At 39.3% G+C, this 72089-nt stretch overlaps 1 protein-coding gene across 1 annotated transcript; it reads left to right on the top strand.

Moving 5' to 3' along the window:
• The first annotated feature begins 31091 nt into the window (after window positions 1-31091).
• NDNF (neuron derived neurotrophic factor) lies at window positions 31092-65769 on the top strand. Its single transcript, XM_040967159.1, has 4 exons — window positions 31092-31264; window positions 55873-56061; window positions 62287-62411; window positions 63743-65769. The coding sequence occupies exons 2-4, from the start codon at window positions 55874-55876 to the stop codon at window positions 65131-65133; spliced, it is 1704 nt and encodes a 567-aa protein (XP_040823093.1). The 5' UTR covers window positions 31092-31264; window position 55873; the 3' UTR covers window positions 65134-65769.
• The last annotated feature ends 6320 nt before the right edge of the window (window positions 65770-72089 follow it).

The raw sequence follows: 72089 nt of genomic DNA, 5'->3' as shown, positions 1-72089 counted from the left end.
GTATCAGCATCATCTGGGAACATAGATTGGGATTAGGGTTAGAAGCTCAATGACATAGGTATCCAGTAGTAAATTAGAACAGCCACTCCTAGAACATAAACGCTCAATGAGAAACACTTGGATAAAAACCAGATTTCACCTACACCTTAGCTGGATAAAACAGGGAAGAGCCCTTACATTGATTAAAATCTTAACAAAGCACCATAGGGTACACTAAAGAGTCTCCCACTCACAGGGTATTTTATGAATCACAGCTAAAGACCCCTGTGTTTAGTATGAATTAAAAGACTTTCATCACCTTCTAAAAATTATCTACTTATTTTGTTTGAGAGGCAGAAAGATAGAGAAATAAAGACAGACATAGGTCTCATCTACAAGTCACCCTGCAACTGTCTGCAGTGGCTAGGGCTGAGCCAGGGCCAAAGCCAGGAGCAAGGAATTCAGTCCAGATCTTCCATGTGAGACTCAATTGCTTGAGCCATCACCACTGCCTTGAGGGTGAACAGGAAGCTGGTATTCTGAGTGGAGTGAGGACTAAATCCAATTCTGATGTGAAATATAGTATCTGAACTGAGGCCAGAACACCAACCCCAGCAATCTGCTTTGAATCAATCCTCCAGACAACTCTATAGTCTTCTTTATGTACGCTGGCAATATTTGTTGGTTTAATGTTTGTTGCTTTTATGAATAAGTTCATTTCCTTCTCAATTGAACTGGCATCTTAACTGTTTGGATAAACAGCCCCCTCTAAATAGTACTTTTTAAAATTTCCATTAAAGAATGGCACCAGGATGGGCCATACTGAAAATACAAATTTATTTTTGTTCTCATGCAAGTTTATTTTAATACCTCAATAATATTCTCTGAATTGGGAGAATTGTTTTCTGTTAAAACAAGAAATTGAACAAGTATGGAGCAAGAAGGCCACATGAGAGCACTACAGATGTATTTTGCAAACATATTTCTAATGAAATAACCTGAAGACTTTACTTGTTTCAAATATTTTAATTATGACAATATTCATCAGTAAGATTTTCTCATCTGTTGCTAAAGCTCTTGTTGTAAATGTTATTTTGTCAAAAGAATGTGTAGCTTTCTCCTGATTTCTCTTGGCCTGCGGTATGTTATTTTGTCACAGATATATCACATGGGCATGGAAGTATGTTAAATACATAGAATGAAAGGAGTTGTTGGAGAATCGGAGGTGGCTCAGTGTTTCCAGAACAAACAAGTGTGGGTAACTTCTGACTTCTCACTGTAGTTTCTTACACAAAGTCCCCCTTCCATATGTGGGATGTGTGTGAGCGTGTTTCCCCTCACAAAGAAGAGGGGGCAAAGAGGGGCTGTGCTTATCTTGCCCTGCCACTGTGGCAGTTTCTTAGCATAGGTATGAAGATTCTTCACAAATTTCATGGTAGATATATGCTATGAAAAACTGTACTTGGATTTCAGACTGTTTTATTCCAAAATATTTATCTCGAGGAACCGTATATTAGGGACTATCACACCAACAAGTGAAGATGCATTGCGATATGCATCTCTACTTCTGAATGAAGATGAACTTCCAATGAAACTGTTAACCGTCTTGACTATAGGATGATGGACTTCCTACCATTGTCTCTACCTACAAAATTAGGATATTTTAAAATAACAGAATGGTACACTTGTCACTATTTTTGAAGGACTATACTATTGTAATACAGGGGAAATCAGTGGGAAAGGGAGGAGAAATGGGATGAGTGGAGGGTAAATCCATGAGCCTGTGGGACTGTGTCATAAAAAAATAAGAGTTAAAAAATAAACATTACTTTTTTTCTATTACCCAAGCAGCTTTTAAGTATCCTCAAATGTGTAGCTAGTTGATGGCACAACATTTTAAAGGATGTCAGGAAAAGGCAAAGAAGAGGCTCAAGGGACAAGGTTGAAGAAAACAATAAAATAATGTTTAATCTGAAAAATAGTGAATTAGTAGAGAAGATCCAGAGGAATGAAAAGCCTGGTGAAGATGATTGCAGGTCCTGATTGCTCACGATATAAGCCCGAGGATTAATGTGAAAAGACATATGGAAGTTACCAGCAGGTCAATCAACAATGAATAACACCGAAGATTTATTTGAGTGGTTACATTTAGGGTTTTCTGGGTAAACAAAGGACGGGTACCTGGATCTCCCCTTGGCAGATTCAGGCCACAGGGCTCAGCATACACAATCTAGATAGTTCTGAAACCCCGCTACCATTTCATGGGAAACCTGCATTGTCTGATTCACAGTACTATTCATCTTTCCCCAATAATTAACACAGTTACTCTAAAAGCTCAATTCCTGGACAAACAGCACCAAAAGGAATATATCAGAAACAAATATTCTGGAAACTCATCGAAAATCTCTTGACTTGGCAAGTAGTTGTGTTTGTTTGTTTATTTGTTTTAAAATTTATGTATTCAAAAAGAAATTACAGCTACAGAAACATAGAGGAAAATAGATATTCTGACTGCTGGTTACTTCCCAAGTGGCCACAGTTGCCAGGGCTGCGCCATGCCATAGCCAGGAGCCTGGAACTGCATCTGAGTCTTTCATGTTGGTGACTGAGGTCCAGGTATTTGGCCCATCTTCCACTGTCTTCCTATGCACATTAACAGGGAATTAGATCAGAAGCAGAGCACCTGGGACTCCAACTGGCATTTCAATAGGAGATGCCAACATTATAAGCAGTGGCTTGACTTGTTGGACTGCAACATGGTTCCGAGCAATCTGTTTTAATCAAATCCATCAAGCATTTTTGTTGTCTTTTTGATGGACACTGGCAATGAATAGGTCTTCAGAAAATGTCTGTTAGATTTAATAAGTTAATTTCTTTTTTGTTTTTTACATTTTATTATTATTGCTATCATTTTATGACACAGTTCCATATTACCTTATCCCCTCCCCAATTCCCTCCCCCCCACCTAGTTCCTCTATATCATTGCTAACATATAGTTCTTCATACTCAGTGTATGTCCATCATTGCGGGCATGGACAATGGCAGAGAGTCCAAAATCCTATTGTCAAGATATAGTAAACAGTTTCATTGTAAGTCCATCTTTGTCTGGAAGCAAAAATGCATACCACACTGCATCCTCACATCTGGATGTTAGTCTCCAATTACACAACTACTGTACATTCCCTTAAATGAGAAGTCATGATACAAAATCAACAATAGAAAGAAAAATAGAAATGTATAATGCCATGAAGTTAAATGACATGTTACTAGATATGACAGTCTCCATTACACAACTACTGTACATTCCCTTAAATGAAAAGTCATGATACAAAATCAACAATAGAAAGAAAAATAGAAATTTACAATGCCATAAAGTTAAATGATATGTTACTAGATATGAGTAAGTTAATTTCTTTTGAAACACTAAAACCTCTCCTTTAGAATGCCCTCTTCCCCTTACTAGGATAAAAATTCCCTCTTTATGATGGTGGCATGGGTACCTTTTTTTTTTCCTTTTTATATCAAAAATTGTGTATTTATTGTAAAAGCAGAGTTACAGGGATAGCGAGAGAAAGAAAGAAAGAAAGAAGGAAAGAAAGAAAGAAAGAAAGAAAGAAAGAAAGAAAGAAAGAAAGAAAGAAAGAAAGAAAGAAAGAAAGAAAGGAGTGAAATCTTCCATCCACTAGTTCCCTCCCTAAATGACTACAACGACTGCAGCTTAGTTAGTCTGGAAACCAGGAACCAGGGATTTCTTCCAGATCTTCCTTATGGATGCAGGGGACCAAGCACTTAAACTATAGTCTCTGCTTTCCTAGTCCATCACCAGGAAGCTGGATTCAAAACGGAGTAGCCAGATCTTCAACTGGCACACATATGGGATGCAATGTGACTAGACAATAGGACAGCTATAAAAATATATATATTTATGTACCTGGGGTCATTGCTGTAATGTAGCAAGCTGAGCTTCTGCCTACAGTGCCAGTATCCCATACAGGCACCAATTTCATTCCGAATGCGCACTTTCAAGCTATCTCCCTGCTAATGTCTTGTAAAAGCAGTGGAGGCTGGCCCCTGCATCCATGTGGGATAGCTAGAAGCTCTTGGCTTTGGAATGGCCCAGCTCTAGCTGCTGCAGCCATCTGGGGAGTGAACCAGCCAATGAAAGATATCTCTCTGTCCTTCCCTCTCTCTCTGCAACTCTGCCTTGCAAACAAAAATAAATAAAGCTTGAATAAATACAACATATATACTCAATATCAAAGTAATTAAGTATATAACATAAATACTGATAGATTTGAAGGAAAAAACAGACAGCAGTAGCATAAAAGCAAAAGACTTTAATACTCTAACCCCTATAATGGATAGCCCACCCAGATATAAAATCAATCAATATATTGAATTGAATAACACTACAGGCCAAATAGACTTAATAGAGAAATATGGAACTTTATATCATTAGCACTAGACATTCTTTTAAAGGACACATAGAACATTTTATGTCATATAACACTTGTCACAAAACAAATGTTAGCAATTTCAAGAAGATCAAAATAATTCCAAGTAGCTTTAAAAAGTAATGAAACTAAGCTAGGGGCCAGCATTATAGCAGAGTTAAGCTACCATTTTTAATGCCAGAATCACATGCAAGTCTGTTCAAGTATCAGTATTCCACTTTGGACCTAAGTCCCTGACAATGCACCTAGGAAAGCTATAGCAGATGGCCCTCCTATGAGAGACTCAGAATTCCTGGTTCTTAGCTTTGATCTGATCCAATTCCAGCCATTGCAGCCTTCTGGAGAGGGAACCAGGAGATAAAAGATGTCTCTTGCTCTCTCTCTCTTGTCTTCATTCCAGCACTAGCCTTTCTGTAACAATGCCTTTCAAATAAATATTATTTCTTTTAAAAAAGAAATGAAACTAAATACAAATAATCATAGTAAAATGGGAAAACATGGATAATGTGGAAGTGAAATAAGCCAAGCAGAGAAAAGGAAATGCTATATAACCAAGTTTGCATGTGGGAACCAAGACAGAGGAGCTTGTGAGTCGGGAAGGGTAAAGGGAAATAGACGTTGGTCATAGGGTAGTGGGATGGAAATATCTAACTCATACACAGTGTGGTGTATGATGATCCAAGGGAACTTCAAAAGTCTATGGAAATAAAATTCAAAGATGTTCATCTTTTGGCCAAAATTTCAAAATCAATGCATATTAGGGCTTTTCAAAAAAGTAATAGAAAGTACCTCTAATTTAAGAAACTATGTGTAGATTTCAACCTTTGTATGAAAACCAACTTACTTTTTAATTTCATTTATCCACAAACCATACACATACCCTCTTGAACTGTATATGTAAACTTGCTGAACCGATTATCACTAGTTCTTGCTCCACCACAATTTTGACAAGGTGCAACATTGTTAGGTGAAATGACAGACTTGTTAATTATCTTGATTGTGATAAACATTTATAATACATACATATCAGAATAGCACACTGTGTCCTAGCTGTGTACCATTTTATTCATCACATATACTGCAATGAAGTTGATGAACATCCAGTGGATTCCAACACCAAATTCCTATAGTCATCATTTTGTGCAAACATTACTAGCATGATTTTTTTCTACCAGCAGACACATGGTTTCTACATCACCTCAAAGTATTTTAGAAAATTTCCCTTGAAGTGACTAAAAATACACTTTCCTAAGTCATATAACACTATGCATCTTCATTAGACAGGAGGGTCCTTGGTTCAATGGTTTGTCTTGTGATTTGTAAATTACACATGCTTTTTAATACTAACATGAAAAAGTAATATGTGTTATTTGTAAATGTGTGTTATTCATAACTTAATTTACTCAATATTTTTAGTATATTCATGCATACAATGTTGAGTCTTTGTTAACCTTAGTCTGGTGTGGAGACTTACAAGGAACAATTTCACAAATACAGTAAGAAAAAAAACATTACTTATTTCTTAAAGATTTAATTTTTTTTATTTTATTGAAAAGTCAGATCTACAGAGAGAGAGACAGAAAGAAAGATTCTGTCCACTGGTACACTCCCCAAACTGGCCACAGTGGCCAGAGCTGAGCCAACCTAAAGACAGGAGCCAGGACTTCATTCCAGGTCTCCCATGTGGGTACAGGGTCCTAGAGCTTTGGGCCATCATTTTCTACTTTCCCAGGCCACAAGCAAGGAGCTGGAAGGGACATGGAGCATCCGGGACATGAACTGGCGCCCATATGGGATCCTGGCAGTTGCAAGGCAAGGATTGAGCCACAAGGCTGTTGTGCCAGGCCCAGAATATTTTTTTTAGGCTAAATAACATCCCACTGTATGCATGCACACCATTTTGTTAGTCTACCTGTTGATGGACACTCAAGTGGTTTCTACCTTTTAAAAAATGTGAATACTATACAATTATAAAATTAATACTATGCAGTCTCCCTTGGTACAAGTGTGGACTGGGACTTGGTGCACCGGGCCAGGTCAGACTGTAACACCTTCTGGTGTTCTGGAGGACCAGGGTAGATGTGGGACAGACTAGGCTGGGTTTCAACCCCAACTGAGCCATGCATGTGCTATATGTGGGTATGGACGAGCCGTGGCTGGGCTGAAACATCCAGCAGCAAGAACCAGAATGAGTTGAAGGCCAGCAAAAAAAAAAAAAAAAAAAAAAAAAGCCGTTGCTCCTGCTAGGACAGGAAATGAACTGAGTGGTGCTGGTCCACGGACCCACTGGTATGTGTGAAACCTGGACCAGGAGGGGCTCTGCGGGAGGTGTCTGGGCTACCCTTCTGACAGGACAAGGATGCTCCAAAGAAGCGCAAGAAGCACGGAAGGAAATTGCCCAGAAAAAAGTGCACCACTGGCATACATTTGGCATGGGTTGGGGGCGGACCAGGCTGAGTCAGTTCGTGTCCTCCACTGGCAAATCCGAACGCCAGAGCAGAGTGTGGGTCGAGCCAGATTCGGTCGCGGCAAAAGCAGGACACAATACATAATACCAGGATGAGGCTGCCTGTGCCAGATGAGACCGCAGCACCCAACCAACACATGTGAGAATCGGGAAGGGGGAGCAGAGCCGACAGGGGAATAAGGGGTGGTTCCCTTGCTGGATAGCTATTCCCACTGGAGAGCATGAGCTAGGACCAGACTTGGCAGGGCTGCAGCTCCTGTGCTCCCCATATGGACCAGATCAAGAAAGAGCCAGGACAGGTGGACTATTCCTACTAGAGTTAACAAAACTGGAGGGGGTGAGAGCTGTAGGAGTTTAGCCGTAGCAGAAGCTGGCACTAGGGAGCCATTACTGTCAAGTCCAAACACAGGGCCACCTGGAGAGAGCACAAACCGAGAGTGAGAGTGACCTGGGAGGGAAATAGTGGCTCCCCCTTCTTGGGTTAACACTCCCATGGGAGAGCACAATAACAACTAGGACAGGGGCTGGGATGGCTAGACAGAGAGGCACTCAACAACCGTAAGGGCTGGACTCTTGAGTTGGTTGGATAGAACTAAGCTCCAATACCCTTCGACATTTACGAGAGCCCAATGGGATATGGAGCAGATTGAACTAGGCTGCTACACATGCTGGCAAATCAGGGCAGGGGCGGGCCAGGTGGGGGTTTTTGGGGATTGCTCCCACTAGGCTGCAGCTCCCAGAGGGTGGTGTGATGGCCGAGTACGTGACGAGCAGAACCAGGACGGACTACAACACCCATTGATTCCAGTGAAAGTCGAGGCTCAAGACAGAACCAACCCAGCAATTGCAACCACCAGCTGAACGGGGACCACTTCTGTGTGGGCACTAGCAACCAAGTTAACTTCTTTGCCTTTTGGCTTCCATCAGTTAAAAGGATCAATAATCAATTTAGAATTCAAACATCACTGTGAAAAATAGGTGAGACAGCATGGTAGTTGATGTATAACAGTAGAGTAATTTCAAGCCATTAGTTTCATTTCTCAGTGACCACACATCCCAGCAACCAGATTTTAATCTATCCAACTGCTCCATTCCATTGTCACATGTTTGGACTCTTTTCCTATGCTTTCCTCCAATAGGAATTTAGCGTTTCATGTCAAATGCTTTCACAAATAACACGATTAATTCAATGTCTACTCTGTTTAATATTTCACTCTCAAAAGCTCTATTCTACTCTGGTTGACCTTCAGATCTATATTATAGTATCTATTAAGGAGGAAAATTATTAGAGAATATTTCTGGATGAAGATGATTAACAGTTGAAGCCGTATCACTAAACTCCTGGCTTAGAAGAAACATATTGTGGAACTACTGCTCTGTCATCATGAAGTAGTGATTTTGTCAGCCCAAGGAGATATTGGAAGTACTGGAGGGATACCAGTTTGTCTATGTAAATCTAGGAACAACGTTGAGGAGCCTTTGAATTGGTCCCAGTGGGCTCAAAAAGCACAGAGAGTTTACTTGGTCTGCAACCGCCCAGGTAGTCAAGTTTCATGCTTTAGCCTGTCACTGTTTCCACCTTGAGCCAGTCATGGTTCAGCAGTGTAATGGAAAAAAGTGACCCAGAAATGCCCTGCCTCTCTCCAAATGCCCATGAGGCCACAAACTCTCCTGTGCATTTCAGAGAATCCACTTAGAACCTGACTGATTATAATTTTGCACCAAGTGTTCAGAAGTTCAGGTGCCAACATTCAGCCCAGCGGTTGAGATACTTATAAACTCACATCAGAGAACTTGAGTTCAGTTTCCTGACTCAGACTCCCCCCCACCCCTCCCCCCCAGTGCAAACTCTGAGGTCAACAGTGATGACTCAGGTATCTGGTTCCCATCAGGATCCTGGCTTAGATACTCCACTCCAGGTTTGTCTCTGGCAGACTTTTGCCGAGTGAACTAATGAATGAAGGTTCTCTTTCTCTTTCTCTCACTCTCTCTCTCTCTCTCTCTCTAAAAGAAATAAAACATAACTTTCAAAGGGAGAAGAAGTTTATACTGCAGGCCAGCCATCAGCTTTTAGAAATAAAGTAGCTAGAACTAATGTTCAGCAAAATGACTTTTCAAAAAAGACAACCACTTGAATATTGGAGATCAGCCAAATGATTACTGTTCGAATGAAATATATAAAATGAGTGGCTAAATTTGCTGACATGGATAAATGAGAGCCACCATCAGAGATCGTTTTGTATAATCTCTCCAGTTCTTAGATTTAGACTACTATTAATATTAATAGGCAACACTTCCCTTGTGAACTATGTGATTAGAGAAACTGTCAGTACTACAAAGTGTTAGCAAGTGACTACTATAAGGGAGCCCCGGAAATACTGTCAGTTTGAATAAGTGAATGAACTCTTTCACTATGTATTATTGCATGCTTTTAAAAATCAGATGAAAAAAAAAGAAAAAAAGTAAATCAGGCATAGTTTTTCCTATTCACAATCATCCCAAGGTCTACACTATCAAACGTAGCACCTACATTGTAATTTTCACCCAATTTCAAATGTTATTGAACATAAGAAAGCATATTATTTATAAGCAGATATTGATTGCATTTACAATGGAACCATTTGATTTCTAACTTCTTCATTGTAAATTAAACAGTTCAAATAAATTATCTCTGCTGTTCTTGTTATTGTCCCTTCAATAAAACACATTAAAATCAGCCCAGCGCAGTAGCCTAGCGACTGAAGTCCTCACCTTGCACACGCCGGTATCCCATATGGGTGCAGGTTCTGATCCTGGTGGCCCCAGTTCCTATCCAGCTCCCTGCTTGTAGCCCGGGAAAGCAGTTGAGGACGGCCCAATGCCTTGGTACCCTGCACCCATGTGGGCGACCCAGAAGAGCTCCTGGCTCCTGACTTTGGATCGGTTCAGCTCTGGCCATTGTGGCCACTTGAGGATTGAACCAACAGACAGAAGATCTTCCTCTCTTTCTCTTCCTCCTCTCTGTGTAGCTGACTTTTCACAAAACAAAACAAAACAAAACAAAAACCTTTTAAAAAACACATTAAAAATACAGTTTCTTCTGTGGGAAAATTATTTCATTTAAAAAAAATCTTGCTTAAACACTAAGTAAAATGTCCACTAGATGGAACTATTGTTTCAAAAGAACAAGGTGGATGCCTTGAAAAGGATCTATTCATAAAAGTTTTTCTAGTGAAAATTACTTCATAAAATCTGAGGGAAGTTCTTCCTCTTTTCTTTTATATATATTTTTCTTTTTTATAAATGACATTGTTTCTTAAAATGCATGCTATCTGACACGTTCTGAAAAGTTTGCCTCTCTGTTAAAATGTTAAGATACTTGAATGCAGTTATCTAAAACATTTTTGCCTGTGTGTTTCACAGGTTTAACAACAACAAATGAAAATATTCTATTTTAAAAGTAGACTTTATGATCAGACTCTTGATAACCTGCTTAATGAGTCAGAAATGAAAAATTCACAGGGCATTAAATGAAACCCTCAAGATTTTAACAAAAAGATAATAAAACCCTCAAGTATGGAAAAGTACACACACAGATTAAATGTGAGTGTCTCTTAGGTATATTTGTCAAGTTTTCAAAGAAAAAAAATCACTGTGTGTCTTACACATTCCTGCTCAGTATACACAACTACACTAAAAGTGCATATTTTACTATTAGCTAAGACGAATGGAATAGTAAAACTACAAGTCATATCCCAACCCTATTTGCACTTATGCAATTTGCAATCCTATTTGCAATTTTGTCGCAATTACAAAAATTGCTCTATTAGCTGAAATTTTTCATAGTTTGCCATTATTTTAGCATACTTTTTGTTTTCTTACTGTAATGTTTATAACTAGTACTTTATGGTATTTCCTCAACTTCTTATAATATATCATGCTTTAAAATTAGACTCTAGAAATAATTATTAGCATCATGGTTAATAAATATGATTCTGAGTAATTCATGCTCTAATGTAATAATATAAAAGCCTGGTAGTTGAAAGTTGCACATTTCCAACTTGATGGCAAGTCTCCTTCACACATTGCTTTATAAGTATTTACTTTGAACAGTGACAAGGGGGAATCAATCGACTCCTTGGCAAATATCAAGGCAGTAATTGGGATTATCAAAGAGTTTGCAATTCATAAAGCAAGTCTGAGTCACCATGATGTCACTAAAAACACTGTGGTTCTTTTTTTTTTTTTTTTGTCTACAAAAGCTCGGGAAGGATTTAAAATTTGGATGGAAATTGTTAGAATATTTTCCTAAAGTTTGTTTTCAAAGTCCTTGTAATTCAACAAACATCTTCAAAGCTTTGAGATCAAATGTTCTTCTTTCCAGACTCACGAAAAAAAGTTCTCAAGAACTAACATAGCAATTTTACATTATTACCTTAAGTCACTTGTCAAAACGAAGCGCCAAATGTTAGGTTTTGATTTAATATCACTTTATAGATACAAATTCAAAAATAGTTCACACTCTGTAAATTTTACTTGTAAAAACTTTGTACTTTGAAAATTTTCCATTCTTAAAACACAACAGCCAAATGAATCTACTAAAGAATTGTAGACCAGTTTGTTATTAGCAAAAATTCATAATGATATTTGACATAAACAGTAGAGGTGAAATTAAAGCCAGTAATTGCAAGATAATGGATGTGCTTGATTCATAATCCAGAATGATTGTACGTTCTGCATTTGTCCAACTATCCACCAAATCACTCATTAATTAATATCTATGGAATGCCAAATATGCTTTTTTTCTATGCCTTTATTTTAGTGTACTACCATATAATTCTAATGTTATTCCCAAATGTTCCATGTTTTAAATACACACACACACAAAAAGACATTCATAATGGGTGTTTGGCACCGTCATCAAGCTGCTCCTCCAGACAACTGCATCCCGTTTGCCTAGATTTGGGTAGAGGCTCCAATCTCCATTTCAGTTTCCGGCTACTGCGCACTGAGAGGCAAAGGATAATAGCTCTGTTCCTAGGGTTCTGCCACTCACAGGGAGACTCAGATTGAGTTTTGGCTACTGGCGTTGAGCTACTGGCTCAACCCTGATTGTTGTGGACCTTTGGTGAGTGAATGAGCAAATGGGTGATATCTCTGTCTCTTTTTCTCTACTTTTCTAGTTAATAAATTAACTTTAAAGTTCTTCAGCATACAAATATCTCACATTTCATTCAAATCTTATCACCATTCCTTAAATACCACCTTCACCTTACTAGTATTTTCTCTTAGCTGAAATTCTTTGTTTTACAATGACCTGCATCTCCAAGTTCCTCACATTCTTCAGGCCTCTTCTTAGATTTCACTTCTTTGATGAGATTCTGATCCATCTCCAATCAGAAACAACGTTGCCAACCACTAAACCGTGATTCATTGCCTTTGACTTATAAGTCTCTTGGTTCTTTTATCACTTTCTCCTGAATAACATAATTCTTGGAGTATATTTCCTCTCTCCCAAATTGAAAGGGAACTGGAATCCTAACATTTTCACTTTTTCATCTTGAAAGCTTTGATCACACTACCTTCCTTAGCCAGCTCAGGCTGGGCCATCATCACTCCTCCTTCCATCTGTCACATGGGAGAAACACCTCTTGCTGTCAAAAAGGCTAACACTTCCCCCAGTGCCTACTAACTCACACCCTCCTTTCCCTCCTCGTTCTCTCCCCTCATGACGTCTATCCTATCTGTTGACTTCTTCCTACTAGCATACAGTGTTCAACCATCTCCCACAACCTTTTTGACCTAATACACTGTTTCGACTAGCACCCCATCTTTCTTCTGTTAACCTCCTGAAGAACTTTTCTACACATGTTGTTACCATGGTCACAGCTTACACTCACTTGTCAAACCTATGTCAGCTAGCTCTATTCCCATCACTCAAGTACAAGTCTTCCCAGTAGTCTGCTGCTTGCTAATCTGATGGATGCTTCTCGGCCTTTCATTATTTGGCCTTTATACATCAATAATTACAATGACCATTCTTTTCTTTTATATCATCCTTTTTCCCTGAACTTCTGACACTTATAGTTCCCAGACATCCTCTTAGGCATAATCCTGAATCTTAAAATGTGAACTTTATCAGAGTTCTGTTCTTTTCCATCTTCTTTACTGACTCTAGATGCTTTTTCTGAATGATCATAGCTTCAGGTGTCGCTAAACTACTGATTTTTGTTTCTCTGTTTTATCTCCTACCCTAACTCTTTTTCTACCTGGTGAACTCTACCAAACTTTTATTTTCAGAAGGTCCACATGCACCCAAAGTGCAGATGCCCCAAATCAAACTCACCACATTTCATTCTCAATCTAAATCCATTACATATAGTTATCCCTTATTGCATGGAAATGTGATATGATTCATCACATTTTCCAAGGCAGAAACTAAAAAGCCTCCTCAACCTTATTTTTTGTATTTCAGGGAGATACTGAGCCTTGGAAGTTCTATCATCTACATAGCTTTTGTGTGTCATCCTCTCCTGTCTCTCACTCGTGTTTTTGATCTTCGTCACTTCTCACCTGAATTTCAGCCATGGCTTTCTAACTTGCCCCTTTGCTTCCAAGTGCTGTTTACCAGCAATCTGTTTTCTACATTGAAGTAGACTAAACTTGACAAATGCAAACTTGATTATGCTTGATTAAACACATCAATCACTCTAATGAGTTGTTGGACCAAGTCCAGCCATAACATAGTTTATAATGCCATGTATAACCTGATGGTTACTCATTACTACTCATTACTCCAGCCCCCTGTGATCAGACCACCTTCAAACTTGATGTTCTAACTCTTGTTTGTGGGACTCTTTGAACCCCCTCCACTTTTCATGATTTCTCTCACTTCTGGCCATGTACAAGTGATATTTCCTGTGTCTAGACCACACTTCCAATTTCCCAACTCCTTTGCAAGGCTAAGTCCTTCACACATGCCAAATCATTCAGCTTACATGTATATCCCTCCAGGAAATCTCAACCAATATAATGCATCTGTGTCTTTTGTGGCATCCTATGCTTCACAGATTGTATTTGATTGTGACTATACATAGATGTATGAATATACATGCATTTGAACAGATGTAGAAACTGTGCTCACTCCATGCAAAACCACACTGTTAGATACACACGCCTGGCACAAAGCCATTACTAGTGTGTGTTGAAGAGATTATAGATGCTCAATAATGTATATATGATAAATGTTTTGAAAGTATTAAAAATCACCACTTTGGAGGAAAAAACCTATAGTTAAGCAGTTTTGGTTTTGCTATGTTCTAATGTAAGATAATAATTCCCTCCAAGCAAGTCAATAGCATGGTCATAGCGTAGAAGAGTATAGCGAGTTTATCAAATTCTGTTTTTATGTATACCTAAATTAGGCAAGTATATACAGATTGTCATGTTACAATGTTCAGGTCATCCTGTAATACCAATACTGATATTTAGGAGGGTTGGAATAAAAGGATTGGCCAAGAGGAAAAAAGCCTATCTATTCTGTTTATATATATATATTTCCATGTTGTTCACATATTGTGATATTTACACTGAATAATTTATCATAGATGATACTGAATGATTTGAAAAATCTTCTAACTTTGCAGTAGACAACTCTTATCATTCCCAAATTCAGTGATTCTGTCACTTCCAATTATAGCTTTACATCAAATAGAACATTTTTTACCCTTCCAAAATAGCATTGGCCAAAGTAAATAAACAAGTGTGCATTATTCTGAAACTTCTCGATATCAGTATCTCATTGACAAGGGCTGAACAAGTGATGGCCATGCATTTCATCCTGTTTCCATAGAATACAAGGAAAGGAATCCCCAAAAAATATAAGACCATTTTTAGATTCTCCCAACAGAGTGGCAAGTGGAAGATCTTCCTCTCTGTCTCTCCTCTTTTCTGGATATCTGAATTTGCAATAAAAATAAACAAATCTTAAAAAAAAAGAAAGTCTAATGTTATAGTGTTAAGGTATATGTAGCAGTTTCATTTGGGGATCCTCCTTTTATTTGGAAGTAGATATAAGTACTGTAACATATCTTCCCTACCTGGCATGATAGTCCCCTTTCTGCAGTTCATCTATGAGAATCCATACACACACACACACACACACACACACACACACACACATGCACTTATGCATCTATTCGTTTCTCATTATTCTTGAATATTGCCTTACATCAGGAAGAACAAATGTTATTTGTCCGTTTAGGATTGGTTATTTCACTGAGCATAATGGTCTCCAGTTAGGACCATTTTGTTGCAAATGATGAAATTTCATTCTTTTTAATGGCTAATTAGTAGTTATAGAGTAGATGTAGCATTGTCTCTTTATCCATTCCTCTGTTGAAGGGCATTGCAGAGGCTTCCATGTCTTCACTGTTGTAGACTGTGCTGCTTTAAATACAGATTACTTTGTCATATGCAGATTTCATTTCTTTGGTTATATTCCTAGAAGTGGAATCATATAGTAGATCAATTTTCAGTTATATTAGCACTCTTCATACAGACTTCCATAGTGATTGTACTAGCCTACACTCCCAGCAAGAGAGAAGCAGGGGACCTTTCTCCCCACTATCATGCCAGCAGGTATCGTTAGTAGAGTTCCAAGTGTAGGCCAGTCTCACTAGATTTAGGTAGAATTTCAATGTGGTTTTTATTTATATTTCCTCTAATAGCTACAGAATTAAAAAACTAAATGGTCTTCATTCTCTCACGTTCCAACTGAAGGTATAATCCCTCAAAAATTAATTACTTCCTTGTCAAATACATGGTATGTAAACATTTTCTCTTGTGCATGGTGGCTTTAGCCTAGTGGCTAAAGTTCTCATCTTGCATGCACCGGGATCCCATATGGGGGCTGGTTTGTATCCCAGCTGCTCCACTTCCTTTCTAGCTCCCTGCCTGTGGCCTGGGAAAGCAGTAGAGGATGGTCCAAAGCCTTGTGACCCTGCACCTGCAAGATAGACCTGGAGGAAGAAACTCATGGGTTCAGATCAGCTCAGCTCTGGCTGTTGTGGTCACTTGAGGAGCGAACCAGTAGATGGAAGATCTTTCTCTCTGTCTCTCTTGCTCTCTGTAAAACTGCCTTTCCAATAAAAATAAGTAAATCTTATAAAAATATTTTTTCTCTCATCCCTATGATTGTTTGTTTACTCTTGAACCCTTTCTCTGATGTGCAAAAGCTTTTTTATTTTTATATAATCCCTGGGGTTTTTTAATGTGTTGTTTTCTGTCCATTCTTTTGGGATCATATCAAGAAAATCATTGTTGAGATCAATACCAAAAGTTTTTTTTCTCTGTATTTTCCTCCAGTTATCTAATGATTTCAATTCTTCTGTTTAAATTGTAAATTCATCTTAGTTGGCTTTTGTCAGATGGGATAAAATTGAAACTTTGTACTTCTTCATGTGCCTATCCAGTTTCTGCAACACTTTTATTGAATTCTGTATTTTCTTGATAGTGTATTCTTAGTAACTTTATCCAAAACTAACTGATTGGAAATGTATGAATTTGTTTGTGGAATCTTTATTCTTCTCCATTGATCTAACTATATGTTTTTATGCCAAATAATGCTATTTAAGTAAGTATAATTTTATAATTTATTTTCAAACCAGGTAGTGTGATTCCTACTTATTTTTTCTTTCTCAAGGTTTCTGTAACTACTCAAGTCTTGTGGAGTTCTATATAGATTTTAAGATCATTTCTTATTTTGAAAAAGTGAACTCGTTATTTTGGTAAGGACTGCATGAATCTGTAGATAGCTTTGGCTAGCATGGACATTTGAATAGTTTTAATTCTTTTGTTCTATTGAAAACAGAATATATTTTAATTAACTTTTGCATTTTTTCAATTTATTTCATGTTACCAAAACTTATAGTTTTACTGCAGAGATCTTTCACTTCCTTGATCAAATTCATGCTAGAGTGGTATGTTTTTTTGTAGCTGTTATAAATGGGATTGTTTTCTGAGTTATTTTTCAGATAATTTCTCATTAGATAGAGAGATTCCGCTTCACTGAATTCATTTCCTAGATCTAACACTTTCCAGGTGATATATCAGAGCTTTCTACGTGTTTTCTGTCAAGTCTTCTGCAGAGAAGAGATGGCTTCCTTTCTGATTTAGATGCCATTGACTTGCTTGCCTAATTTCTTTGACTAGGACTTCCATCGCTAGAAACAGAAAGGATGAGACTGAGCATCTTCATCCTGTTCCTCATCTTAGAAAAAACAAACAAAAAACTCACTTTTTACATTACCTATGGATTTGTCATAGAAAATATTTATCATGTTGACCTACATTCCTTCCATACCTTATGTGTTAAGAGCTTTAATCACAAAAGTATGTTGAATTTTATCAGATAAATTTTTCTACATGTGTGGAGGCAATCATATGATTTTTGATTTTTCATTCTGTTAATGTGATGTATTACATTTGTTGACTTATATATGTTGAACTATTATTATATCCCAAGGACAAATCCCTTTGTATAATTCTGTACAAATCCCTTCATATAATTCTATACAATCGTTTTAACGTACTACTGAATTTCTTTCTTCAGTATTTTGCTATGAATTTTTACACTTACGTCTATCATGGACATGTAACTTTCTTACAATGTTGAACTCCGAATAAATAATTTTTAATTTTTCTGTCCTCTGATTTTCTGGGAGATTTAAAAGAATTAGAATTAAATTTTAAAATGTTTTATAGAATGCTTAGTCACTTTATTAATGAAATTGCTTCAATAAGAATGAAACTAATTAGAAACTTGAATTAATTTCATATAAGAAAAACTGTCCATCGGTCTGAGTCTAGTTGAAAAGACAGAAATCATGTTTTATTTAAACAATTTAATGGAAATATATATCAAATAATTAGAAAGGAGGGAGTAGAAGCTGTGAAGGAATAGCAACTGAGAAAGTTATAAACCCTGAGCTCATACGGAAGAGGAGGAACTGCTGTCCTAGAAGTTTGCAGTTAGAAGCTTGGATGATGTCACAGAGTTCACACTCTGATTCTTGAGACTGAGACATTATTATGCTAATATTTCTGTCTTGGAGCTGAAATAGGGATTCAGATCTCTTAGTTGTTGGGAGGGGTGATTTCCTGGGAATTTGGTGCTGATATCTCTGAGAGTTGTGAGGAGATTGGTTCTAAAGTTTGGAAAAACTACAAACCAGGGGCATGAGATCCTTCTGCAAACTATTGTCATGCCAAGTGAAAGACCATGATTATAATGGGACAGACACAAGAAGCAGAGACAGGAGTAGGAATAAAAGGAGGAACATGTGTTCATTTTCTTTCTCCACCCTCACATTCTCCCTGTACCACCCTCTGCTTGCCCAGCTCAACAGGGAGCAGCTGGCTCAGCAAAAGTGTGTTTCACCAAGCTCCTCATCAACATTCACAGAGCAAGATATGGAGAAGTGGGCTAATATGGGATGAACTTAGCTGAATATTGGACATAAAATATACGGAACATTCAAAGGGGAGACTTCATAATTGGTTAGACTTCAGAAAACTCAACAGAAAAATAAACTTCCATATTCTATATGTGATAAAAATGAAATCTCCATTGCTTTTGGACAACTTAGGAATTTCTCATGATGTTATGCCAATGCTTCTTTGTTGGGCTTTTGGGCATGTGATTCTACCAATCATTTTGTGTGAAAAATGAGCCAAAATTTCTTTGCAGTTCCCACCAGAGATGGAGTCTGATTGGTCACTGTCTGAACTTGGACCAGCTTGATAAATTACTTTGGTCAGTAAAATAAGACAGAAGGACAGAGCACATTTTGCATTCTGGGCGTTGAGGGCCCATTACCTTAGTTTTCCCACCTTTCAGCAGCCCTACCTCATTCTAGGTTCAGTGTTTACTGCCCACTACTCAGCTGTATTTCTTGAGATCCTTCAGCGATTTCCCACCACTGTGGAGGTTCAGGCAAGTTCTTTCGTGCTTTCCATGCAGCCTAAAGCAACTTCACCAAGTCCTAATGGCATGATATTATTTTAATACTTTCCTACAAAACATTATTTAATATGCATATGGGGAAAAACAATATAACCAGCACATAAAACATATATTGCTGTTTGGGTTGTTCATTTCCTTTATAAATAAGCTATTTAGTAAACTGAAGGCCTATAACTTAAACAAATCAATCAAATAAGTAAAGTAGGGCACTGTTTAAATATGAAAGACTTTTGGGAAATTCTGCCTTAAAGCAAAATTGGCTCATATCTCACTTGATACAAATACAATTTTATTTTCTTTCTTTATACCAGAATGATGCTTTTAACTTCAAGATCCTTCGCTCTTCAGCTTCCTGTCCTCTTTCCTTTCGCTCAAATTACCCATGAAAATCAAGGATTTTTTTGAAGCTTTCCTGCTAGCAAAATGACCCTTCCCTCATCAATGTCATTTCTCTACTCCATTTCACTTTATTATTACATAAATACTGGCCTTATGATGTTACATAGATATCCTAACAGAAGTCTGCAAATCACTTTCATATCATGGTACTACACCTCTCTGCCTCCCCTCTCCCCACCCACCTTTCCTGTCTCCCCCTATCCTTACCTACAATAAATAACGCTCCTTGCTGTTTAGTCGTGTTGCTTTTCACGGACTTCTCAGCTCCTCTGGTGTGCTTGATACTCACTGCTTTTTTGCCTTCCTTAGCCCTTATATTCCCTGTGTTCATAGCTCTCTGCTAATGAGCCTTAACCTTTATGATTTTACTATTTGCTTTGCTTTCCAGTCATTATTTCAAATCACTGCCATCTCTTTTCTTCACCCTCTGCTTTTATCTCCTGTCACTTATCACCCTTATTATTCACTTTACTGCTTCTCACACTGCCCTATGCACTATTGCACTTGATCTATAATGAAGAGGAGAAGCTGATAGGGATTGGAAATGCATCGGTGGCTGTGTAAACAAGAAGAGAATTCAGCATTTCCACTGCTTCAGATGTTCTTTCACCAATTGAGCCTATTTGATTCATATGTTCTCTTTCCTTCAGAATGTTACTCAAAATAAATTTTTAAATTCTAGTCTAGAATTGATTAAATATAAGATTGTCTTTAGTTTTTAAATGAGACTCCATGTTTGACCCAAATTATATATGCCTCATAGACTGGTGGGCAATTTACCACAAAGATAAGGCTTTAGAAAGTTCTTTGAAAATGATTTCCACATGTTTTGATAGATGTACAAATGAGTTTATTGTTTCAAATGATCTCTGAGTTTCAAACCTGTTTTAATTTTCATTGTGTTCTTTTTTCCTTCTAATTGCAGAAAAATGCCCAATCCCTAATTTTGTTGTTTCTTCAAAATAGAAACCCTGTCAGATTTTGATCCAGGAATTTGAATTTCATTGTAAATTATTGAATACTGCTGAGATTACCATGTTAGTAAGAACTTATGGCTTTAGAAATACTGAAAACTACTGACAAAAATTTGGAAAAACAAAAGAGAAAAACACAAGGTTCTATATTTATTGTTTCTTGGAGAGAAAATGGCAGGAAAGGGCTGAACTAGAGAGGATTTAGACTGGAAATATCCAAGCTTACATTGGAGAAAAGCAAATTTTTCCTTTGAAAAGGCAAGAGTTTCCAGACTGTATTGGTATGGAATTCATTTTCCCAAAGTAATTTCGGTGGTCCAATAACAATTTATTATCCCGAAAAAATGTCTCTATATCATCAATGCCTTGAAAGAATGCAATTTTTCCCCTCTGTGGAGTATAATGAGAGTTTAGAAGTTACAGTAAGAAAATAAGAACACTTCTTGATTCTCATACATTCTTTTTTTTTTTTTTTTTCATTGGAAAGGCGGATATACAGAGAGGAGAGACAGAGAGGAAGATCTTCCGTCCGAGGATTCACTCCCCAAGTGAGCACAACGGGCCGATACTATGCCGACCCGAAGCCAGGAGCCTCTTCCGGGTCTCCCACGTGGGTGCAGGGTCCCAAAGCTTTGGGCCGTCCTCGACTGCTTTCCCGGGCCACAGGCAGGGAGCTGGAAGGGAAGCGGGGCTGCCGGGATTAGAACCGGCGCCCATATGGGATCCCGAGCGTGCAAGGCGAGGACCTTTAACCACTTGCGCCACCGCGCCGGGCCCCAGATTCTCATACATTCTTAAATCTCATACATCCTTAAATCACATCTTTCTCTTGGTACTAAGCAGTGGAAACACACTAGCCACACACATCTCCAAGTTAGTGACGTGATGATGTGGGTAAGCAAGGAATACCATTCGTTGCAATGTTTTTGGATACAAGCATTGAATAAATTATGGAAAGAATTAAGCACTTCCATATATAATGGGTTTGTGTTAGATCATGGCGAATGTAAGTATTCTGAGCATGTTTACGGTAGACTGTAATGTTCAATAGGTTTATTTTGTTGCATACAGTTTTGACTTGCAGCATTTTTAACTTATGATGGTTTTATCAGGACATAACCAACCCCAATCCTGTGCTGAACAGCAACTGTAAACACATATCTACTTTTTTATTAGCTGCACATGTTTAGATCTTTTAAAATTGTGTTAGCCTTCCTGTGCACACAGCTTTTCAGAGACAAGCCAGTGTGTTAGATGTCTTTAGGAAAGAACTCATACTGTGAGAATGACAGAGTTTAAATAGTTTTCAAATAAAAGAGAAGACTCAAGCAGCTAAATCAGTTTGGACTATTCTACCTCCCTCTGGTTTAATCTTCCAGACTTGTGACCTGACAGGTTTGTGGTTAGAATTGATGAATAGCTACACTTTTGTGAAAATACTATGTGCGGTTAGATTTGCTCTTAGAGGGTGCCAACAAGGAGCCACAAATCAAATTCTGAGCTAAAGTTTCTGCTTGGAAAATGTTAACATGCATGACAATACCAACAGGAGAAAAATCTGTAAAAATAGTAGATAGAGGAGCTCTTAGTAAGCTCAAATCAGCCTGAGTTGGTTCGTAGCTCAGTTTTTGGAGTCAGACAGAGTGAGGTCCTACTGTGACTTGACCACCTGTGTTCTTAACCTCAGTGTCTTCATCTGTATAGTGGGAATATTATGGCTTTTATACTGGATGTTCTGGGAATACTTTAAATCTGTAAACAAAAAATTATTTTAGACTTTTGTGCACCTTGTCAAGTCTGAAATATTGTGATTTTGCTTATAAGTGATTTCCTGATTAGGCCAGATCAAACATTTTCATGAATCTTAAGGGAAACTCCACCTGTGATAAAGATTGGCAGTTATTTAGTGCCCATACTGAATCAGACACTGTAGTCAAAATGAGTAAACTTTGACAATAACTATCACAGTCATTTTTTTATTATCCCAAGTTAACCTACACACAAACAGAATCTCTGAGAGATTAAACAACGTGGTGAAGTCCACACATTCCCAGTTCCAAAGTAACTATGGAGGGCAGTGCACCCAAGATCTCAGACTTAGAAAGCTAGGTCTATATGACATCTATTGCAGTTGATGTCATATAGAATCACAGCACTAAAAAAAAAGGTAATGAGGCTTTGTGTCTGTGTGACTTTAAGACAGTATGCACCATACCACGTAACTAGAGGAACTCAAGTCAAATTTCTCACTTAACGGAGTTTTCTTCTTTAGCTCTACAATACTGCAATTAAATGAACCCAAATTATGGGGTAATACTTACCTCACAATCCCAGACTCTCTGGTAAGGAAGCACCTCTATTTCTGTTTCTTTCCGTCCTTTTTACACTCTAAATTGGTGGTGTGTTTTTTCTCACCTCTGTGTTTTTCTGTGCACATAGCTTTCGTGCTGCACAGTACTGCTGGCTTAGGCTCGCCTTGCCTCTCACAGCTGCATAACTGATACAGTGTAGGGTTATTGAAAACAATGATCTGCGCTGGTTTAGTAAATTGACCCAGATCAGGGAGTGGTGGTGGAATAACACAGACTCATTGGCATCACTTTATTCCTTCTTCTAGAACATAGGATGTTCTTGGGAAATATATTCTGATTTGACTTTAAAAATATTTTAGCTTTTACATCATATAATTGATAAAGTAAAATATAACAGTTAGTTAAAATGTTCACAAGAAATGGAATCAATGAGCAGGTAAATACTTTGAAGTGAAATAAATAGGGGTCTTATGTAAGAATTTGTTAATTGCAATAGAATGAATGCTTCTTTACAAATCACCACTGTCCTTAACTGTAATAAATGGTGTTCTCTTTCATGTATGCATGTGTGTGTGTTCTCTTTCCGCACACACACACATACACACACACACACACACACACACACACACACATTTTTGTAGAGGCAGAGAGAACTCCTTTCCATCCTTTGTTTCACTCTTCAAATGCCTCCCGATGAAGAAAGCTGGGCCAAAGTGGGAGCCAGGAACTCAATCTGGGGCTTTACATGGGTGGCAGGGATCCAATTACTTGTTTTATCATCATCCGTTCCCAGAGTCTGTGCCAGCAAGTGTTTAGGGTCAGGGACAAGTGCTAGGCATGGAACCCAGCTAACAAGGAAATTAAATGCTTGGATAAACTAGTGCCTGCTTTAGTATTTCTTAAAGTTAGATTTTGCCCATTACCAGGAAGATGAAGCCCAGATGTCTCTACAACATAATCTATTCAGTCTGTCTGAGTTGTGTATTCAATTTCTTCTGTTAGGAATTTCCTTAGCATCCTACCATTTGTTACTACTTCCTCAGGTGTAGTAACATTTGGTTTCTGATGCTCTGAGCAACATTTGAAAGCACTAACTTAGCACCATCATGTCATAAATCCTGTGATGGCAAAAGTAACAATTTTCTATTTAATATATTGTATCCTCAGGGTCTGGAAGGTGCTAGCCCTTCAATAAATATTCATTAAATGGGAAAAGGAATGAAAGAAAATAATCTAAACTCATCTTGCAGATTTTTCCTGAGCAAATGTTGTATTTCAGATACTTTTGTATCCCATTCAAGAACTCAGTATGGTGAACAAATAAGAATACATTTTAAAAAATTTCTCTGGAAACTCATTCAAATTATTTGAAGTTTTGAGCAAATGTTAACCTTTTCTATTTCAATAAATCTTTTCTAAGATGTTGATACTATGATTTAAATTGAATACATTGATAAACATAGAGTATTATCATGATTTTGAAATATCCCATTTTACTTCTCATGTAAACTAACACGCAAGGAAAATACGTTGATCTTGCATACATGGATATAATTCAAATGACTTTTTACAGAAATGATTAATGTTACAACATTTCCTACATATGTCAAAATCAATGATGTCCCTTTCTTCTTTAAAATCTTCATGCATTTCATACGCCCACCCTAACCTAAGATAATTGACCCAATTTTTGCATTTCTCATTAGCTTGCACCTTGACCTCCCATGCCACACTCCTCATGGACTTGCGTAATCTTCCCCTTCTCTGTCCTAACATCGTGTAATAATTACCTCACTCCCCACTCAATGCAGGTTCTCAGGCTAAGGGACTCACTCTGTTCATTCCCAGCAGCCAGTGCGTGGCATGTAATTGGTGCTCAACAAATATTTAGTAAGTGACTAAATACCCTTGGGAAGAATAGAAGATGACTAAGACTTTGTGTTTAGGCTTTGCGTTAGTTAAGTGCGTAGAAGTAATCAGATTCGAGGTAATCATTAATTCTAAAGAGACTTTAGAAAACTATTTCATGCACTTTGTAACAATCTTGCCATGGAGACAGTGGAATGGGGAAGGGCTGGGCACATGAAATAACAGACAAAACAATGCCTAGTGCTAGATAATCAAGAGGGTGTAACACTGTTGATTTAGAATTTAGGATCTGTAAGATGGTTGCCATCAGTTATCTTGTCCCAGTCTCCACAGTAGAGATGCTGACTGTAATATTCTGTGAAATTAACTTTATATGTACAACAGGCCTATTTACCTTTGTGTATGATGAGAAACCCAATGTAAAAATACAATTAACCTGGCAGTCAATCTATAGGCACACAATTGCAAGTCTCATGCTCTTTCAATCTCCTTTCATGATTGTGCCTATTCCATGTGATGACCTTAAGGATCACATTACAGTCTTAAAAGCACTGAGGACTCCAAGGAATTCTTTTAAAAAAAATTATTTTTATTGGAAAGTCAGATATACAAAGAGGAGGAGAGACAGTGAGAAAGATCTTCCATCCGATGATTCTCTCCTCAAGTGAGCGCAATGGCCGATGCTATGCAGATCCGAAGCCAGGATCCAGGAACTTCTTCTAGGTCTCCCACACGGGTGCAGAGTCCCAAGGCTTTGGGCCATCCTCGACTGTTTTCCCAGGTCACAAGCAGGGAGCTAGATGGGAAGTAGAGCTGCTGGGATTAGAACTGGCGCCCATATGGGATCCTGGTGTGTTCAAGGCAAGGACTTTTAGCTGCTAGGCCACACCACCAGGCCCTCCAAGGAACTCTTTTTAAGGTTTTTATTTTATTTATTGTCTGAGAGAGAAAGAAAATGAGTTATTAACTGGTTCATTCCCCAAATGCCTGCGATAGCCATGGCTGGTTAGACAGAAGTCAGGAGATCAATTCAGGCACCTCCAAGAATGGTGGAGACTCACCCATTTGACGTATCATCTGCTGCTTTCAAAGATACAGGTTAGCAGGAAGTGGGAATTCAAAGCCAATCTGGGACTGAAAGGCCTTCCCTTGTGAGATGCCAGTGTCCACATAGCATCTTAGCCCCTCTGCCCAACATCCACTCCTATAGAGACTGTCAGTATTAGCATTCCATGAATTGCAAAAAATTTTGAAAATACTTGCTTATTATTTACAGAATAAATGTGGTAAACCTGCCACATGTTAACATTGTAACACTATTTTTAAAAAGCTGTTACTTAAAGATAATGAGAAAAAGAATATCAGTTTACGTTGTTGCTAATCTGTTTGATATCTGGCTTAATAGAAGAATCTCATATCATTTCTGTGGTCAGTCCACTCTCATTAGCTCTTCTGTTTGAAGTAAATAAGGAAAATGTTACCTTGCATAGGTTAGTAGTTGAAAAATGAAGAAATGCTTTGATAATCTTTTCAAATATTTCTGCACATTTTTCTTTCACGCTAAACCCAAGTTTAAGAAATTTGTAACTGCACACTAAGAAATCTTATCAGGTAATTTTTCATACCACTAAAACGTACTTGTTTTGTTTTTGTGCTTTGAGTACACATTGTAGGTCATTTATGGCTTTATAACAATGTAATGATTCATGAACCTTCCAAACGTTGACTCATTTCAGTGCACAATATTTAATACCAAAATAACTTAAAGGATCAGAATTATACCAGGAAAGGCTTGCAGTACTAGAAAACTATCAAGCACATGGTGGTAGATAGGGATTTTCTAAATTCTAGATTATTTTTACTTTAAAAACTCAATTTTTGAAAAAAAAAAACTTCTGATTATTTACCTTGAAGTAACAAGGTCATGTCATTCACTGCTTTCAATTTTTCTTTTTAAATAGTCTTGTAAATATCCTATAAATGTTCGTGTCTGAGTCAACCTAGTCTGTCATGTGAAAATAGCTCGTTTTAGCTCACAACTATACATATTTTGGCGTGTGGCAGAAAAGCTTGAGGTGCATTTCCACTTTTGAAACAAAAAGACAAAGTTAGGAATTTCAGTTTAATAAAATGAATAATTTTACTTCATCAAAAGACCGTCTTAAGTGAACCTGACATTTATCTCGGGGAGAATACAAGAATTACTAAGACAGTTTAGGGACACCACCTTGATCGTGCTATGGTGACACCTCTTGTATATTATTAGGCTAGTAAGTGTCAGAATCACTTTGAAAACCACTTTGACCTTGCAGCTCTCCCTTGAAACAAACTCAGGAAACCCTAGGTGTTCGTGGATCACTCTTAGAGGAGTATTGCCGTAAGACAGATGCGAACCAGGCATTCTCTTACACAAAATTAAATTATACTCATAATTCTATAATTGTTTTTGATTTTCGTCCAATTGACTGAATATTTAGGAATTGCAAATTTTAAAAGTGATATGAAAAGGAAATGTCAACTAAACCTTAAAAACCTTACACTAGCCAATCCTCCTTAATGTGTTCCATTTTTATACTCATAAAAAAGATACTGAGGCTTAGAAATATTTTCTACTTTGGAAAATAAGTGTCAGCGTTTAGAATTAAATACAAACCTGGCTAAATAGTACATCGGATACATTGCCCAAGTCCCTCAAAATGCTTTGAAGATGCTAAACTTACAAATATAAACATGAGAACACTTCAAAAATCCATGGAAAATAAAATTCATAGATAAGTTTATTTTGGTAGAAGATATACAAGAAAGAAAAGCTACGACCTTTCTGAAAACCCCTTGTATCCATGAATGTCAGAATATCTTTTTACCAAAATGTGCTTATTTTAAATTCTGTCTTTCATGAATTTTTGAAATGTATACACACACACACACACACACAATGCTGTTGGTATTACCAGCAGCCTGCTTTTTTTTGAGAAGATAGGACATATTTAGATGTGTAATTCAAAATGCTCAAATGTTTTTTAGGAATTTTCGTTAAGTGTCTTCACATACCTCCTATAGAATTTCTCCCATAGCTTCAGATTTACCATTAATTGGTTGAATTAATTGACAAGTCACTTTAATGTATATAGCACTCAGTTTCTTCCTGGTGGGAACTTAATTTCTTTTATTTTCTTTTCTTGACAGCAGAATTCATGTTTTGTGTATTTATATATCTATGTATACATGCAGGCAGACACAGAAGAGTGTCCCAGACACAGAAAGACCAGGAGACCTCCCATCACACTGACTCACTCCCCAGGTGCCTGTAAGGCCAAAACTATGAACAAGGAATCCAATCCAGGCCTCTCTTGTGGGTGGCAGGGCCTCAGCCACAGAAGCCCCCTGCCCTCTCCCAGGGTGTGCACTGGCAGGAAACTGGAATCAAGCCAAGAGAGGACTCAGCTTAGCCATTCACTCCAGTGTGAAATTCAGGCATTCAATCAGCACCCTAAGCACTAGAAGAAATGCCTGCTCCCTGGAGTGGTAACTTTAATCTCCAAGTCACAGGTCCCTTGAATTCCCTGTAAACACTGTGAGATTCATAAAGGAGGTACTACAGTCCTCCTGGTATCCAGGGAACTGATGTAACAGCTTTCTCAGCTCTGTCTTCAGCCTCTTCCCACTCCTAATTTCGCCTCTGAATCAAGCAGTCCGAACCAGGGATCTCACTTCAGAAAAAGCAACAACTATAACTCTCAACAACAATAAAACATTTCTTTTTCCGTAACTTTCCTTCTCTACATAACCAAAGCGCTATGGAAATGAGTTCTGATCTCACAGGTCCACCCAGTCACTATACAGATCCTTCATGCACACACAACACAAAAGCATCACTAGCATTGAGATCATAGTGGTGCTGGTGCGCATCCCATTCCAATCTGGCCTACCAAATCCTTTTCTCACTTTTGCTCCAGCCATGCTGCTCCATCCCTGTTCTCTCCTGTCCACTCTGCTGCCCATCTCTTTCCTTTCCGGGTTGCTCTTTCTCTGCTCTTGGTCAGAACATCAGTGCTCTTGACATGTCTCCTAAGTCCTTTCTTCCCCCTCTCACTGTCTGGGTGGAACATCGATGGCTTCTGACATCTCCTCCCCACTTGCCTCTTCTCTCCCAGGAAGTCTCTGGCAGGCTGCCTGTGCAGCTCTGCACCCAGGTCTCAGGGACATCTCTGCCTGAAGACGTTTCAAACAGAACTCTTTCCATTCTTCCCCAAGCTGCTGCTCTCAGCATGTTGTTTCTCCTGGCCTAGACGCCTCCCCTCCATTCCCCTTCATATCCAGTCAGTTACCGTAAAAGCTCTAGAGATGTCCCACCCTCACAAGTGGCATTTCTGCTGCCAATTTTTCTTCGGGAAACTACATCCTCACTGTTCTCTCCTATTTGTTTTTCATGGTGGTGCCAGAGGCAATTCTACAGCACGTATCTGGTGACCCTTAAAACCCTCCTCCTTTTCTACCCTTGCTGAAAAACGTTACTTTCCCAAGCACCCACTACCTTCAAGGAAGTTCTTGCTCTCTGGGCCCTAAGGGCTGGTGGAGGCCCAGCCTTCATTGTAACCCAGCCACACTGTTCCCAGGAAAAGAGTGTACTTCCACATCTCCCTAACCCCCTCAGGGCTCTGTTTGTAGAAGGCCCATCCCCAGGCTCTCCCATCGTTGTTTACTTATTGCTTAGCATTCTCTTCCTTGTCTTCTAGAGCCCTGCACTGCAATCTCTGCCCCAAACACCTTCTAAAGCAGCATGAGCTGTGTTTTCTTCCTTATTCCCACGGGCCAGGTACAACTATTATAGTGCTCATAGCAGTTTCATTTGGGCCTTCTGTGTGCCAGGGGGCTGTGAGCTCCTAACTTCATGTCTTCCACTAAGATCTCAGTATGTAAGACACAGCTAGTGCACAGTAAGAAAATAGGGACTGCTTGCTAATGAATATTCCAGCAACCTGCCCTGCCTCCTATCTCTTAAGTCACTCCTCCAGTTCTTCTGAGCTGACATCTTGCGTTTCCTTTTTCACACCTCATCCGTCATCTGAAAAAAAAAATCACACACAAAGGGGGGAGGGGAGAAAAGCTTCCACAGTGACCTCAGAGGTCCCCTTTTTTTTCTGTCTAAAACTCCAACAGCTTTTGCAAAACTATTTGATGGCTTATAGAGGGTTTCTTGAATTCACCTACCACTATATTCTCATGTGGGAGCCACAAAACTTCAGGTGGTGCATAGGGCTACCCTCTGTGATCAGATATATAGCAAAACATTACCAGTACTACTACTAATAATAAATAGTTATCGAATTGATCTTGATAAGGTGAGTGTCCTTCTTATTTATCGTCATTTTTCAGAACTGACATCATGCCTTAGCACACACCATACAGTATATTCTTAGAATTTCAAACTCTAAACATCAGTCTTAAAAAGCTGCCTTGCTGAAAACTAGGTTGACAGTTGTGAAAATGAGATCATTATATCAGCCGCTACTTTTTTTTTTCTTTGCCCAGGCCAGGTTGCTAATTAGGTAACTTCTTATCATAATTACCTAGTCAGCCTTAAAGGCTTCGAACACGCCTTTCCTTCTCACTGGGTCCCGTAGGGTCTCTTTTCAATTGTTCAAACAGCTGCAGAGTTTCTGACTAGGAAAGGCTGGGTCCGAGAGCCGCTGGGGAAGGCTCCGGGATCGAGAGCTATGGTGGGCTGGCGTTCCGGTGCAAGTGGATCAAGAGTGCACAATTTGCACACTCTGCCTCCTCAGCCAACCTTCCTCCTGGATTTCACACCGGCTCCCCCTCCCATTCCGCCCTCAAGGCAACCGCAGAGTTCCCCTCTATTGTATGCATGCTTCTCCCAGACGGTGCGACGGTCCAGAGCTCCGGTCTTGGACTGGGGGTCGCTTGTAGTTTGGCCAAGGTCTCAGTGGGCCTCGCGGTCCTTGTCCCCGAGTGGTGGGAGGTAAGAACTGGGGCATGCAGCCCGTGATGCTGGGTCCTTGGGCTGGACGCGCTTGTCTGTGAGAGAGATGGTGGTTTATGTGTATATGCGTGTGTGTGTGTGTGTGTGTGTGTGTGTGCCCGCGCGCGCGCGCGCGCTTGCTGGCGCGCATCAGGAGGGAGGAAAGGAGGGGACAGAGTGGGAGGCAGCGGGCAGAGCTGGGAGGGAGGGGCGGGCAGGCAGCGGAGGGGTGGGAGGCGGAGAGGCTCCCTGCTTCAGCAGTGACACTCCAGAGCGAAAACACACTACCCGCTCTGAGCCGCGACTGAGCGGAGCGGACAGAGCCGCGCGCCGCAGTCGCCGCCGCCTTGTCGCCCCGTGCGCTCAGCTCGCCCGGCGCCTTGCTTCCAGCCCCGAGCCGGTACCTCGAGCCTCAGCGCGCGGAGCCCGCGCCATCTCGGCCGGGCTCTGCAGCATCCTCACGCCACCTTCCCCTGCAGGCCCTGCGCCCTTTAAAAGGGATCTCCCGCAGCCTCGCAGCCCTGCCCGGGATACCCCCTCGGTCCCCCAGCCCCGCACTGCACCCTGCTGCAGTTCCCAGCAACTTCGGAGGCCCCGCGCGCCGGCCCAACACCAGCCTTTGAAATTTGCAGTGCAGACCGCAAAGTTGAGACACTCAGTCGACTGAATTTTTCTGTTATCTGCCACCGCCCCTCTCTAAGTCCCCTTGGTGCCTGAATACTGGTGCTCTGCATCTTGGCCGGAACGGGGAAAGTGGACTGTTTGGCACCCCATCCCACGGGGAGGAATTTTTCCGCTTCCCCTTAGGAAAAACTGAGTTTTCAAGGTAAGTGAAAATAGGAGCGCAAGCTTGCGGCTCCAATGTGCTGTGTCTCGCCACCCCGGGACCCGGCGAGCTGAGCGTTCGCGCCTGAGCGCTTGTCGCGGGTGGGAGATTGTGGCGCGCATTTCGTGACTGGACAGGACCTGGCTAGGTTCTGGAGGGCAACAGAGCCAGAAGAGCTGAAGCCAAGAGGGATGTTGGTCGGGTCTCCTCATGAGGATTTTAGATTGGTGTGGAGGCTGGGTGACCCCGAGCAGTATTAGGAGGTGGAGAGACTGCGCACAGGTCGTGAAGATGGACTACCACCATGGATCCCGCCGGGATCGCAGAGCTGCAGAACCTTGATCCTGGTGTTGGCTACTTACTTTTCCCTACTGCCGGGAGCGTGTTTATCTCCTCGAGCTTCATGCTTTCTGACCACCCTAGGGAAAGTGCACGACCAGGGACTTGGCGGGTTCTGCGCCTGGGGCGAGAACTGAGGATCCAGGCAGAGCCTGGAAGACGCGGGCAGAGCGCGGGCGCCCCTAACTGCGCAGTAGGCTACGGGATCTCCGGTGGTCCCCCTTGGCGGTCCGCGACCCCCCACCGCTTAGCAACTCAATTGTCCCCCTGCTGGGTAGGCGAGAGCCTTTGGAGAAATTAACCCAGGCTGATCAGAGGGCCTGAAACCCTCTCCAGAGTTTGTTGGGAGAGCTTAGCAACCGCGGAGGGAACAGCCGTCCCGCCCCCATCGGCTCGGGGACCTCGCAGAGTGTGCGCCACTGGGGTTCGCTCTATTCCGCGTCCTTTTCACTCTCGAGCTAAGGGTTGCGACCGATCCAGTGCTCAGGAATCAGGGCGAGTGGTCTCAAATCTAAGCTGTTCTCTAGGGGTCTTTGGCAAACAGTGGACTTTGGGGTGCCGTTTCGTTTCATTGTGAGCCGTTGGTTCCCACTTCTGCCTTCGGCCCCGCGCTCCAAAGCTGCGGGGATCGCGGGGACTGTGGGAGTTTGCCGAGCCCCGGTACGCGGGCGCGGAGCTGTCCCTACATCTTCCAGGCGGACCTTCTTAGAGGCGCTGTCCATCCTGTCTTCAGGGCGCGGGCGACTCCCTGACCTCGATGCCTTGAGCGGGAAATGAACCTGAGCTAAGTCTCCTTAAGCTTTTGTTTGTTAAGGAGTTCTTTCCCCCACAACTTGGTTTGGGTTGCTAAATATTTTATTTCTCGTTTTGCAGTCCCGCAAAGTCGCCAGGAAGAAGCTAGTCTTTTTCCTCGAATTGCCGACCTCCTCGAGCACTGCCCTTTCTCTCCTCCACCTCCACCACCCTCCCGCCGCCTCGCTTCCTGAACCCTTTTTCTTTTCCAACCGAGGGAATCTCCGCGCCTCCTCCCCCTCTCCTCCTCCCACCCGGTCCCTGCGCGCCCGTGAGAACCCCGGGAGTCATCAATGGAAATAAATAAGACTACTTTCCCTTCTCCTCCCCCTTCAAACAAGTAAAATCCTCTTGGGCTCGGGGAGGATGGAGTCCCCCTTCAGAGGGAGCGGCTGCGGAGGATTTGATGGGGTTGAATTGTTTTATTATCCTCAAAGAAGTGACGGGTGGAACCGACTAGGAATATGCGTGCGTGCGAGCCGTCTCCCAAGGGCGGTCTGTATTTATTATTATTCATCAGTGTTTATTAAGAGTGATAATAAGGCCGTAACCCGAGCTGAAGACTGTGTTTACTTGGATTTTTATGTCAGTGTCTTATTTCATTGGTTTCAGAAAGTGAAAACTCCATAACCGTATTAATTCCTCACGCTCATTCTGCAGATGGGATTAATCAGCCGTCAAAAAGATACTGTCATTTCACCAAAGTTCTAATCCACGAGTTTGCAGGAGGTTGCAGTTGTAGGAAATGCCATTTGCCTCAATCAGTCTTCCTAAAGTTAAAAAAGAAAAAAAAAAAAACTTGGCAACATAATTAATTATGGTCCCAATTCCCATTTTCAATCTAAATTTATATTCATGATTATATTAAAATATCCCATCGTTTACTCTTCAAAACTGACTCTTAGGAATGTGAAGTCCTGCTGTAGGGCCGGGGCGGGGAGAGAGGGCAAATGCTGAGCCTGAGAGGCCCAGAAGTTAGTGAAATCAGTACTACTTCAGAATGCTCTCAAAAACCATCTACTTTTTCCTCCAAATAAAGGCATTCCGAGTCTTTTCTCTACACCATCCTTAATTTAGCGCATGCCCTAATCTACCACACACTTGCCGACTCGTCTATTTTTTGTTTTCATTTTTGTGTCCGGATATTTTTTTCATTAAACCCTGTGTGTCAAAGACTCTGGCTCTGAGTGGTAGTAACACTTTGTTTTAATTAGTAACTATCATTTAAAAAAAGAAGAAAGAAGACGCAGCTAGAAGTCTGTAATAGGCCTAAATTGCTATGAATTACGTGTGGTTTAAATTACACATTTATTTCAGCAGAAATGAAACCATGAATATAAAGCATCTTTTAATCACTTGCAGACCAGCTTTTATCTCCTCAGATGTAACACAATATATAATTGAAAAATATCCTTTGGAGAATGAGGGAAGCCTCCGCCCTCAGGCTGTTTGCCCCTGGGTCTATTGAATAGTCATGTGGTGAAGTGTGAGTGTTCTAACATAAGGACTGATGTCCTAACCTTGTGAGCCATGCCGCCTTCCAAGCAGGCGTAGCAGGTTGATCTTCAAACAACTTGAGATGTTCTCCAGTCACTTCACGAACCTGATAATTCAGATTGCAGTTCACTCACCTGCATTTCCTAATTGGATTTTGAGGGTGGTAAGGGGGAAAATGTGTTGGGGGAGAGGATAGGGTAGGAAGTATCATTATGCTCCTAAAACGGTATTTATATGAAATACATAAAATGTGTTCCCTTTGTATAAGTAGAAAGTAAACAAGAGAAAATTAAAAAGGAAAAAACTCCAAAAAAATATCAAAAATGAAGAAAAGAAAGGTGGAAATAAAGTGTGTCTGTAATCTTTTCTGTGTTTATTTTTACAGCAGCGCAATTCAACCTTTCCAGAGGTGAGAACACTTTATTCTGAAATTATGTTGTTTCCGTGATGCTCATAACTAGCTCAGGTTTTCATGGTGGTATGATGGGGTGAGCAGGATTGGAGATGGAATGATGGCTTCTGAGTTAACAGAGCCTGGGAGCCGAGTGTGAACTTGCATCTAGCTTGTGCTGCTTAGTTCTCTTCACCTTTCCTCTCTGGCTGCTCAGTGGTAACTAGCCCATTGGAGTGAACCAGTATTGCATTCTCTACTGTTGGTGCTCCCTCTGCTGTTTTCAGCTCTGGCTTTGGGAGCCTTGCGCTCCTAGGAGCAACTTGTTAATGATTGAACTTTACTAGAGTCAGTTGCTATCAACTGATCACTAGGAAGATAGTGTATCCAGAGTGATTCGTGTTTGACCAAAGACAAGCACAGGCTTCCAAAGACAGTCAGTGAATTCATTCAACCTTGAAATAAAATCTAGAAACTCTAAATGTTTATTTTGGAATGAATATTCTTAGGAATATAACTTATTCTCCTGTTAGTTCACAGTCATTTAGTTTAAGCCACGGTATTGCTGAGTAGTAAAAATAAACCACATCAAATTTTTGCTTTACAAACCGATTTCAAAACCCGAAACTCCAGTATTTAAACACTTCATTTAAAAATACTTTATCATGTATTCCATGAAGTTAGCACACATTCATTTTCTTTTTGTAACTACATGCCAAATGCACAATGAAATGACACCCAGAATGCATGCGGTTATGATTTCATGTTAATTTACACTGAGAAGTAAAACAAGCAACTATTTTTCTGATGCTGCATAAAAATAGCTACATGGAATGATATGGAGAAACAAAAAGGAAAATATTTTATTGTGCCATACATTGATATGTTGACTGTAGATTCAGTTACATTTCTGATACTATACTAGTTCTGCGTGAGCAGTTGTTTGGAGGTATGTCCCAATCTGTACATTCTTTACCACTCTCTCAGTGACACCTGGCACCTGCTGTGCTGCGGTCCATCGGTGCCCAAGTCTGAAACACAGTATATGTACTTGTGGCTGTTTGCCTTCTTTATAAACACACAATCGAAGGGAGAATTATCCACAACGTCCCTCTTCCTTATGGTATTTTGCTAAACATTGCACAGCAACAAAGCCACGAGTTTAAGTCTTTTGAAATATATGGAAAACACAATATAAGTAAATACTATAATATGAATTCCTCCAAAACTAAAAAAAAATGTGTGACTTGTTTTTTCACTTTAGAAATTAAGGGCAGTGAATTTCATGAGTGTCGAGTGGAAGCAAACAAGCAATGTTGCTATAGATTTTTTCCCTTTGGGATGAAGACAGATTTGATCACAGAACAGCTGGATATAGGGTCCTGTTACAGTATCAGTTTATTTTTTCCCCAAGAAACCCACTGAGACAGATTTGATGTAAACTTCACTTTAAAATACAAAGACAAAGACTTCAAGTGTACAAGATAAGCATGGAAACTTCCAGAATTACATGCTATTGTACCTTTGATAATTTCTGCCTCCTTTGGAGAATAGCTCATTTTGATAAATAGATGACTCATTTTTGCCTATCATTTGTCAACTTTTTCCTGTGGCAAATTTGAACCTGACACATTTAATGCTTCACATATATCTATGAAATATTTTAGTATCACTATGAAGACTGCAATGGACTTTTTAAAATTTAACAATGAAAAGTATTGCTGAATATAATAGTATGAACGTATGGTTAACATAAACTGTCTTTCAAATTTCTTATTTTAAAAGAATTTTCAGCCTTTTTATACTGATAAGAAAAGAAAAAACTTTTTTAGAAGTAATCAGTTTGTATCAAGCTTGGAAAGAATTTAATAAAAACATGATTATGCATGATTAGACGTCAACTCATTTAAAGGCAAATTTCTTAGACACTGCTTCTTCAGTATAGAGACCTTTGAAAAGAATCAAATCACACACAAAAAAATCAAGTTAGGAATACGCATGCATTTTTTTTCTATTTGGAATGATTTCAGCTAATATAACAAATAATAGCGTCCAGCTGAAGTAAATGGAGACTGTACAAGTTTCTGTCTGCGTTTCTTCTAAGAGGAAATTGAGGTAAACACTGTCCTTTTCCAGCTGTGTGCTCTGAGAGCACATATCCACAATCCAAAGACATCGACAAAAGTATGGCCCATATTCAAATGGGTTTTTTTTTTAAGATTTATTTTTTATTATTTTTTTATTGGAAAGGCTGATATACAGAGAGGAGAGACAGAGAGGAAGATCTTCCATCCGATGATTCACTCCCCAAGTGAGCGCAACGGTCGATGCTATGCCTGTCCGAAGCCAGGAGCCTCTTCTGGGTCTCCCACGCGGGTGCAGGGTCCCAAAGCTTTGGGCCATCCTCGACTGCTTTCCCGGGCCACAGGCAGGGAGCTGGAAGGGAAGTGGGGCTGCCAGGATAGAACCGGTGCCCATATGGGATCCTGGGCGTGCAAGGCGAAGACCTTAACCACTTGCGCCACCGCGCCGGGCCCCTCAAATGGTTTGTTTTTTTTCAGTAACTGAAAATCCATCATAGCTCCATCTTGTTTTTTGAGGCAATGTCCTCAAAACTGCAGTAAATATTGTCCTCAAAGATGCAGTAAATATTGAGACTGAAATAAGCAATAAAGTACTAACTCGGAAACACTTGTAAATTTTTTTTAATCTTGTTTTTGAAATCACAACAATAATTTTTTAACAGGTTAGGCCTAGAAACATATCACTGATGGCAAAGACAGACAGTGGCATATCTGAACAGAAGACCAATAAGGGAGGGGGGGCATCAGGGTGGTGCTTCCTGAAAATCTTCTGTATAAAAGGAAAAAGGTGGTGCAGAAGGGTCTGGTTGGTTCAGAATCAGTTTCTCCAGTTCAGGTGCTGCAATTACTAGATGCCTCCCACAGGTGGAGATTGTCATAATTTACACCACACCTTGCAGTGGAAAGTAAACTACCGTAACCAATATCCATCTCAGCGACGGCTTTGGTGAGTTTTCTGAGTTCAAGTCATATGTATCTGAAGCACATTAGCAAATCCAAGTGGAGATTATGTAATGACTTCAGTTTATTTTATGAAATGTGTTTCTTATTGAATTGTGAGACACACACACACAAATGTACTTAATCCATTTGAATTATCTCATTGAGAACTATATTTAAACACACACAATTCATTTTTACCCATATAGGTTAGCATATGTATGTGTGTACATGAGCACTTGTATTAATGGTTCGCCATGTATAACTTCATATTAAATTGTAGCATTCACCAGAAGGCACTGATATTTTCCAAAGCTTTCATTTTAGGCTGATTCAGGTGTAACTGTATCCTGTAACTGAGGAAGCACGTGTTGCCATGATGGGGGCAGAAATCAGAAACAGCATAATAGTTAAAGCAGCTTGCAACAAACTGCCATCTCCCTGTCTCCAGAGTCTCCAGTGTGTCAATTCCATGGGTTATCCTTCAAAATTTACAAGAAATAATGGACAGTGAAAATGGTTTTTTTTTATGGAAGCAGAAAACTGCCTTTTGCAAGGGACATAAAAATGTAATACTTGTAAATACCTGAAGTAAGAGCATTCACCGTGCTAGTAGATGACCTTGTGCATTGCATGACTAATAGCCTGAGAGGTCCTGGCAAATCAACCCTATAACCAGAAACTTCCATGGCCTCTTAGAGTACAATGACAAGATCTAAACAGTAGGTATGAGTTCCTTGGGCTTCTACTTTTATGGATAGTCTATCCTTCTTTAGTAAATGCCTACTTAAAAAAAAAAAAGATTTATTTGTTTTTATAGAATAAATACTTTCCCAGGCCACAAGCAGGTAGCTAGATGGGAAACAGAGCTGCCAGGATTAGAACCGGTGCCCATTTGGGATCCTGGGCACGCAAGGCAAGGACTTTAACCACTACACCATTGCTCCAGGCCTGTAAATGCCTATTTTTAACAAGTTCTTCCTCTGATAACTTTCAAGTTACTCCCTGGGCCTTCTGTACGAGCTACACTTAGAGGGTTTCCAGCTTGGTTGAAACCACTATTGTCACCATCTTGGAATTCCTAACGTTTGAACAAGGAATCTTGCATCTATCCCCACAAATTTAATGACCTGTCTTGATTATGCCTTGGTATGAACTCAAGGCATAATATTTTGAAATGCAGAAGTTATGATATTTGAGATCTTCTATGTAAGGTTAAGCCCAGTGAATATTTGCATTTACAAGCAACTTTCTTTTTAGCAAAATGAAAAATGCGGGATACTCTTAAGCAATTGAGATGGAGCTGTCCCACTGCCACTCCATTCACAGGGAACAGCCTGTTAGCATCCACCTTGAGAGCAGAGGTCTCTTTGGGGAATGTCTTTGCCTCATTGCATTATGGTGTAAGAAGGAAATGTCAGAAGAATTAATGATACTTACTTTAAGATATAAAGAAGAAAAGATTAAGTTTTGTGATTATTATACAATTGATGAGGTCACTCTCAGTAAATCAGCTGGACAATGAACAACAAAAGGTGACAGAGGTGATGGCTTCTTTGAAATAAAACAAATAAAAACCACAAAATAAAAATAATGGCATCTTTATTAACTCTATCCAAAAATGCCCCAATAGTCATTTGGAAAATGTGTCATTCATGCAGTTCTATTATATGTGTTTTTCATGAACTTTTGAAGTTCATGTTAGTCTTTAAAAGGTGGAAGGGAGCACCAGTCTTGACACGTACAGGTTGTGATGCAAATCTGCCTGAGCCTCTCCCCTTCCTGCCTTCCAGCCTGTCAGGCATCATTTGCACAAATTATGTCCCAATCATAAAAGGCAAACTAGGTTATCCATTTGCTTTTGCAAGTGTCTTAAAGCCATGAAATCCCCTCTTGAAGCAAATCTCTTCTCCTTTCTACAGCGTTCCCCTTAATTAGTCTAAATGGCCAGGCATTCTAGTCTGGGCATTAAAATCCCCTCAAATACACTGTGGAATATTCTTACTTCTTTCTGTCTCCCTCCCTCAGTCCTATCTGATCATCAGTTCCTTGTATAGACAAATCTTTTAACATACCTTGGACAGAAACTATCTGCAGAAAGGATTAGTATAACATTTTCTTTAGTAATTAGAGTATAATAAGACAATTGTGGATGAGAGCAATGAGTGTTAAACTTATTAGAGACAAGATTGAAACCTATTCCAAGACTAAAGAATGACTGTCACAGTGAAAAGTTAACGAGTTCTAACATCTCTTTTGAAGTTAGGTGTAATCAGTGATTCAGCTGTGTAGTTCTATTATTCATCATGTGGCATTCTTGAAAGGTAAGAGTTGGATTAGATCAATTTTAAGCTTTTTAAAATACATAATTTAAAAAAATATGTAAAATCATACCTTACAATGATAGCTATTGTACATACATAAAAGGCTATTCCAAATGTTCTACGCATTTTAAATACGAGAAAAAAGTCAGGGAAAGTATTTACACACACGCACACACTCATTCATATTAATTAACAATCAGCCACCGGGTGCAATCTATTACTTTAAAAAATCTCTGTGCTTAAAATGTATTCACTTCTACCAAACCATGACAATCAGGAGGCAGTTTGGAGACCTTTCCCCCCAGCCTCCTAGGCAGGCTCTTTGTTGTGCAAGGATCATTGAACACCTTTGACTCTCAGTGCTTTCCAGCTGCAGCCTCTTTCTTAGTGCTTCCCTTTCTAACAACAACAAAAAATGGTAGGAGGAAAATCACACCTAAGTGCTGTCTATTACCTCTTTGGGGAAAGGACAACGTAACTGTGGTTGTATCTTCCCATAACAAGTCACTATTTGTGGCTTGTCATCCCTTTATTGTAGGTTTATGTACGTGTGTTATTTCTTCTTAATTTGCTATAAACTGTTCATTAAAAATGACTGTGGGATCTGGCAGCATCATCTGCCTCTCAGAAGTGTCATTTTCTTTAATCGCCTCTTAATCCAGAAATAATAATGCAGAACCTGCCAGGAACTGATCCTGATCCGCAGCGCTCTAATCTCAACACGTGCTTCTTCAATCCTTTGCGAGCTCAGATGCCTACAAAGCTGAGCATGCTCACCTTGGAGCTGGTTGTATCCATCTTTATGTATCAAACAGTTTTGATGTCCTCAGATATGGTGGATCAAGGTTAACAAAAGCAATATTGAGTTTACTGTTTCTGTGATTTTTAAAAAATCCGACATCTTGACCTTTCCTAGCCTAGGCAGTCTCTCCTTGCATGAGCCGCTAGCCTTTATCTGATAGGTTTGGTGCATAAAAGCAGAGTTAAGTCTGATGCTGAAACTCACTCTCATATTTCTGCTTTAACAATAAATCAAAACATGCAATTTTGCTACTGAATGAAAGTTCTGCAACTAGTTTGAGAAACTGGCTTATTATGAGATAAATAGAAACTTTTAAATTCTAAAATAATAGTCATATTAATGGTTTCATTTGATCTCATAATTGTCCTGGAAATAATTGTCTCCATTTCTTAGACATGAAACTATTGGAAGAGTTTAAGAGAATCACACAGAGGAAAAGAAGACAAAAATACTTTAACTATGCTTTCTTCAATGCAGGTCTTGTAGGCTGAGTGATCTTTTCTTTTTTGCCTTGGTAGTAACTTTAAATGTATTTTTATGTATTGAGGGACAGAGAAAGACACAGACTCTGCAGATAGAGCTTCTGTAGGTTGGTTCTATCCTCATATGTCTGCAACAGCCAGAGCTTGGTAAAACCTAAGTTAGGGACTAAGCACCCAATCCGAATCTCCCATGTGGGTAGGTGGCAAAGACAAATCATCATTTGCTGCCTCTCGGGGTACACATTAATAGGAAGTTGGAATTGGGAGCAGACTTACGACTCAAAGCCAAGCTCTCTGACGGGGGTGGGGGTTGGGGAGAGAAGGGATTCCCAACCTGCATCATATCCACTTGCCCTGATAGCACTGTAATTGTCCCCAAACAGGAATGAATAGAATAGAAGTAGAAATTGAGCTAGAAGATGATGATAGAAAAGAAGAAAGGAGAGCCCATCATTTAAGCATGGGAGTTTGTAAGCAGATTACACCCCGAAGTAAAGGAAAGCCTAAGTCATATGTGAGTCCTGAGCAAGGAGCAAGAGTGAGGCAAAGGGAAATGATTTAATACTTCTCCTTTTGTACTGGGTTCTCCAAATTGTCAGAAATCAGCATCCTTGATGCGTATGATCTGGCCTCCCAAAGATGTATTTTTTTTGGTAGCTGGACTTGGATTTTATAAGAGGTTCTGGTAGAAGAAATACATATTTAAACACTATTATTTTTTGTTGTTGTTGTTGTTGAAACAATGCAACTGCATACTCGTGTGTCTTCCCCTTTTATTTCTAATTTTTTTCTGCAAATAAAATTAATTTAGGATTTAATTGTTTTCACTAAGGCCTGTGGTGCATCTATTCACTTGTGCATTTGGGGGTTGTACTATAGTTATCTTATTATTACTTATTGGTTGTGTTGTGTACTTTGACACTGCAGGCACCCTGAGTCCTCCATGTTTTTCAGGTGGTGGTGCTGACAAACTGAAGCCAGGCAATAGGGAAGTCAGAACCAATAGCTATGTGGGAATATGAGCTTCAAAAAGTTCTTGGAGCTGACACCTGCTTAGCATAGTGTTTATGAAGCTCCTTGTGCCACCCATGTTCTGTATCAGAGACTCTGAGTGTGTGGTCCAGCTCTGTATCTGATTCCAGCTTCCTACCAGTTGACATCTTGGGAGGAAGCAGGTTCTAGTTCAAGAAGCTGAGTTGCTGCAGCCCATCTGGGAGATCCATAAGGAGTGACTAGATCTGGCTTCAGCCTGACCCAGCACTAAGGCATTTGGGCAGTGAGCCTGAGGATAAAAGAGTTGCACCTGCCTATCTCTGTCTTATTACCTTTCAAATAAAGTAAGTAAGTAAATATGTTTTTTTAAAATCCATGGCAAAATGATGTTAAAACAAAGTATAGGGGTTGACATTGTGGTATCACAGGCTTTGCCATCTTTTGTGGTGCCACCATCCAATATTTGAGTGCCAGTTGGAATCTCAGCTGCTCTGTTTCCATCCATCTTCTTACTAATGTGCCTTGCAACTTAATAGAAGATGATCCAAGTGCTGGGCTCCTTGCCACCTAGGTGGAATACCAGGGTTCACTTCCTGGCTTCTGGCTTCAGCCTGACCTGGTCTAGAGCACCACAGTTGCAGCCCTTTAGGAAGGAATCAGCAAGTGGAAGATCTCTGTCTTTCAAATACATAAATATATCTGGGGAAAAATAGAGTGTGAATTTTCCACTAGTTTTATGAAGCAAGATTAGGCCTGTGGAATAAAGAGAACTTTTTATTGCATTGCACTTATTATCGTGTAGCAGTCAAAATGATAGTATTTTCTTTATTAGTAGTGTTTTAAAACTCCAATTAAGTATATGAATAAATCAGAAACTTTGCTGAAACCTCAATTCTTGTCACAATCTCCCAAATGGCCCATTGATCCACACTGGGTTTGAAAATAAACTATTCAGAGAGGATGGAGTTTTTACTTTATGTAAAGGATGCAGAGAAGAGAGAACACCAAATCCGTGTGGTTATAGCAGTAAGCATAAAGAAAAGGGGGGGAAAGGATAAGCGAAATATTTAATCCACACTTCTCCCTAATCAGATGTTTAAAATATTAAACCTGGGTAATGAATGAAAACTGGCAATCATAAAGCTGGAACAAGCAAAATAGCAGAAGTAAAAGAATAGGGAAAGTGGCAGAAGCATCAGAACAGAGGAAGCAGCTTGTGCTACGGCTTGCAGAAGCAGAGCACCGGGAGGATGCAGGGCCTGAGTCTGGCAGCAGGAGTGCAGCAGAGGGAAGGGACACGTGCACCAGGAGCTTCTTCCTCATCACCAGTTTTGTATTTGCTTGGCTTTGCTTTGTGTTTTTGTTTTGTTTTGTTTGTTTTGTAATTTTGGAACAAAGGAGCAAAACAGGTTTTTGTTTAGAAAGGTAATAATGCTAGTGCCACTGAGGAGAGAGGTTGGGAATAAACATGAAGGCAGGAAGGTAGGATGCCAGTCATGCAGAATTTAAGGTACTGACGCTTTGGCTGGAGAAGAGAGACGAAATTGGAAAGAACATGCAGCAGAGAAATTGGCAGGGATTAGTGACTAAGTGGGCAATAACGCGAGGTCCTTGGTTTGGTGACTGAAAGAATTGTGTGGGACTGCAATAAATTGTTCTGATTTTCACCCAGCACTCAGTTAATTCTTTAGCAGCCTCGTCAGGAATCACTGTTGCATCAATGGCAAGGAATCCAAGGCTCGGGGTGGTTCTGTCAGCTGTGCAGTCACAATGGTACAGAGATGTTCCTGACAGAGAAGGGAGTGGGACTGAGGATTCTTCTAATTCAAGCCTTCCTCCCGAGTTGGGCTTGCAGGGGTCAACAGTGGGCTGTTTTTCACCTTTTACTATTGAGTGTCTGGGTATCAGAAAAGGAAGAGATGTGAAGATTGAACCTTGAGGGATTGGCAAACAGCCTGCCCCAACTGTCTTGCACAATTCAGCAGTGGCAGGGATCTTTCTGATGGAAAGGATTTCAGATTACCTGAATTTCTGCTGGTTATCTCTTTGAAAAAAGTCTAACTCAGCAAGCATTTATTTAATACCTACTGCATGTAAGAAGAGACAAAAAAATGTACCTAGGGTGGGTAACATTGAATAAAAAGTAATTTTTTGTCATAAACTGTTGTCATTTAGCTTCATGAAGCGATCCTCCATAGGGCGGAAAAAAGATCCGAAAAATGATAATTTAAATGATACAAGAAAATACATAAGAAACAGTGTCTCCTGCTTTGCTGGAAGGTTAGGACATTGCCTTTTCGGCACTTGGGGTCTTGCAAGAGGCAGTTACTAAGCATTAATTGACTTACTGACAGTGTACAGAGAAAGCTCAGATAACAAACCACCTAAGTCAACACCACACCACAGCAAGAGATATTACGGCACTCAATGTTTTTGGTAACTCATCCTGGAAATTCAGGAAGCATCCTTCCTCTTCTGAAAGCCCTCTTCCTTTTAAAAACCCTCCTTGCCCAGTGAAACTGCTAGATATATCTTGACAACAGGATATTGGCTTGTCTGCCTCTGTCTGTACCACAATGTCAGGATACACTTAAATAGCAGAATGATGGATTTACGACTGCTTATGAAGGACTATACTATTGTAACATTAAAGGGGAAATCAGAGTGGGGGGTGTAAGGGATTTTGAGGATGGGGTAAGGGAAATCCCAGAGCTTATGAAACGGTATCATTAAATTAAAAATAAAATAGAGAAACAAACAAAATAAAAACACTCTTTTCAGTGGGAAGGCTTTAGGAGATAAACTCTGCTTTGAAGCTACAGTCTCCTCCCCTGTAATGCTCTACTGACACAGCTAGAATTCCTCTAATCCAGCCTTCATCTGATAATGGGCCTGCCAGCAGCTTAACACTGGCTGGCCTCTCCTCATCCAGCAGGGCTGCTGTGCCCTCCATGAGCCTGCACCTGCTGCCAGACCCATAGCTGTTGTTTGTCTACTTGGTGGCTGATGGCTGCTGTCAGCTCACAGGTGAGGCCCGAAGCTATGTGTGAAGTTTGGGAGGTCAATATCTGTCCTTCCTTTCTCCTCCTCAGTGTCCCCATGTCCTACATCCCTTCTAGTTTCAACCTCCAGGGGCTCCATACGGCTAACCTTGCTTTCAGGCCCTTGCTAACGTGTTAGCTCCTTACAGAGGCCATCTTTGACCATTTGGCCAGGTGACTTCCTTTTCCTTCAGGCTTCCTTCCCCTCACTGTTGTTTCCATGTTGCTCCACTATCTGTTGCATTTTCTTCATCATGTACCTGCCTTTCTGAATCACTGGTTGTGCTGAGCTGTGCTTCTTTGCTGAGAGGGTATTCTCCAGGCACAGGAGAGTAACATGTGTTGGACACTGCTGTATTCTCAGGAGCACAGGCAGTGCCCTTCACAGAGCAGATGTTGTGCCAGTTACCAAATTCTCCTGTTAACTCTGATTCTACCATGCTTGCTCCCTTAAAGTGTTTCTTTTGTCACTGCCTTGTTCATGGGTATCACATTTTAGTAAATCCCCAGAAGCCGAGTCATACACGATTCTTTGATTACAAGTCTATGGAAGTTATAGTCTTGTGTCTGGAAGATATCACTGGAAGAGACGCCAGAGTGAGTTTTAAAGCCAGGCTTGTGGGAAGAACAGAAGTCTCTTTGAATCTTAAAATTCAGATACCTTGTTTTGATCATATGAACAACATTTTGAATATTTAAAAATATTTGATGAAATAAATGTACTACTTGAAATAGATGGAAAGTACATATATATGTGATATTTATTTATTTATTTAAAGGTCAGGGACTGGCATTGTGGCACAGTGGGTGCCACGTCCTGTTTTGTGACAAAATCTTATTTTGGAGCACAGATTGAAATCCTCAGCTGCTTGGCCTCCTATCCCGCTTCTGGCTAATGTGCCCATGAAGACAGCAGAAAATGACCCATATATTTGAGGCCTTGACACCCATATGAGAGATCCAAAAGAGTTCCTGGTTCCTGGTTTCAGCCTAGCCAGACTGGGCTGTTGTGAGTAGTTGGGGAGTGGACCAGTGGATGGAAGATCGCTCTCTGTCTGTGTCTCTCTCCCCTCCTTTATCTATTATTCTGCCTTTCAAATAAAGTAAATATACCTTTTAGAGTTGAATAGATAAATGATAAAAGGCTTGTTGCTTATAGAAGATTGAAGAGGATAATAGTTTTCCAGACTTTTTCCTGCCAGGAGTATTCTTTCCAGTTTTGTTTTAAAATTTATTTCATTTATTTGAAAGGCAGAGGCACAGAGAAAGAACTGTAAAGCTCCATTGGTTTACAAACCAAATGCCCTACAACATCTGATCTGGGCCAGGAGCCAATAGCCAGGGGCCAGGGAACAGGAGTTCCATCCAGGTATGTCACATGGATGCCTGGGACCCAAATGCTTCTGCCTGGAGAGCACGCATCAGAAGTGAGCTAGAACAGAACACAGAGCTGGGACTCTAATGCAGGCACTCCAGCATGTGCTAAGGGGTCTCAGAGGCCCTCTCAACTGCCCTTGCCCATTCTTCTGCCATGATCCTTAAACTTTCAACTTTTATGTCATTATTAGGCAAAGCTCATAATAATCACAAGGTAGCAGATATATTGATTAGTCAGTTTGGCTCATCAATCCTTCTAAATTTATTGAGGACTTGACAAATATACGAATGAAATGTACAAAAGATTCTATTTTCCATGTTTATCATGAGAAGATACTCCAAAAAGTTCATTCATGGAAAAAGGGAATAAAGATAAGTTTCTTTTGGGTACAAAATATTTTGAAGGCATTTACGTGTTTGACATATATATTTTTCATGAACTTTTAAAGATTATACATATGCATAAATGCCAACTTTTTGAATCAAAATAAACTTACCTTTTAATGTAATTTCTCAGTAACCTTGTTTTTCAGGTGTTTTGTATTATACTTCAGAACTTGGTGCCCATTCTAATGACCCTGAGTGCCCTGGTGATTGTATTTGGTTAACTTCTGTTTTTTTTTTTTTTCCCTTAAGCTAACTCCTTGCCCATTTCGGTGTTAAGCCTGTTTAGTTTTGCACCCCATATTATCCTGCTGACTTCAGGATTCCTGCATTAATGATATTGCCATTCCAAGAGAAAAAAAAAACTGGAAAATTTTTTATTCTCTTGATTTTAATTCTACTAATCATGTCTAGTTTTTGTTGTTCTATAAAGAATACATGTAGTATCTTACTGAAAATTTTCTTCTTAGTTAAAATGATTACTTGAAAGTCAAAATTTTAGGGCCTGAAACAATGGCCTAGTGGCTAAATCCTTGCTTTCCATGTGCCAGGATCACTTATAGGTGCAGGTTCATGTCCCAGCTGCTCCACTTCCTATCTAGCTCCCTGCTTGTGACCCTGGGAAAGTAGCAGAGGTTGGCCCAAAGGCTTGGGACCCTGCACCTGTGTGGGAGACCTGGAAGAAGCTCTTGTCTCCTGGTTTGTTTTGGCTCATCACTGGCCATGATGGCCCCCTGAGGGATGAACAGGCTAGTAGAGGATCTTTCTCTCTGTCGCTCCTTTAAAAAAAAAGTCAAAATTTTAGAGTCCTACACAGAGCAGGAATTAATCATTTGCTTGTTGACCATGGCAAGCCATATGTCATCTTCTAGGCTGTTATGTGCTATTATTAAATGCTACTGGCAAATCATTCTTACTCTGTAGAATTGCCCATCATTTAAAATTAGAATACCCTGACTTTGACCCTGTTATGAACTACATACACATCATGAGGATCAGAGAATCCAAGTGACAGAATGGAAACTACCCAAATTCTTGGCATATTGCATTTTTAAATTGCTTTTCTATATTAATTTAATTTCCTTCCAGAAAGAAAGTTGGCAGGCAGTGAGAGAAGTGTTAGTGGAGGTTGGAATCACTGCAGCTTAAATGCATGTGTAAGTCCCTAATCCATAGATTATTGACATAATGAACTCTAAAGCCTTTCATAATCATGCCATTATGTAACAACTGCCTGCATTTGGAGAGACTTAGCGCATAGGTCCTGTGCATCATGCCAGTTCCACTTTATTGGATGGAGTTGGTATGTTTCATCTGCACTCTACAGTTACTGCAAAATGAAAGCGCAGCTAGCACAAGCCAAGAACCAGTCCTTACAGGAGACTGTGAGTTGAATTCTATCTGCTTTGTTGCCACTTTTCAAATATGGAATTACCAAATCACAATATTCTGTATATCCCTCCAATTTTCCATCATGGTAGAAGATATATGAACTTACAGAACAATACACTAACTTGAGAGAACACTCATTGTTTACAAAACTACAAAACAAAATAGTTGCTGAAAAGTTTAGCTTTTCTGCTTTTGCATTTCTGCCTTGAGGGAAACTGGTCATTCCAGATGGAAAATGGTGGGCTTTCTAATGCTTTTAATTCTTGAAATTTTATTTTTTAAAACATTCATCTTATTTTATCTTATTTTACTTTTATTTGGTAGAAAAACACAAAAAGAGAAAGAGAGAGAGAGAACTTTTTCACTCCCCAACTGCACCAAACCACCAAGGTTTTCCCGGCTAAAGCCAAGAGCCTTTGCTAGAAGGCAGGAATTCCATCCAGGTTTCCCTTGAGGTGGGAGGAGCCCTATCACTTGAGAAATTGTTGCCTCCTGGGATGCACTAGCAGGAAGCTGGATGGGAAGTAGGGCACCAAGGACTCAAACCAACACCCTTACATAGGATGCAGATATTCCATGTGTTGTTCAACCACCCAGGCCACAATACTCCCCTCTGCTCTTGGGTGGGAAGACTCCGAGACCCTTGGGCTAGTGGAAAGCAGTTCAGAGCAGATCAGAGGCCCTTCCCTGACCAAGGCCACAGTTTTTTTTTTTTTCTTTCCAGTTAGCTTAAATGATCCAGATTTATTATCAGATGTGGCATGGATGAACCAAATTAAAACAAATGTCCTTGAGTTTAAAAATAGAAGTTAAAAAGACTAAATATTTGCACTTGAAAAGGAAAATACCAGAAATCTTTGTAGCAGACCATTCCTTAAAATTATCCTCACTAAATTATAATCATGCACTTTCCACTCTGTATAATTAAACATTAGGTTTCATCTGTTCCAGATGCATTTGCTTTGACCATCCTTATTTTTGGTCACTGTAAGTTTTTTTCAAGTTTATACTCTACACATGATCAGGCTCATTTGCTGTTTTTTAATTGAATCTTAATGATACTATGCATTTTTAATTGGATACTTTTCAAGACATATTTACATGAATAAATCTGATCTTGGGTTTTATAACATGTAATTTTTAGAAGAGCTTAATGGTGTTTATGGCAAATACATTCTTGTGTCTCTGCGGGGAATTTGCAGGGCCTTTGTTGCCAATAAGAGAAGTGAGAAAGTTTGCATTGGTTTCATTACCATAGGTAGACACAACTGCTGACATCTGTTTTGAAGAGTGTATGGAGTTGAAAAATGTCACAGTGCCCTCATTAATATCATACCTGATTTTCAGAGAGCCTTGAGCAGTTATATACGAACCAAAGTGAACCAGATGGGAAAATTCCTTGCATTGACAAGGTATTATTAACTAAACAGTTGTCCATAATTACTAAAGGTATGAGTGGCCATTTGGCACCAGGTAAGTCACCTGTTGGTATGCCTTCATTTCATGTCAGAGTACCTGGGTTTGAGACTACTGGCTCTTCTCCCCAATCCAGCTTTTTGCTATTGCACACCTTGGGATGCAGCATATGGTGGTCCCAGTAATTGAATGCCTGACACCCATGTAGAAGACCTAGATGGCAATCCAGACTTCTGGCTTTGACCCGGCTCACACCAGCTGTTTAGGGTTCTCAAGGCATAAACCAGTGAATGGTAATTCCCTCTCTTGGTGTTTCTGCATTCATTTTTTTTTTTTTTGAGAAAGGCAAACTCTGTATTGGTTTGAAATGCGTCATCCTCATAAGACAAGATTCTCAATATTTGTGGTTAAATACATTTTAAAACTTTTTAAGTAGTTTAAAATTAGCAAAATTTATTCAGTAATTATGCATGGCTTTATAATTTGCAATGATACATTTTTATGTTCACTAGGTTAACCAGTGGTTTAACCAAGTCTGGTATGTTGACTAGCTGGTCTTATGTAATTGCACATAAACTTCTCAAAATGACAGTCATGGAGCTGCTGCAGAGCCTTGGGGCAGATGTCATTGCCCTGGAGGCATGCTGTGCTTTCTGCAGCGATAGAGGTCAGCCTGGATGGCTCCTTGATACAATGATAAATTATTCAAACTCCCTTTCATTTTTGATGCTGCCTCTGACTTAATCATTTTACCACTGTAAGTGTTTTGACATGGATATGCTAGGTCAGTTTGGCCTGTTTTGACTACACTGAAGCCTCTACAGAGTAAAGTTAAAATTATTGCTAATATATATAATATATATATTCTAATGCGTATATATAATGTATATATATTCTAATATGTATATATATATACATATATAATATGTATATATCTTAGAACTATTTGTATGCTTCTAGTTGCCCATCATTTGCTCCACTCCCTATTCCTTGTGGGGCAATATAAATGCTTCCTCTCTACTCCATGATGTTTTCTTAGAGATCACCCTATAATTCATCCCATACAGTCTATGCAGTCTATACCATCCCACTTTCCTTCTATCATTGGGAGACTAGTGGAAGCAGCACCCCCTCTCTTCCCCCACCCCCAAATCAAGTCCTGCAAAATAATAGAAGAAAATAGATTCACAAAAACTAACAGTCCTAAAACAAGGAAAAGAAATCCCTTCTGTATATCCCTTGGATGGCATATTTACCTGCTGAATAGCAAACAAGAAGAAAATGCTCTATCTTTATATTTGAAAGATTCTTAATGTTAGAAAACTTATTATGAACTTACCCTTACTCTTATCCCAATGCATTGAACTGCAATATTTCTAAATTGGTGACCCTGAATTTGTGCATATTCATCCATATGATACAAGGTAATCACATTAAAGTGATTCACTTTGTAATGCCCAGGCCCTTTCCTAACTTTGCTAAATGGAAAACATCTGGTTAATGTTCAAACAATTCTATGTCAAGAACAGTTTCCCTTTTAACCTGGGACACAATGACATTTCAAAAGAGGATTAGTTCACATCACCAATAATGTGTTTTCCAAAGTCTGAGGTGTATGAAATCATTGGGTCCTTTTTTTCTCTCTTCAGCTTTGGCAAGACATGAAGGTGTGTGTGCAGAAGGCCTTTGACAAAACAAATAATATCAGAGTTTGAGTTAAACATCCCTGTGCTCAGTGCCATCAGCACTTCCTAATTAGAATGGTCGGAGTCCGTCTTCTCAGGCAGCAGGACGGCACCACAGAGCTTTTTCTGGACTGCGAATAACAGTGCTGCCACATGGACTGACCTGTCCAGCAAATCACATATATTTGGACTCATCCTAGCCACATTCTGCTTGTGTTTAAAGTGGAGCCTGAATTGGAGAAAAGCAGTGAAGTTACTTTCTGTCCAAATTTCCTACATTATCCACCAGATGGTCAGAAAATGAGAAAGAGTACTGAAAGGGAAATGCCATTGCATGTTATTTTGCTTAAACTTTAAGTCTAGATAAGCTCAGGACACCTAGATGTAACAATGAAGAATAAAAGGAAAAGCCATACCATTAGAGGGCACTTTTGTTATCTTAGAAGAGAACTCTGTTCTCCGGGACTAAGTTAACCCAGCCTAAAGACGACAATTTTCAAGTTGTTTATTTCTAGTGAGCAATGCTTTAGTTGAATGTCTAAGACAGAATATTTTATTAATGGCAGAAAAAAGCTGCGAAATAATAGAAACTTCATATTTTTTTATCAGTGAATATAAATTGTGAAACTCTGGGGAGTGCATCTGCAAAGTATTTTTTCATTAGCTACATTGAGGGCTTCTTTTAAATACATCCTATCCAACCTTTGGCCACTTCAGACATACGAAAAATAAACCAGAGAACAGGAGATCTATCTACATTTCTCTCTGGTCAACTCTGAAAATAAATTAAATAAATGTTAAATATTATCTTTAATAAGTTAATATCTAAATCAGAGCAAATTAAGCAAATGATCACTGTTTTGTAGTGTCTGAATAAGCTTTTCCTCAGTGATAGTTGAATATTACTGGATAACATTTTGAAAAATCATACTCTGATAGAATTTAAATTCTTCAGGTTTAACCTCATGCTAATTTTAAACTTGATTTTATAATGTCTGTTTTTCCCATAACTTATGTGACAGTTACAATGATTTAGCGCTTCAATAACCTAAGAGTGTGGTTTGATCAAATTTTAGTTAGGGAGAAATAAACTACTTTTAAAGAAGCAAACAAAAAGATGAAACTAATTCTATTTCTCTTGGTGCTAAATGAAAATGTACACCATAACTAATAAGAAAGATAAATATGTAAAATAGTAACTTAGTGTGAAGAACTGTAACAAATTTGAGATTTTACCCTAATTGCAAGCTAGTGCATAAGCCTGCTGGAAGACACAGGTCTCCTGGGTCAGAAACAAAGATTCTTTTTGCTGAAAGAAATAATTGTGGGCACAGAATCAACATTTTCTTCCACTTGTTCCCTGAACAAATGGGGTTGCAGACAGGGACGGATAGAGTCAACACCTGGAAGTAGGCTTAAAAATAGGAGAGGAACCTCAAGTTCAGGGAAACCAAACCTTTTGTACTGGGTGGCAAACAGGCCTACTCTTTTCTCCAACCAGCAGCTTTTTCTTCCAAGGCTGTTGGCTAAACAGCCTTGCAAACATGATATGGAACAAAGGCAGTCCATGATTCTACTGCCAAGAGTTGCAGACAGACCCAGGAAAAATCGCCTCCCAACACTCCACTCTGTGTAACCCTATAAGCTGAAATTGTTCACTGATATTAAATTACTAAGTGGCTATATGAAGAATATATGCTAATATAGTTTGATATTTATATGTTTTAAATTATAGTTACTATTTACTCAAAGGACAGAGAAAGAATTCATAACTTCATCTGCTGCTTCCCTCCTCATGTGCCTACCATGATTGTGCTGGATGGACCAGCATCAGTTCCAAGATTTGTGGATGCAACCAAGGTCTCCCATGTAGGCAGCAGGAGTTAATTACTTGCACGATCACCACCGCCCAACCAAAGGATCAGCATTGTCGTGAAAAATGTCACGAGTAGGAGCTGATTCTAGAACACAGAAGCTTCAACGTGGGAGGTAGACATTTTAACCTTTAGGCTAAACACCTCCCTGGTTTACCATGTTTTAAGTCAACCATATAAATCATTCATATTTTATACATCAGTAGTATTTAATATATGATTTTTACCTGAGTAGGCATATTGGCTCATCTTTAATATGAGAAAAAAAAATAGGAGGATGACTTTCAGCACAGCCAGCTAACATGCTGAAACCTGTATCAGAATGCCCAGACCCAAATCCCACTTCTGCTTTGGATACAGTTTCCAGCTATAAATTCACCTAGGAGACTTCGGATGGCTCACGTACCTGGGTTTCTGCCATACTAGTAGGAGACCTAGATGGAGTTCCAGCTCCTGGCTCCAGGCTAGGCCAACCCCTGATGTTGTGGGCTTTTAGGAACTGAACCATCAAATAGAATCTCTTTCTCTGCTTTTCTAGCAAACAATTAACAAGTAATACCAGTTATCAATATTGATATTATCTCAAAATTCAGTTCTCACAACTACATAAATTCATAAAGAAAAAGTTCCTCCAAAGGGCAGTTGAGGACATTGGGAAAATTCCTATCAGTCATGGCAAGCTGCTTCTCTGACTCTGGAGCTGACCTAAATCTCCCACATACCCTGGGGCACAGGAGCTTGTCCTGCTAAGTTGAGCAGTGGCACTGTGTGGTTGACAGCTTTATGGGTAGATGTGGTTCCTAATGAGATAAGGCTGCCCTTGACTGTCTCCAGGATATAGGCTTGAGTCTGTCACATTCTAGCACTCCCATGGTGAGTTTCTAATAGGTACAGAAACCCAAATTCTATTTCCAAAGGGACAAGTTTTCTTTTTCTTTTTCTTTTTCTCTTTCTTTCTTTCTTTCTTTCTTTCTTTCTTTCTTTCTTTCTTTCTTTCTTTCTTTCTTTCTCTCTCTTTCTCTCTCTCTCCCTCCCTCTCTTCCTCCCTTCCTTCTCTCTTTTTAATTTTATGCCCTGTTTGCTCTCAGTAACCAACTTTATGGAATGGTGCTATAAGGGAAGTAAACTAGATATGTTTTGTGCTAAAATAGAAGTATTTCTCATGGGGGCAATGTATCAAATGCTACACATATATTTCTTTTCTACCAACTCCAGGCAGAAGAGGAGGAAAAAGGGTCATTCATTTTGTGCTATCATGTCCCTGTTTGTTTAGAAGAGGATAACTGATTTTTGCCATTGCGGACATAGCCCCTGTCTCCTCTTTGTAACTCACGTGAGCTTCCACTCATCTCTCTGCTCCTCTTAGCTTTCTCCTTCACAATAATCTGGACTTTGGAGTGGAAGATTATTTAGTGAAGTTAAGATGTGGGCTTATTCTTAAACTGCTAGCCTCTTGGGAAGAGGATGTTCATATTCTGTCAGAATTCTTGTTCATTTTTAGAGTGTAGAGATTGTCTTTCCAAACCTCACAGGAAACCAAAGTCTATAATCTCCAAGGGAATTGCCTAAGATCATCTGGTCAGGAGCTGAGACAAAACCCCTCAAATTTCTGAGTTCTGAGTCAAGCTCAGTTAATATATAATTAAGACATAAGGATGGGAAATAAAATCAAGATCTATTCATTCCATCTCAAATTATTTGCATTTGGCTTTTCCACTCCCTGCAGTATTTAAATCTGTACTCTCTGCAGATATTTCTCTAATATTTGCATTCTTTGGTGTCAAAGAAGTGAAAGAATATAATTCCTTACCATGGTTCTTTCTTTGAGAAAAAAATGCATATGTACCAACCTGTACATTGCCTCTCACTAATATATGACACATAATGAACTCACCTACCCTGGACTTCTCCTGCGGACTCTGACCAACATTAAGAGATAGCATCCTTCATACCATCCCTATAAAAATGAGTAGTTGAAAAGTAATTCCTGTTTCTTACATAATTTTTGCTGGAAATCCACTACTTATGCTGATTCATAACTCAATGAAAAGACTCTGTTGGTACTTAGGATCAATTTCAAAGTTGCAGGTCGATATGAAAGTCTAAGCCCACTTTCTAACATGAAAAGTTTTGGATTTAGTAAATGTAGGTTTGAAGAGTAATGCAGTCCGTAATCCTTATGTATCAAAAAAAAAAAATCTCGCCATATGATCTTGGGCATATTATTTCAACCTGTGAAAAAGTTGAGCTTTATAATCTCTAGCAGTCTCTGCCTTATGAAAATGTGATGTTGGAATAAGGGTAACTGTGAAAAAGAAACTTCTGGGTCATCGTGTGCATTGAATGTGACTAATGGATCATAGCAGCAATTAATGACTGAACTGCTAAACAATTTCAATTAGTCAATGGTGCGACTTTTGTAAAAGCTTGAAAAACTGACCTTGATTGATCATTTCAGCAGACTCTGAGGCATTGATGTGACATAATCTGTGACTACTATATTGGCTGCTGATAATGAGTTGAGGATATTCTCTCTTAGCACTCATGAAAGTTAATGTATCAAGAGTCCTTTATTTCCAAATCATTTTGATTTTTGAAATTTTAGTGGATTTGTCCCTGACTTCATGAAATTAAATATGGAAAAGGAGAACTGCTGTCAAGATCATACCCCTGTGTCCAAAACATGATAAAATGTATAAGACTGGGAAGACTGGGTTGGAAGTTAAATAGTGTTAATCCTTGCAACTTGTCCAAGGTCTACCTGAAGAACTAATATGATCGTTTGTGTTGGCCCAGGATGGTGCTGATCCACTGTTGTCTGCTGTGGTTGCTCTTACCGCTCGGCTCAAGGACACAGAAGCTGCCCACTCGAGATGAGGAACTCTTTCAGATGCAGATCCGGGACAAAGCATTCTTTCATGATTCATCAGTAATTCCGGATGGAGCTGAAATCAGCAGTTATATCTTTAGAGACACGCCCAAAAGGTATACACCCCACAAATTTTCTATATGAATATGCTTATAGAAGGTACCTTCTGCAAAGGAAATAGTGGTGGACATTTGGCACAGTTGTAAGAGACCTGTTTGTATACTCACATTCTGTACCAGAGTCTCTCAGCTTGACTCTTCTGATTCCAGCGTCCTGCTAGTGCACATCCTGGGAGGCAGCAGGTGATGGTCAAATAGTCAGGTTCATTCACTCATGTGGGAGATGCAGCCTGAGTCCCAGACTTCTGGCTTCAGCCTGGCCCACCGTCAGTTGTTGCCGGCATCTGGGAAGTGAAGCAGAAAACAGGTCATTACTCACTCTCCCTCTCCTTCTCTCTCTTCTCCCCTCATCTCTTTCAATAGTCTAAAAATGTGAGAATAATTTTTAAATGTTTAAAAAAATAAAAAGATTTTAATCATTAAATTTAGTTAGACAATTGGCATATGAATCTACAAATAGCATTGCCTATTTTCTCTAAGTAAGAAAAATATACAATCAACTTATAACCATTAAATGTAAAATCATTTTTGTAGAATGTGGTCTAATTTTGGATAAAGAAAACAATTCTTGCATTGTTTCTACTTCGTAATGATTATTTTCCTAATTTCTCTAAGAAGGACTTTAGGGCATAAAAACCAAAGTAATTGTATATACAAGATTCTTAAAGGTTTTATATTGAATTATGGGAGATAATATTTCTTTTAAAATGTGATTGAATCTAAGAGAATGAAATCAAGCAATATATTGAACTTGCATGATGTCTATAAGTACCTTGGTTCTTTCAAAACTGTGTAATATAAATAGTGTATATTTTATAATCTAATTATTTTTCAGATGACTGACTTAAGAATATTGAGACCCTCCTCTCCACTTTTATAAAAATTAATCGTTAGATAATTATACTTCAAAGACAATTTCTCCTTTTGATGTGGAACAAATCAGCATTTCAAATGATAAACTGTTTCCCATATTGAAGTTCCCAGGTTTCATATCCAGCTCCCTCTCTAGACACTGGCTTCTTGCTTATGCAGACGCTGGGAGGAAGTGACAATGACTCAGGAAAAAGAGTTTCTGCCACCCAAATGGGAGCCCTGCTTTGAATTCATGACTCTCGGTTCCCATACCAGCTCAGCTCCATCCACTGTGATTGTTTGGGACATGGGCCAGTGGATGAGAGCGCTGTCTTTCCCATTGTCTCTTTTTATTTCTACCTGTCTCTTGCTCACTCTCTGGTCACCTCTTGGTGTTTGTTTATTTTCAATTTTTAAAATCTATATTATATCAATAACCTATTTTCTAATGACTGAGATGTGCCTGATAGTTAGGTTATTTTTTCAGTTTGGTGGAAAATAACAGGTGAGGATCTAAACCTCTTCCACTGAGTAGTCCTGCTATCCAACCAGTTGGTTGGTTTAAATGATGGTTGATGTTGTGTTTTCTTGTTTTCATTGAAGTGAACTGTTGTTTGGCTGTCATTTCAGCACTTGCAAGGTATAATTATTTGTTTGAATGAATACAATAAGCTGAGATCAGACTTGTTATTAACATATAAAGAACTGGATCTTTACATGACATTCATAAGAGTGAAGACACCATGAAAGGATTATTGCTTTGAAAGAACTTGTTGTTCTCGTCCCTACCTGCATGCTGTCTGTGAAAACAGGATATGACATACAAGGCAGTTCTCATACTTCAAACTGATCTTTAAAAAATAGCTGAAATCTTTCTTTACAAAGTTTGTTTTTCACATTATTTCTTTACCTAAAAATTTTGAATGAGTCACATCAAATCAGAATTTTCTTTGTCAATTACTTTCACTCCCTAAATATATTTATGCATCCCTTTCCACACAGTACTTCTAAATACAGCATTCCACATTGCATAATCATATCAATAAAAAATTTCTTATCAGCTTTATCCTTTCAGTCTGTTCAAAATTCACCAAGTTTGGCTACTAGAGTGCCCTTAAAATATACTCCTTTTCCTTTACAATATGCTTTTTTTTTTTTACCGAATATTACAAAATAAGCAGTGCTTTTCCCTTCCTTCGTTCTTATTTTTTTCATTTGTTCACTCTCTACATTTGTACTTGTTGCACAAATAATTACAGGAGCCCTTAGAAGAAATGCTAACTACTACACCAGCTAAATAAAGAGTCACAGTATAAGAGGAAACAGCATTTCTAAGGCTGCAGTGCTGTGGTAAGCACATATGGTCATTGCTGATGTGCCAACTAAAGGCAAAATACAAAGCTGAGCAATAATAAGTAGAAAAAGACAACACATTGATTTATTATCCTGTTGTTTACACACGAATTCCCAAAGTTACATGACTAGTGATGTGTTTATATCTCAGCGTTGGCATTGTAATTTGCTGCCATGTTTCCTTAATTATTTGTTTCATCTCTCTCTGGCCAGTAAATACCTGAACACACGCATCATGTCCTTGCAGCTTTGATCACCAGTCTCCTCTCAATTGCTTTGCACATGGTACACGATAAATGTTTGTCCAACTGTTACATTTACTCGGGTCATAGTTTATCCCGAACCATAAGTGCTTCCACATGAAAACATTGACTTTGAGGGACTCCTTACAGTTTTATATGTATGATAATTAATTACCTTGTGCAACGCAAACATTGCTTTATTTGCTGTTAAGTCGCTGCCCTGTGTTTAAGACACAATTGCTTACATTGGGAAACAGACTGCTTACTTATAGGAAGTGAGAACAGAACAAAATAGAATTTGCATGTAGTTTTTTTTTTTTGCTTTGACATTGGTTAGTAGTGCTACTCAAATGACACTCAAAAATTAAAAAAGCTGTAGGTACTCTTCATTTATATAATGCCAAACAAATTGCTTTGTTGCACTTATATCTTTGCAACATAAAAATCATCTCCCATGGGGCTGGTGTTGTGGTAAAGCAGGTCATCCCTACCTGTAATATTGATAGCCCATTTGGGTGCTGATTCAAGTCCTAGATGCTCCACTTCCATCAGCCCACAAATGATATATTACCTGTTTGTTAAAAATGTTGGGTTTGATTTTATAGTATCTTGTCTTTGTTAATCCTTCCACTGTTCCATCTCCACCTTCCGTCTCCAAATTGTCTTTGGTGAGGGGAGAGAAGTATTTACATTATTTCCATTCAGGTTTTATACATTCAAATATAAAAAGATTCTAGGTATACGTCCGCTCAGGCTAGCACAAAAAGATGTGAGTTAGTATTGGGTCTTATTGATTAACTTGTAACTAATTCACTTAAAACTGTTCATCAGAGAGCTGCCTATTACTTGCAGAAATCCGTTTTACATCCTGAAAATCCAATGACTTGGAACAAAAATAGCAAATTGACCCTTATGGGGAAAATTACATTGGTGACATAATATTAAGCTATTGCCACAGGATTTCAGTTAATTGTGGAAATAATATCTATAGAACACTCTGCAAGTATTTAAAAGAATCTGATTCAAAAAGATTCAGAAAACAGCATTACTAAAGAAGTGATATTGAAATATGAGTAAAGGCGGGGTAGTGAATTTCAAACCCAGAAAACCATCGGTAAGCTCCCATAGGTGAAATTTGAAAAAAAAAAAATAAAGAAGTTCTAAATGGTCTGAGCACAGAAACCTAAGGGTAGAGGCTGCCTGAGGAGAGTCTGGTGCAGCAGGTAAAGCTGTACCATTGAGCAGCTTTTGACTATATGAACAGTTGTTGAGGGTTTTTCCTCTAAGCTAAAAATGTAAAGAAAAGGCTCTAGGTTTGAAATCACAAAAACATTAATGTTTTAAAAAATATTACTCTTGGTGAAACATAAAGAATGACTTGGGTATGTTAAAAGTAGACAAGTGGGCAATATCTTTTCATTAGTTCATTCAGTAAACATTTTTGAGAATTGTTTTAATCTTTGAGTTTCATTAGTGAACCAAATTTTCAATTCCTTGTAGCCTTTACCTAGTTGGGAGGAGATGGAAAAACAAGCATGTGAAGAAATAAATGCGTAATTTTTCTGATAGAAATAAGTGCCTCAAAATACTATTGAGTAAAACTTGATGGGCAGGAATGTATCTAAAGCAAGATAGTATGGGAGTGGAGACTGTCAGCAAGGTTCCCATCAGGAGGGAGAGAATCTCGGGTGAAGGGAGAGTGTGGTTAGGAGTGCGGAGGCAGCAGGGTTCCATATGCATCTCAAAGGAGCTCACAGAGGCTGATGGAGGAGGGTCTTGGCAATTGTTTATGGGCTGAAAATAGAAGAAGTCATAAAATAACGCAAGCTCTGGAAGGGCAGGGATGCTTTTGGAGGGTTTTTGAGCAGTGGGATGTGACATGTTTGACATAGGTTTCCAAGGTTGACTTTTTCTGGGGGAGCGAAGAAGGAATTAAGGACACAAAGGCTGGGAGCAGCGAGAGCAGAGAGGAAGCTATCACAAAGCTTAGGCATAGGAGACTGAGGATTTGGTGAAGTGGAACCAAAGGACCGATGCTAGAGCTACTTTAAAAATGAAGCAGAAAGCATCTGCTGACCACTGCATGAGGGAGAGAAAGTCAAGGACTCTCCTGATCAGCAGGAAGGTTAGAGTTGTCTGTCACTTACTCAGAAGGGATCCACTGCACAAGTTGATTTGGGGGAGACAATCAGAAGCTTAGATTAAATGGTATAAATCAGAAATCCTCTTTGTATATTCATGAACAGCACAAGAAGACAATTATAATTGGAATTTGGGTAAGGATTTAGGCTGATAACTTAGATTTGGAAGTTGTTAACAGGCACAGGATAAAATCAGGAGCATAGGTGAATCATACAAAGTGTGAGCCCAAACAGGAAGGAGATGCCAAAGGAGGTAAACATTTGGCATAGCTGCTATGATGCCACATGAGATGCCTATACACCACGTTGGGGTGCTCAGGTTGTAGTCCCAGCTGCAGTCCTTATTCTAGCTCTCTGATCCTGTGCACCCTGGGAGGCAGCAGAGACGCCTCAGGAGACTGATTCCATCAACATGGGAGATCTGGATTGATGCCAGTGGGTCCAGCCCCAGCTGTCGTATGTGAGAAGTGAAGCAGAAGATGGGAGATCTTAATCTGACATTTCTATCTCTCTTTCAAAAAATAATCCAGTAAATGAACAAAACTTATTTTTAGGAATTTATAAAATGTGCAAGCCCAGTTTCCTGGCTCCCTCCAGAAGTTAGAAGCTATGGATGTGAGAGGAGAGTAGCAGAGGAAGAGTGGAGTGGAAAGCTGTGGCAATCAATTCAGAGACAGTCATGTGGTAGATACAGAGAAAATAGGGAGCAAAGAGACGCAGGTGCAACCAACAGGAAGTGAAACTTCTTTCTCATAAACTCTGGCCTGCAGAGAGCTGAGACTATAGTTTCCTCATTTGCAAGATTGAATGTTTTGAGGGCGACTTCAATGAAATCATCGACATTATTGGAGTAAGAATGTGCAGGATGTTTGTAGCTGAGCAATAGGTTACTTTTCCTCAAAAAAATCTTTGGGAGCATCATCCAATAGTCAGAGGGAAAAGCACAGAGCAGAATGTTTTCATGCTTTAGATGTTAAATTTAAAATCACACACATTTAGTTAAACAGAAAGCCTTAAAACAGTAATAGGAAACTATCTTTCACCAACTGACACAATGCCCTTTACTTTTTAAAATTCTTTCTCATACGGTGACTTAATTTCTTCATCCAAAAATAGTTGAATTCATAAAACAAAGGATAAAATTCACTAGTTTAAAGCTGTGATTGCCTAGCTCAATCATCCAAGAGCAGCATGCATTTTAGACAAAGTTGCTGAGAAAGTCATGTTTTGCAATAGTTGGTGACTTTGCCAGAATGCTTAAGGATGAAGTGCCAATTTATCACCAACTTCATAAACAACAACAACAACAACAAACAGCGCCAGGCCACAGACTGGGACATTTTTCCCAGTTGTGACTTTATAGTGGCAGAGCTTATGTTAAATAGCACCAAAGAACGCAGGGACATGCTGATTTATAATTGTAACTGGAGATCTTTTTGTTACATCACACTGTGCTTGTTGATGATCAACCTCCTCACAGAAGACTGAGGCTGCCGGACTTCCAGTCAATGCTGCATATTGGTTCTGATCACCAGCTGCTTTAAGTTTCTGCTAAATGAATGAAAATAGCCTGCACACCAAGTCTTGATTGTCAGAAGGATGCTCTCGGTCTGAATCAGTGTGCTTTCCCACAGGTATTTCTTTATGGTTGAGGAAGACAACACTCCATTATCAGTCACAGTGACTCCCTGTGATGCACCTTTGGAATGGAAGCTCAGCCTCCAGGAGCTGCCCGAGGAGGCCAGCGGAGAGGGTTCAGGTAAGCCAAGGCAGATCTGGCCCAGAGTTCGGTGTGGCTAGTGAAAGGGCTTGTAAAACAAGCAACCTGCAGTTAACAGGAAACAACAGCATAGATGTGCAGGTTAAACTGGAGCTTTTGAACTAGGGAGGAGGGAGATAGTGGAGACAACATCAGATGATGTTGATTTTAGTAAGTTAAAATGTTGGGAGACAGAACTGGGGGGACAAAAGTAGACAAGTTTGGACTGGACACTGTGGCCGTAATTGACAGTTGTGCCTGAAATTTAAAATGACTTGAGGAGCTTTAAAGGCCACAGATGCAGAGCTGGTGCTCTCAGGTGTTCTGCTTTTGTGTTTGTCAGATGCAGTCTGGACATTAGGATGTTTCTAAGCTCACCAGGATGATTTGATGTATAGCTAAGGTTAAGAACCTTGGCTCTCTGGAGAATAAAGGGTAGGAATCAACCAAGGTGCAAGGAGACCATGAACAGAAGTTACAGACCAAGATGGAAGTGAACAGTGATATGTGCATTAGAGGAAGACACAGATAGGGGTCTGTGTTGTAGCACAGTGGGTTAAGCTACCACCTACAACGCTGGCATCTAAGTGCCAGTTCAAGTCCCGGCTGCTCTTCTAGCTGTCTATCTCCATGCCAATGTACCTGGGAAAGCAGCAGAAGGTGTGTTCCTGCCACCAACATGGGTACCATGACTGCAATTCCAAGCTCCTAGCTTTGTCCTTGCTTAGCTCTGGCCAGTACAGTCATTTAAAGAGTGAATCAGTGAACAGAAAATCTCTCTCTGTGTGTATGTATGTTTCTCTCTGTCACTCTACCTTTCAAATTAATAAGATAAATTTAAAAAGAAAAAATGAAGATTCAGGTTATAGAAAGCAAATAACATGATCTTAACTAGATTCTGTCCTAGAGAAATAATTCAGATTTAGAGAAACCTCACACACATACATAAGATCAATACATATAAAGATACTAAATTGATCGTCAGTATTATTTTTACAATATTAAGTAAGAAAACACAACTCAAAAGGAGAAACTTGAAGAGCATACATGCATGACTGAGTGTACATGGTATTAAATTACAAAACAAAAGAAAGAAAAGGAAAAGACTAGCTGGAAATAAACCGAAGAATTAATACAGAAGTGTATCTGCAGAATGGATTAGTTAATGAATGCATTTTTTATTTTGTGAATTTTTTTTTCTGCTTCCCCGTTTGCTAGTATGAACATTCCTTATATTTATAATGGAGAAGGAATAAAATGAAACACACCATCAGGTTGCCAAGCCAGTATCTACCCTGATCTAGAACTCATGCTTCTCTTGTGCCTTCTAGGTGATCCTGAGCCTCTCGACCAACAGAAGCAGCAGAGCATTAATGAAAAAGGCACTGAGCTGTTTTCCTACAAAGGAAATGATGTTGAGTATTTCATGTCTTCCAGTTCTCCATCTGGTTTGTATCAGTTGGAACTTGTTTCCACAGAGAAAGACACCCACTTCAAAGTGTACGCAACCACAACGCCAGAGTCGGACCAGCCCTACCCTGAACTCCCCTATGACCCAAGAGTAGATGTGACCTCCCTGGGACGAACCACGATTACTTTGGCCTGGAAGCCAAGCCCCACGGCGTCCTTGCTGAAGCAACCCATCCAGTACTGTGTGGTCATCAACAAAGAACACAATTTCAAAAGCCTGTGTGGCGTGGAAACAAAACTGATTGCCGATGATGCTTTCATGAGGGCACCAAAACCTGGTCTGGACTTCAGCCCTTTTGACTTTGCCCATTTTGGATTTCACTCAGATAACTTAGGGAAAGAACGCAGCTTCCTTACCAAACCTTTCCCAAAGCTGGGGCGTCATGTCTACTCGAGGCCCAAGACTGACATCCAGAAAATCTGCATAGGAAACAAGAACATCTTCACCGTGTCTGATCTGAAACCTGACACACAATACTACTTTGACGTGTTTGTTGTCAACACCAACAGCAACATGAGCACGGCTTACGTGGGTACGTTTGCCAGGACCAAAGAAGAAGCTAAACAGACAGTAGAGCTGAAAGATGGAAAAGTTACAGACGTGTTTGTTAAAAGGAAGGGAGCAAAGTTTCTAAGGTTTGCTCCAATTTCCTCTCACCAGAAGGTCTCCTTCTTCATCCACTCCTGTCTGGATGCTGTCCAGATCCAAGTGAGGAGAGACAGGAAACTGCTTCTGTCCCAGAATGTGGAAGGTATTCGGCAGTTTCAGCTGAGAGGGAAACCTAAAGCCAAATATCTCATTCGACTGAAAGGAAATAAGAAAGGCTCATCTATGTTGAAAATACTAGCCAGCACAAAGCCAACTAAGCAAGCATTTCCCTCGATCCCCGAAGACACGAGAATCAAAACCTTCAACAAACTCCGCACCTGTTCTTCAGCCACAGTGGCATGGCTAGGCACTCAGGAAAGGAACAAGTTTTGCATCTACAAAAAAGAGGTAGATGAGAACTACAATGAAGACCAGAAGAAAAGAGAACAAAATCAGTGCCTAGGACCAGACATGAGGAAGAAATCAGAAAAAGTTCTCTGTAAATATTTCCATGGTCAAAATCCACAGAAGGCAGTGACCACAGAAACGATCAAAGGTCTTGAGCCTGGAAAATCATACCTGCTGGATGTTTATGTCATAGGACATGGGGGGCACTCTGTGAAGTATCAGAGTAAAATTGTGAAGACCAGGAAGGTCTGTTAGTCACCCTGCATAGAGATGTGTGACGTAGGACTCTAGGAGTAACATGAAGTCACTTTAAAGATAAACTGACTACTCCCACAGCTGAGAGAAGGTGTGCCCCAGGTATGGAAGCAAGGCTGTGAGTGTGTACTTATGGTTGTGTCTAAGACTGATTGCTGGGAAGGATCTGTACTGGTGTGCCTCCATGGCAGCTGGTGGGGGTCGATGCCGCTTGATGTCAAAGATAGAGGACATCTCGAAGGATCTGCCATTCCTTGCTTCGACCACTTGCATGAACTGCTTCTAAATTATTTTATTACCTACAAATGTAAAAGATGCCATTCATTGCACACATCCACAAATGCAAATCATTCATCTCTATAGATGCTAGGGGATTTATATATATATATATAAATTATTTTATAAAGTCTTGTCTTACATGTGTTTCTATGATTGTAAACTGTTAAATTCTTTCCTGTTAAAGTACAGATTTAATCTAAGTATTATTAAGTGGACAGTCCTCTAGTCAATTATATTACTATTGTAAAGTCTTATTTGTTGGATAAAATGTTTAAATGCTGTATGTATCTCATGTACAAAGTTGACATATGTTATATTCATGTACATAAAATTAAAGATATTAGATTATATGCTGTTCATTTTCCTAAGCAGTCACTTTGGTGTATTCAGTTTAATCTGTCTCTCAGATGGTACTTTTTAAAAATTTTTGCATCAAAAGTAATGTTTTAACAGTTAAAAGGAAATGCCTTGTCTCTCTAAAGTTACTATACTATTAGAAACAGTAAAATTTGTGTTTTGACATTCAGTTGAAGCCATCTGTTCTGAGAATTGAGAGACTTGTAAGACTAGGACAAGCCAAACACTATTAACTCAATAAGTAGCGAACAAATGGTTTTTAACAGTTTAAAATGTTACATTTTAGGTGTTTATTTTAAGAAAAAAAATGAGTTTTCCAAATATTTTCCATCTGCTTGAGATTTGCAAAATAATTATTTTAATATTGACCTGAAGCTATTTGACAAACACCTCTGAGGACTTTGGTTAGTGACAAGAAAACCACCAGAGCTGCTGTTTTAGAACATTAATAAACAGTCTGCTGCTTTTAACTCTAGTTTTCGCATCACTTTTTTTTCAAGGGTAATTTAGGTAAATATCAATTAAGACAATTAATAACCAACCATGTGTTAGAGGTTGTGCATCATAGATTCATTCTCCACTGGCTTTATACATAAATTGTGAGTCTCCAGAACAGTGGATCAGGATTCAGAAAAATCTGGAAGCTACAAACACCTAAAGGAAAAATCTCTGACCTTCCATCATCTCATTTTCTTATTGATAAAGTGAGGTGGTGATGGATTTAGGTAAGATGACATTGCTGGATACCATCTATCGTCAGAGATTGTCATTGTAGAGTTCTTTGGTTCTCAACTAAAATGTACTATAATGACAGTGAGATAGATATAATTTCTTAAACTTTCCCTTGTTGCCTGCATGTTTCTGCTTTTGTACAGTGAGAGATTACACGTAACAATCTGATAGTGTGCAAAATTGCAATGTAGTATTAACAGGTAGCACAAGTGATGGCCCTTAGGAAGTGCACTTCGATCACCTTAGAAGACATGCCCTTTGAAGTCATTCCACTCGATGCCTCAGTACTAAGAAATTCAAGCAAAACAACCAATCTGTACAAACAAGTGGACCGCATCTTGTATGGCTTCTGAAAGAATTTTTCAATATCAGAAATGTGTACCCAATGGTCAGGTAACCAACCATCTCAGAAAAAGTCATTTGAAAGGGACAATATCATAGGGATGCTGTATATCCTGAAGTATCAGCGTGGTGCCTTTGAAGCAGAATCAGTTTTCTTGTTTCTCACATGTGCCCTAGTACGTTGTTACAGAGCAATATATTAAATGGGATGAGAACGATCAGAGTTAGTGCAGCTTCTGAAGATGGCGGACTTACCTCTCCGATACTGTTTAAGAGCTGAGAATTCCTGGGAACCAGGCCAACTCAGTTTAGTGCAGCTTTGACTTTGCAACCAGCTGTGACCGTTGCTTCTATATACTCTGAGTAAATTTGTCGCCCCAGTGATATTTGCCTGTTAAGTTTTAGGAAAATGAAATACATATCATGCAACTTCTATTAATCAGAAAGGAGGGGAAGCTCTATTAAAAGTCAAGCTCTCAAACCTACTGATGTGTTTATATTTTGGGTGTATTCAGGTAAATTGAGAAAGAAACATTTGTTGTTAACTTACAAAAATAATAGCTCACATGAAACCATAAACCTGAATAATTTAAGCCTCAGGATTGCTGCATCGAGAACAAAGCATTTTGAATCCCATTATTATATTCATTGAGAAAGGAGGATGATTTGAGCACATTTGGCTCACTACCTTTTTATTTTTAAGGGCAAAAAAATTAACTACAGAGAAAAAAGAATAAAAAAGTTAAAGTTCTCACAGTTAAAACAGCTAAGTAGTGTCACTGCTTAGCTTCCAAAATCCTAAGCAGAAAGTAAATAATCAATTCTTGATAAAATAAATTTATTTATTTATGGATCATTTTCTAAACAAAAAAGATTTTGGTGTTATTTATTATTTTGAAGTAACATATCATTTCAGGGCATTTTAGATTTCCTTAAGCATCTCTTTGCTTCTTGTGACTGACCACTTCAAACTTCTAAGAAGAATGTTTATTCTCATCATGTTATTTTTAGAGAAATTCATACTTCTCAGCTATATTTGCACACATAAAAAAATTGAGGTTTGGAAATTATTAGTGTCTAATGATAAGTTTCATCTCTTTGAAGCTAAAACTATTCTTAATATAAATAATCATACCATACTATTTTCTTGGTTAAATTACTTTACAATGTCTGGACTGATTTTTAAATATGCATTAAAGATTAGTACCAAAAATATATAATGTGCTTCTTATTTTTGTTACTCAGAACATAGTTTAGAAAATTAAATATTTGATATCTGGAAGAGTCAAATGAAGATATTTCAATTTTAAAAATGATATAAATGAGCTTGAGTTTACTGATTTTTAGTAGTCTGAAGAAGGGGTGCAGACTTCTTCAATGAACACTACTTCTCTCCCCCGACCACACACACAGCTTTGTATAGAATTTGAGGATTTGGCCTACCTGAAACCATTCCAGGATCTCTTCTAATCCTTGACCAATTCTTTTTTTGAGATCCTGTAGTCCTACTGTCCCTTTTTTACAGATGAGAACATTGAGATGCAATTAATACCAGACCCTAGATTTCTCTTCTCCAAATCTTTCTTTCAAACTTTCCTTTAAGCGTCTCTCTAGAAGGCATGCAACAGCAGGTTCAGAGGACACAGCCTGTCTCCTATCCTTAATTGGCTAACAAACACACTGCCACCACCACCAACAGAAACACAAACATATCACTTACAGAAAACCATGTGGAGCATCTCAAGCCACCTCCTACCCTACTCGGCTAAGCTGTGTCAGAGAGGAAATCTGCTGGGAACTGACCTTTTTGTTTTCTCTCTAGACCTCAGCAGGATAACTGCAGTCAGACATCACCTTTCTTTTATTATTATTATTTTTTAATTACATTTGGTTTTATAACGCAGTTTCATAGTCTCTGAGAATCCCCCAACACCTCCCTGTACCCTGCCCCCATGGTGGATTCCTCCACCTAGTTGCAGCATTACAGTTCAAATCCACTCATAATTCTTTCATAGCAAACATATAGTTTGCATAGTGTCTAGCATCTTATTGTCCAGATAAACTCAACGGTTTCTTGGGGAGATCATCTCTGGTCTAAAGGCAGAGCTGGTAGACTATCATCCCGACCAATTAAAAACCACAACATAACATCAACAACTGTTTACAACATTATGGAGTTAAATGACATGGTACTGAGTGACCAATATGTTAGAAAATGCAAGTTCTTAGCCACATCCTGTGATTACTTCGTTGACCTTTCAATTTTAGTTTATATACAACTGGCTGCTATACATCTTAAAATGGCTATAGGGTACTATTCAGCTGTATCGTGTCTATTTTCATTTTTGTATTTAGTAGTTTATAGTGTTGAAGCATAATTTTTACTGATTTTGGTGTATTTTGGGATAGTCCGTGTTGGTTTATAACTCTAACAAGGCATACAGACATCACCTTTCATTTTTTTGTAGCTCTTTGAAGGTCCTGGGGGGCAGGGAGGAAAGAGGACCAGGGAACACTCATCATTGTGTTTTTCCCAGAAATGTTGGCCCAGAAAACCATGGAACTGGAGCTTTTGTTGCTGTTTTGAAAGAAGGAAGCAAGAGAAAGGAAGCGGAGCATGCAGAGTATAGTTTTGTGTAAGTTTCTTCTCAGAGAGGCCTATGAGATAAAGAGATTAAGGACAAAGAGCTTTTATGTAAACTGATTTTATGTAGATTATTCATTCTGACCTGTAGGCAACCTTACACTGGATAGTTTGCCTTGAATCCCAACCCCTTATATTAAAACTGTATTGTGTTGGCAATGTTTTGTTTAGATCCTGATAGAAACAGAGTCTTCCCACAGTGATAGGGAGAGTCTTTAGACATAAGAATAAAGTACCTGAATGTAACTCACTGCCTATTGGTGCTATCAACAACTTTCATCGAATTGTAGTGGGGAGGTTGTTGAAACTTATTAGAAATACAATCTAGAGAATGTCAACCAGGGATGCATCCAGCAAGCTCTTTCTATGTAACTATGCCCTGAGACTCTTGAGAATTCAGAACAAATTTTTAAGTTAAGACAAAAGTATAGAACAGAGATCAAAGCAAATCAACTCTAGTTATGTATGATAAGATCCAAACAGCATCTAAAAAAGGTAACTCCCTTGCAATCAAGCAATGTTATAAACAAGTTGCTTTGCTTTTGAATTTGATATTATTGTCTGAAAGAGATCATTATTAAGTATCACTTCAAATCTTTGTCTTTTTTCCAGAAATATCTGCCAACATTAATGTCCCATCAAATTGCCATTAATAAGCAAATATCAATTTCTTGTCTCTTCCACTTTGTCTACAGCATGGCACAGAGTGACATAAACAATGATTTTGTTATACACGAAATCCCACAATGTCTGTATTTAATTATAAATGTGCCACAGTGTGGTTTCTGAGAAAGCTTCTTTATGATAGACCAACGAAGCCCATTCATCACTACACAGCAGGCATCCCGGTGTGTTCGGTTCCAATCCTTTCCACATAATATGAACTTACACCTATGAAACAGATGAACATGTCAGCTACTGTCACTAGACAGGCTAGTCAGTTTCCACAGTACCTGATTACCCATGTATAGAAGTAGTACGTGTAAATAGCTCCTTGGCCTCATATTTGTCTGTCCCACTGTGTCCGTCAGCAAGTCCTTGTGGCTGAAACAGCAAGATTGTGATTTAACCACCTTGCAGCTTTAACAGTACATGCAGATCATTATGTGAGTTACTTGATGAGAACAATCAGTATAGCCATAAATACGGCCAGGTTCTAGGGACCAAGCTACAAGTGATTTTAGTAATATTTATGGTTTTCTGCATTTTCTGGATATAGAAAGAACTTAGCGATGAGAAAGCCCTCATATATTTTTAAGTAACCAAACAAAATTCAATCCACTTAATTATGGCAGATATCATTTCAAGAACATATTTTAAAGCATTAACAGTCTCTTGACTATTTTAAATGGTAAATTTGAGCATTTTCTTCCTGCTGAATACAGCTTCCCAATGTTTCCTCAAACAGAGAGATCAGGCTGTAAATTGTAGGCTGTTGAATCTTCTTTCATCATTCCCTGATCACTGATCCTCTTGGGCTGTCCATGGGTAGTCTTCGTGTATCAGAGAAGATGGCAGAGGGAGGAAAGCAGGGAAAGAATGACTGCGTGTAGATGTAACTTGTGCTATGTGCAATTCCTATGGGCTAATGGTCAAGAGCAGTATGCTGAGCCAACTGAAGTCTTCTGGAACTCAACCACCAGTTCCTTTGCCAGTTCCATGGCCAGCAAGCCATCTGGGAGGGCTGAGCTGAAATATGCAGATAAATACTCAGTTCTGGAGCTTCTGGTGCCAAAGCACACAGAATAGTTATGTTCTGCTATGGAAACCTGAAAGAAAAGCACTTCTGTTTTTAATATCTCTGTGGATTTAAAACATTTCAAAGACAGCTGCCCACTTTCAGTGTAGCTCACTCCTCCTTTAAAAGCCTCTTAGTGACTCACCTATATTAGAAAGAGGAAACAAGTACTTTTTCATTAAAGTGAGTTTCCTCTTCTCCACTGAAATTAAGCCATGTAATAATAATAGAGAAGACAACAGCAGGAAGGGTGCACAAGTGGGATGTGGGGCCTTTTAAAAAGTCTGTGGACTTGTGCTTTCTTGTTTGTAAAATGAGACGACGATGATCTCTCTAAGATTCCTTTCAGAGAAATCAGGAAAATCAACAACCTTTAAGCACATAGTACAGGTCAAGCAACTGAATTACAGTTATTTAATCCCTGTAAGAATTTTGAAGTGAAGACATTACTGCATTCTCATTCCATGAACGAAGAAGCCCAAAAACAACCAAAAAATTTATATAGTGTGCTCCAGGTAACAAAGTTAGCACAAAGTGAGAATGAATTTTAAAAGCAGTGAAATTTGGCTCCAAATGTATGCACCTTTCTGGATCCCTCAGTGGACTCATGAGCTCTACTGCTTAGTAGGGGAGAAACATTTAAAAAATAATAATAATATATATATATTAATTACATTGCATCATATGACACAGTTTCATAGGCTCTGAGAATCCCCCAACCCTCCCCGTACCCTCTCCCCATGGTGGATTCCTCCACCTTGTTGCTATATTACAGAGAAACATTTCACCCAAACAGAACACACGAGGAATAGATTGCCAAAAAAGGAGGAAAGTTGAAGTACAGTCAAGGTTGATCCAGACATG

The sequence above is a fragment of the Ochotona curzoniae genome, unplaced genomic scaffold (genome assembly GCF_017591425.1).
Source record: "Ochotona curzoniae isolate NIBS_2020 unplaced genomic scaffold, NIBS_Ocur_1.0 scaffold_4506, whole genome shotgun sequence".
Classification (NCBI taxonomy): Eukaryota; Metazoa; Chordata; class Mammalia; order Lagomorpha; family Ochotonidae; genus Ochotona; species Ochotona curzoniae.
This window is presented reverse-complemented; position numbering and strand designations above follow the sequence as displayed.

Bases quoted from the DNA above. Each gene is read 5' to 3' on its own strand.
- NDNF (XM_040967159.1), top strand. From the start codon at position 55,874: ATGGTGCTGATCCACTGTTGTCTGCTGTGGTTGCTCTTACCGCTCGGC. The intron at 56,062-62,286 runs GTATACACCCCA...GCTTTCCCACAG, and splicing joins TTTAGAGACACGCCCAAAAG to GTATTTCTTTATGGTTGAGG. The intron at 62,412-63,742 runs GTAAGCCAAGGC...TGTGCCTTCTAG, and splicing joins GGCCAGCGGAGAGGGTTCAG to GTGATCCTGAGCCTCTCGAC.